Source organism: Corvus brachyrhynchos, unplaced genomic scaffold (assembly GCF_000691975.1).
Source record: "Corvus brachyrhynchos isolate BGI_N302 unplaced genomic scaffold, ASM69197v1 scaffold80, whole genome shotgun sequence".
NCBI classification, from domain to species: Eukaryota; Metazoa; Chordata; class Aves; order Passeriformes; family Corvidae; genus Corvus; species Corvus brachyrhynchos.
The window spans coordinates 368,792-433,942 of NW_008236769.1; the positions used below are offsets into that span (position 1 = coordinate 368,792).

Sequence of the window (65,151 nt, forward strand, 5' to 3'; positions counted from 1 at the left end):
TTTTTTTTTAATAAAAGACAAGAATTTGTACCTGGAGGATGTTGCAGACATTTTTATTTATTATATATACATGGAAATTCCTGAACATAAGATAGTAGAACTCTGGGAAAAAGTTAAAGTGGATCATGTATATTTTCCACATTCTTACTTTTTCATAGAATCATAGAATAGTTTGGGTTTGAAAGGACCTTAAAGATCATCTATTTCCAACCCCAATGCTATGGGCAGGGACACCTTTCACTAGACCAGATTGCTCAGAGCTCCATCCAGCTTGGCCTTGAACATCTCCTTGTATTTAAACACATGCTTATTGATTCTGATTGAATTACTATCTGAGGCTAGGTGTGCCTTCAGTGTAACCCATTCTGGCTATTCTTATGTTCTTATTAATTAACAATCAGTTGACTGGGTATTACTCTTCTTATTACTCTTCTTCACTTTTTTTTTTTTTTTTTTTTCCCCAGTAAGGAAATGAGATACAAAATGAGATACAAAAGAATATCATTTTTTTGTCAATAAATTAATATGAAAATTTGATCCTGATTAGTTCAGGGAGGTGAACTAGATGATCAAACTTAAGTTTCATGCCTAAGGTATTAAAAGTCAGAGAGGTTCATTTATTTTTAAAAATATCGTATGATACACTGATGCTGGAGGAAAATGCTCCAACCATACCAGCTAGGTCTTCACAGCCTTGCGTATTTTAATAAGAGGAGATACTTAAAGTATTTGAAATACAATGTTATTTTACTCAGAAAGTGAATCTAGGTATTTTGTTGCCTTCTCTAGACCAATGTAGCACCTATTCTCCACTTTGGAAAAGGGTGAGCTATCTCTTTTATATAATCTGCCATCCAGACTGGTCTTTATTCAAACACAGTTTCAACCATGAGGACATTATTTCATGTTGGAACTAGATTTGTAGTAATTTTAAATCCACCCGTCTCAACCCACCTCTTGGATGCAAGACACCTTCTGAAAGCATGAGGAAGACATTGCAATGCCTTCTCTACAAAAAAAAGTTCTATTTGGAAATCAGATATTTGTATAAGTGGATTTTCAAGTTCTTTTCTTTATAAATCTGGCATTTGCTGAGCATAAGTGAGACTTCCTTCATTTCAGTGAATCTGTCCTTCAGTTCTTAGTAGAAAGTGTTACATTTCTCACAGAACCTATAAGAAGTTATAATTTAATATGTTAATTATTAATATAATCTCTACCTTCTGGACATTGATTCAGTTCCTTATTTCTCTTGAACAGTTACACATTTCCTGAGTCTCTGAGGCATTCATGCATATGCTGTTGGATTGTGTGGCAAATAGTAGATCAATCATTTTTAATTAAGTCTTTTGATATAAGATTTCCTTTTAAGCCACCTGCAAAACGTGTAAGAAGTATTGTTGTTTCTTGACGCTTCAGCAGTCACAGAATAACTTGGGCTTCCCATGGTAAAAATTAAAGCTCCTGCATTGAAAAATGGAGATCAGAAGCCAATAGAAGTAAACCCAATATTATTATGAGATTATTTTACAGAGAGAAGAAATGGGTTAATGTGAGAGAATCTCTGTGTGACCATTGGAGGTTTCAATGCTAATTCCATTAACATCTATAAGACAGAGAGACACATCACTCTACCAGTAGTTAGTACAGTAGTTGGTTCAGTATTTTCATCATTGTTTCATTGTTAAAACTCTGAACATTTTCATTTTATGGGCAAGTATTACTTAACCAAGCAGCTCAGCAATGTTATCATGTAAAAAGAAAAGCAATTTGAAAGAAAATACAGTTATCTAGGGCACAGATAAATATGATTTACTACAGACAGTGCCACTCACTGATTTGAGGTGCTAAGCCATTTTGGAAGCGCTAATAACAAACTTAAAAAAGAACTGTGCATTGCCTGTAAACTTCTGAGATACTTTTTTTAATTCACCATTATTTTTACTCCTTTAATATGACTTGGACTTTTACAGGGCTTGTCAATTTCATTGACAGTAATTTTGTACCTGCTCTCTTTAAGTGTTTCACAAATTCTTTAGATTTAACTATAATGCTTTCCTTTTGTTGTGAAACCTTTAATTATTACGTATTTTTCACTTGACAAATTCACAGATTGCTGCCAGGCAGACTTCAAGCCTCTCTTGGCCCCCTCCAAGACTCACAGTGCTGTCATTTTGTCATCTAGTTTACATCCCCCTCACAGTTTCCTCAAGAATAGTTGTTGAGTATCATGAGTTGGTTAAAAGCATTGTTCCTAAAGGTCCATGCTTATCAGTAAAGTTAAGAGCAAAATTTGGGCAAAAACTACAAGATGCAATGGTAGAGATGATGTCTTGTGATCAGTCTTATGAGAACTAGAAAATAAATTCAACTGGTTACATCAAAGAAGATTCTTGTAACAGCATGATGAGCTTGTTTTATTTCTCTCCTCACCTCTTAACAAAATGTGACTAATAATCAGCCCACAAATGCAAGCTGCACTTGCTGTTCTTCAGTCTAAAATCTGTTATCGCTTCTTTCAGGTTTTCTCATGAGGACAAAAAACACCACCAACAAATGTGAAAGCTCTTCCTCATCCAAATTAAAATAGTGCTTTGGTTTCTCTTATTAAGTTCTCATAATTAGACATCAACTAACAGGAAAGACATAGATTCATATTTCTATACATATGCTACCTTCTTCTATTTTTCTACTTGGTTTCTTCTCTTTTGGGGTGAATTGCTCCTCTTTAATGTAATGAAGTTAACTACCATTCTGTATTAATACTAAAATGTTCTCAAAAATTAACTTTTTTTGAGAAACAGTATTGTTCCAGGCTGCAAAAGCAAATTAAGTATTAAGTATTATCTTTCCTCATAAAATGGTGCACAATTTGAAAATAAAATTGGTATATTGACTGTGATAAAGAGCCTAAGAAATATTAAAACTGGGTGAGGGGAGGAGAAGGGGAAGAAATCCAGGGAAAAGGATTTAAAGTTTTTTGGTGTACATGTTTTCTTTCTGAACCCAGGTAAGATCTGGGAGCCAAGTATGTATCTGCTTCTGTAACAGACATCCTAAACACTTCTGTTAGTCTCATGATTCACTGTTACTTCAGGGCTCCTTGAATATTCATATACAAACCATCAACACACCCTTTTACACTCACAGGTGATACTGCTAATGGCATAGCTTTAGAAGAAAAAAAGCACTGGGGGAAAAAATTACCATATTTTACAATAGTTCGCATGACACTCAGGAACTTAATTTCCCTGGCAGTAATGGATCCAGCTATAGACAGCTAAATCAGCAACGATCCTAGAGAGAGAAGAGGTAGTATAAAACTCAACTTTCTGCTTTATTAGCTATGTTTAAGAGAATAACCATGTAAATCAAAAATATTTTGGAAATAAATGCTGGATTCCAGGGCAGAGTTCTGGCAGGAAAAGGCCAATGGGAAATTATCTAAAGGGAAAGATAATATACCAAGGCTGGTACAGGGAGAAGACTACATATGCAGAATATATGTTTTGCACATGTGTTTTTGTTCAGAGATATGACATTAATATCTATCCAATACTAATTTCTGTTCACATGAGATGTTGATTTTTCTATGTACTTTGGCGTATTTTGCCAGCTAACAATTTTATGGCCTTAAAGGAATCATTACACATTTAAAATGGAAAAATAACATACAGATATATCATGCTACTATATGGTTTGTTGTTTTGTTTTGGTTTTTTTTAACTGATGTGTATGTTTTGGGTATTTTATTTTTTAAGTCTTAAAATGGGATTTTTGAAGAAAAAAACATTCATACAAAAACTTGCTAGCTTACTGATACTTGCTATCTTACTTACAAATATTCTATAATACTTAACTTCTCCTCATCCTTTTATCCCCTACTCATCCAGTTTTGGCCTTCCTCACTTTCTGCACAATCTGGTGCAGAAACCTTCTCTTCTGCTGTTTTTTGGCATAGGAAACAACATACCTCTTCTTCTCCTTTTAATTTAATTTGAAATCTCAGCTGAAATCTTATCTTTCTTCCCATGTTTACACCTCCAAGTTTCACTCCCCTGCTGGTGCAGTTTAATTTGTAGTTTTACAACATGCAAAGCATAATTGCTTATTTTAAACTGAAGAAGCTAGAAAGAGAAATTTAATATTTTTCTTTTTAGAAGAGGTTTTTACAGGGCAACCTACTTATCTCATTCTTTTGGTTTCTTTCATGTATATGCCACTAAAAACTCAACTATGTTTCTTTCAGACATATAGTAATTATGCTTGAATAAGAGTAATAGAAAATGAACTTAGTTTCATGACAAAAATAAGTTAAAACGTTTACTTTCATAGGGGTTTTTTTCAGTCATAGTTTTCCTAATTTGTGTTGATTTAAATTTCATCTATGAATATGAAGTTCTTCATCTGAATTCTTTGCTTTTAACTGCAGGATAAAGTATTCTCATCCTCATTTTTCTCATGTCCTTGACATCTGTGACAACACTGCAGAGAATGGGAGATAACTGCTGTGTGGTATTTAGACCACCAATCTGCTGTAATAAAGTGATTTTGCTGCTACAGGTCTTGGATTTCTCTGTGGGCTGCCTTCTTTCAGAAAAACAGTTTCCTTTGCTGACTTTTTTTGTTTCAGGAAACTGTTTGTCACTTTATTAGAGACAACAAACATCTCTGCATTCTTTGGTTACACTACATACTGTCAGTTAATATAATTAACTGAGTTTACTGGTTTCCTGAATTTTTTAGAAATAATCTTTTGCTGAAGAAGAAAATATCCATTGTGTTCATGCAATTCACAGACATTTATGCATGTGTTCCAAAGCTCTGTCTAAGTGATTCAGGGCTAAATATAATAATTTTTTTATGCCAGCTTTTAATTGAGTAATGGTGTGTGAAACTCATGTGGCACAGTGGGAAGCATACAAAAAAGAGTCTGAAAGAGCATAATGACTTCAGAACATCTATGCATTTGAAATCAGGAAGATGCAAGAAAAATCTAAGTCTTGTCAGTCACATAACATGAAGTAATGGGATTATGCAAAAAATGTGGTTAATAATGCTTCACTATAAATGTATTGCAACACAGTGTGCCCTAAACTATGATATATTATTTAGGAAAATGATCTTATTATTTTAAAAATTATTAAACATTTGTATAGTAATCCAGTTACAGAACAAAATCTAAAAATACAGAGTATGTGGTTTATATTTCCAGGGTGTCATCTACATTATTTTTCTAAGTTTGCTTTATTTGTTTTACTGAAAATAGTTATTTCATATTTTCCATAATTAGTAACTAAAATTGTTGCTAAGACTCTGAAAAGCTATGACAATAATGCCAAGTAGGCTCTGTTTTTATATACAAGTGTTTGCACATGTTACAATAGTTACAAGGATGTTTTTAGTGCTTCCCAGGGATCCTGTGTTAAGGCATAAGCAAATCTCCATCTTTCCTTTCTCTCTCCTTAGAGAAGAGAGGGACAAGTTGGATGATTTTTCTGAGACTTCATCACTATATGGTCTATCTAACAATGTTCTATTTCCTTCATCTTGGACTTCTTTTGTGACCACCAGGTTATATCTTTCTATGCTGTCAGTTGGATTAAACTCCCTGTTTCCTTTCAGAGAGTCCCAGTCTAAAAATTGTCCACAACTGTTAATTTGCTCCCAGGCTTGGGTCCAGGTAAGCTGAAAGTGGAAATGTGTATATTTTTTTGCCAGCGCACTTAGCTTGAAGAGTTTCTGGATATAGGCTTAATCTATTTCTTCATTTACTTAAATTCTCGACTTGAAATCTATGAATAATACTCCACAGGTATAAATGAGTTTCTCAAATCCTACAGTTCTGAATACTGTATGTATAATTACAAATTACTTCCTGTGCAGACTATTCGTATCAAGCCACCTTTTTATTGCAGGAGGTCACTACCTTCCTTAAAGAGATATTACTTCAGCATGCTGCCTTGCAGGTCTATTTCTAAATACAGATTATTCATGAATGGATCACCAGCTGGTGAAGGAAGGTGACTGTCTCACACTGCTCTGCACTGGTTGCAGCCTCACCTTGAACATTGTGTGCAGTTTGGGGCACTGCAGTATAAAAAAGACATTAAACTATTAGAGAGCATCTAAAAGAGGGCTATGAAGATGGTGCAGAGTCTAGAGGGGAAGCCATAAGAGGAGCGGGATGAGTTCGCTTGGTCTGTTCAGCCGGAAGGAGACTAAGACCTCACTGCAGGCTTCAATTTCTTCACCAGGGGAAGCAGAGGGGCAAGCACTGATCTCTTTGGTGACTCAGTGGACCAAATGGAATGGTATGAAGCTGTGTCAGAGGAGCTTTAGGTTGGATAATAGAGAAAGGTTTTTCACCCACAGAGTCACTGGGCATTGAACAGGCTCACCAGGGAAGTGGTCACAGCTCCAAGCCTGACAGAGCTCAAGAAGCATTTGGATAACAGTCCCAGCTGCATGGTGTAACTCTTGGGGCTGCCCTGTTCCCCAGGGCCAGGAGTTGGAATTTGATGATCCTAGTGGGTCCCTTCCAACTCAGAATATCCTATGATTCTATGAAAACTGGAGGAAAAGTGAGAAAGGATGTCACTGAAGCAGTTCTCAATAAGTGCTTCTAATAGGAACAACTTTTATGGAAAAATTAGAAGGCTGAGGTTATATAGTTCACAAGATAATATACCCCACTTAGGATGGTTTTTTAGAGGCTTATAAAACTGAGAGAAATTATATATTCAAGTGTTGCTGCCTGTTCTGAGCTTCCTCTCCCCCTCCCCAAGACACTTGTCTCTGCCATGTGCTTTGAACTCCTTTGTTCTAAGCGCAGGCAAAACCAAATGTAACTCAGACTCTTTAGCAGTGTCTGATTGGCCGCTCACCCCGGGTCCGCCCCCAGTCCTCCCCTTTCCCCTTCTCCGAATAAAAGAGACCGTCGAGGGAGGCCCTGCCCTCTCTTGGCTCTGCTACCCTCCTGTGAACATCTCTTGTTGTCTGTTTCATTTGAAAGCTTCTAACTGTGGGAAATTGAGCGAGCAGGGAGCTCTATTTCTCCCTCTTTGCTTCTGCTGGTGGTATTTGCTTTGCAGCTGATACAGGTACCAATTTTAGAGCTACTAAAGTGCTAGATCACCTGTGCTACCTCTCTAGGCTGCTCAAGGCTTTCTAAGGCATTAAACCACTAGCCTAGCCAGTAAAAAGCTGAAAAGATACCTTCCTCATTCAAGTATGAATTATTTTATAAACCAGTTAAACCAGATAAACCAATTATCCATTTGCATACTGATTTGTGATATCATCTGGAAGAGGTCTCCTACAAAACTGACTCAAGTCTCCTCAACATTTTAGAAAGGATAACCTAGAAAATATAATCTCTAATCCAAAGAGGTGAGGGCTCTCAAATTCACAATGTCACTTTGGGAGTCATCCCAATCCAAGTTGAATAAACGCTTCCTGCCTGCAGATAGTCTGTAATACTGCATCCAGGTCTGTGGTCCCCAGAACAGGAAGGACATATGCTTGTTGGAAAAAGTCCAGAGGAGGCCACCAAGTTGATCAGAGGGATGGACCACCTCTCCTATGAGTTAAGGGTAAGAGAATTGGGTATGTTCAGCCTGGAAAAGAGGTTTCATGGTGCCCTAATTGTGGCCTTCCAGTACGTAAAGGGAGCCTACAAGAAAGATGAAGAGAAACTATTTACAAGAGCATGTAGGACAAGGGGGAATGGCTTTAAACTCAGAGAGGTTTAGGTCTAGGCACTGGAACAGGTTGTCCAGAGAAGCTATGGATGCCCTATCCCTGTAAGCACTTAAGGCCTAGTTGAATTGGGCTCTAGTCTAGTGGAAGATGTTCCTGTCCAACACAGGGATTTTGGAACTAGATGGTCTCTAAGGTGCCTTCTGTGGTCAAATATGGTCACATTAAGCCTCTTTGGCTGGGGGATCTGAATTTCTGCCACACAATAGCCTCCATGCAGTTACAATGGTTGTTGACCTACACAGTGTCCAGTCAGCATTGCATGACTGAAGCCAGCCATGACAGGGCTGCAGTCAGTTGCAGGTCAACCAGTGAAGGGGCTCATTCCCTCCTTGAGCAAGTATATCTGTGTTTCTTGAGAAAAGGATCAAACCTGATGTGAGAACAGAATTCTAGAAAAGTAAAAAGGGATGCTAAAACATAGACTGTGTTACAGAAGTCACTGATTTAGCAGAGACTTGATATGGAGAAAAGAGTGTTATAACAAACTGGTATACATCACAAAAAATTGATTTTAACTGAAACATATCTTTGTACAATCTGGGGAAGTAGTTTTAGTTCTCATCATGCCCCTATCTCTATTAGATGATACTGGCATGGCAGCAAAAGTGATTAGTTTGGAGATATCCTCAGCAGACTTTTCGCATGATTTGTATACTCTTCAGTTAGACTAGAAAATAGAAAGGAAAAGTATTTGTCTCCAAATGTTGATCCTTTCAGTGAACAAATGTTGGAACATTCCATAATTATAGCAATGCAAGACAGTGAAGCAGTCAGAGATGATAAGGAGTAATTTAACCCAGCATAAACTGTCTCTGGTAGTGCAAGACATGGGGGAGTAAATGAGACAAATTACCTGTATGGCTTACTGTCTTACATGCTTACAAAGATATGTTATGTGTGGGGATATACTGATGTACAACAGGAGAAAAAAAATCAAGTGTTTGATAAAAGTCTTAACTGGTTTTGCAAATCTTTTATATGAGCTTGACCCAGCTTCAAATAATGTAATTCAGCAGTGTGGTCCCTTGTTTATAGTGAACTAGAGTAGACTGTAAATTTTGGGCAGTAAGTCTAAGTCTCTAGAAAATAACACTGAAAAGTGCAAAAACATATAATGTATACAGGAAAAAAAGTCAAGTTTTAAACAACAGATGCAGAATTTAGATAGTGTATCTAGCTACAAAACCCAATATGAAATCTTTGAAGTTTTTATATTTGTTATTTAATGAAGAAGCAAAATTAGGTTCTTTTTCTTCACAAGTCTCTTCTAACATTTCTTGTCCTTGTAATATTTAATTCATATGTTTGTGCTAAAAATTTCAGTGACTTCACCTTCAATTGTCTGTCCTCCTTCTACCCTTCAGATGAATGCAGTACTTGTAGTCATGAGCTTTCTCCTGAGGTTTGTCATAAAAGGTCTCCCAAGATGAAAAAGGCACTTCTTGCTTGGTAATTTTATCTGAAAAGTTGTGTAATTGCAAAAATAAAACTTTTCAACAGAATCAGGCAAACAAACATAAAATTTTTCATTGAAATGAGACCTAAAGAAGTTTAGGTCTATTCTTACTTGAAAAAATAGCTGTATACCAGCTGAATTCTCTGAAACAATAGGTCATAAATAAGCTATTTTTTTTACTATTTTTATTATCAAATTAAAATTGAAACTAATGTTTCAATTTACCATTAAGGTAAATATAAAATACAATGATGTAAAAAGTTATATTTTGAATAGACAAAAGAGAGAGGGAAAGAAAGCCCCCCATGCATTGTTTTTGCTCATTTTATCAGAAGGAAATTGAGATGCAATTAGTCTAAGTGCATAATGTGGTCGCACAGAAAGGCTGTTTTAGAAGAAGTAGTTATATTAAGCCAGACCACCAACACCAGCCTTTTACCTTCCACAGAAATAAATAAAGTACTGTAAAATAATATCTATCTTTTGAAAACATGAAAGACACAGGCAACAACAGAAATACAGACTCAAAATGTTTCAGCTTCTCTACAGAAAAACCCCAAGAGTCTGAAGCACCTTAGAAATAATCATGATCTGTCAGGTTCTTTAGGATTTATGAGACACTAGAGTTGCCTCTAGATAGTTTACTTGACTGACTACCTCTAAAATTCTCAGTGATTGCTGAAAAAACAGACAACTTATGCTGTACACCCATACAGATGACCAAAGGCTTTCTGCAATTCATTTTCTTTTTTTTTTTTGCTTTGTGCCGCACTTAGGTTACATCTCCCCCAAAAGCATTATTTCTTTTATGGGCATCATCATCTGTGTTTCCCAAGCATGGATATTTCATTTCAAGACACTATGAGAGACATAGCATTTCAATTTATCCTGAGTTTATAAATACAATAACGCAGTACTCTGTTTCTGATTAACATGAATAAAATATCAGCTTCAGACTCTGAGGGTTTCAAAATCTTCACTCCATTAAGGGACCCTGGTAATGCTACTTTTTTTTTTTTTTGGCAATTTTTCAATATGCTAGGGAAGTAAAAGAGACACTCCCTATCTCAGACACTTCCTGTTTCCCACAAGTTCCTTCTCCTCTGGGTCTCTTAAATGAAGAAGCCTCACTGAGTTCACAATCATCTCCCTCTATCTCCTTTGTACACACTCCCATCCTGTATGGACTGGGGAGGATGGCTATTTTTGAAGCTTCTTTGAGCACTAACATACATGAAAAAGATGACAAAGAGAGAGGGAGAAAAAGAGACTAGCACGTGTGACTGGAATGGAGACACAAGGATACCAAAGGGCACGCTGAGAAGAATGAGAGGGCTAGTTACAGTTAGAACTGTTGTGTAGCAAGAAAAACTTGTAAAAGAAGACTTATATCAGACATAACCTCTGAGAAACACACTATTTATTTCATCCTTCCCACAAGTTTTCTCTTTCATCCTCATAATTCTTTTATGTAGACTATGGCCTGTAGTGTAGATGTCTGAGTGGATTAGAGTATTTTAAGGGAAAACTGAACTCTGAAAAAATCTGCTATTGCAGAGTGTTCTGTCTTACAATTTGTGATGGTTGTGATTGACAGCTAGCAAGAGGTAGTTTTTGAGACTTCTTCCTAATGTGTTTACCTTCCCTTTTCATCCTGTCATACTGGTATTCTTCTAGACTTTTCACAAAAGGAATTTTATGTATCTATATATAGTTTGTGAATTTTAGGCACTTCAGTTTAGACACTGTTGATCAACAGCCTATGTCTATGCTGTAGTGCTAAGTCAAGTATTTGAGATCCACCTTTATACTTTGCCTCTTTTAAAAATTCCTTCCTTAATGAATACCCTCAATTTCCATATACAAAGTATAGGAATCACAGACCCAGCCTTCTGAAACCCATAAATAATAAACAGAGAATAGGATGGGTCTTAACAGACTCTTAGGTCCATTAAGGGTCTTTTCTTTATGTCCAAAGTGCCTTCCTTTCTTGGTTCAAATAGTTGCTATTTCCAGATGGAAAGTACGAACACAAACTATTTCTCTGTGTTAAATATGTGCAGTGTTTTATTCATAAAATGTAGCCAACATATTCAAAGCTGTTCTATGTTAATACCATAACATTTATCCAGGATGTGAAATGCCAAAATGCAATTGCCTTTGCCAAAACAAATCCAAATATTAGACCTTGCCCTCTCTAGCAAGACATTGCTTATTTGCGTCATGAGAGAAATGTAACACAGGCTTGTTTTTGTCATTACCTGCTGTTCACATAAAGTCTGTTCTCTTACTATATATACAGCAAGAATATGTATTTTGACTGCTATCTACCCATTCTAACAGGTACTTTAGATCCATATGGACTAAATAAAAACTCCAAAGCTGTTTGAGAATTCCATAAAAAGGAGGACCTCATCTAATTACAGAGATTATGCTAATCCACTCTTAAAAACAGAAACAAGATTAAAATAAAATGCCAAAGTATTAATTTTCACAGTTCCTATTCTTATTGTGAATACTGAGTGTGAAAGAAAGCAAAGCATGCATGTAAGTAATCATATGCCAGCTCAGTTTAGTTCCTCCAGTGACTTGCAAAATATATGTTCTTGTGCTTAGTGCTGTAGAGTATGTTCTAAACAAGCAGAATATGTATAAACCCTTTGCAAAAGGAGTAAACAGAAATACATGTACATGAAATCTTAAAAAATATATCCCTAAAACCTTTCTCCATAACAATGAAACATGGCATTGTAAATCTCTTTCTAGCTGTGCTGGATGAGCCTGGCTCATTCAACAGACATTATAAAGACTTCTCCAGCTGAGGGTCTTTCCCTGTAATTCCATGGTTTCACAATATTGGAAGGAACTTTAAAATACTGTATTTAAAGAAAATATTACTTATAATTGTATTCATTTGTCTTTTCTAAAAGATTTTGATTTTTCCATTTTGTTTTTGTGCTACCCACACACAAGATTTCCAATAGAGAACACAAGGTAGGCATTGCTTAGCTATTGAGAAGAAACAGAAATACTTAAAACCTGTAAATATGACTCCTACAGAATATTTTTATAATTTGTTTGACAGGAAAAATGAAGTAACTGAGGATTTCTCACATGAAAGCCTAATTTCCTTAAAACTGATTATTTGATTAATGTGGTAGGATAGGTTGAGCAGTCTATCAACTTTTACATGTCAGAAGATATCTTAAGAAAGAAACATACAGAACTTCATTTTTTGTGATGACTGAGTCCTTGAAACTTAGAAATGTTCCTTATGAGATTAGGTGGAGAAGCTACTGAAAAAATTAGGACAAATCCTACTTATATCCACCTGACATTAGGCATTTTCTTTTTAAGGTGACACCAGGCTTGAGTTTTCAAGGAATGAGAAGGCACTACTCTGGACCTTTTCATAATTAAAAAAAATAAAAATAAAAATTTAAAAAAAAAAAAATCCCCCCCCAAAGCTTCTAGGAGAAGCCACAGCTAGAAATCCTTGGGTTTCAGGGAAGTTTTTTTGTGATCCCTACTGCAGATTTAGGAGGGCTCACACCAGGAAGTGTTTATCTAGTCTCTATCACATAGACGCAGCTGCTGTAGTCACCAGTCTCTAGGTCTAATTAGCAATGAGGCCAAGCACAAGTTAATATATACAGATACACATCACAGACCAGCAACAGCCACACAGGCCAACCTGGACAGAGAATTATGCCTTTATCAGCATCCAAATATGCAGACACCGCATTCACATAAGTCATGAGACAGAATCATCTTGTTTCTTCTATTTAGCTAGTCTGTAGTCTGGTGGTGGTTGTGCACATGTATACATACACACACCCCTTTTAGGAATAGACCTCAGTAAGGGGTAGGAAAGTTTACAGTGATCAGGTGTAGAGCTCAGTCAGGCAAGTGTACTGACCACCATCTTGCTTACATTCAAATAGTCCATTTTAACCCCACTTGTCTCCATTTTCCTATGCTCCTTCCCCATTTACCTCTGTCTCCATTTCTTTGTCCTTATCTTTGCCCAGATAATAAAACACAAAACACCCCTAATACTTTTTCCTATTGGTTACAGTTTTGTTCCTTATGTATCCAAATTTGCTATTTCTGATAAAGATACCTACATCATTGCATACACAGATGGTATTTCTGATATGTTTATCCGGGTGCTGTGTGAATCCAAAATGAACTCTTCTAATTATCTGTGATATTTGACAAACTGTAATCTCTGCAATCCAGCCATGCCTCACCCTCATGGTATTATTCTTATACTGAAAACTGTTTTTTCAAGCTTCTCACTCTTATTTGTTCTGACCAGAAATACCTCATCCCATATTCAGTAAATTCTTAGGCTCCGTTCTGTCACCTAATCTTCAGAACATGGGCATAGCCTGTCTGCATACCTTAACAACACAAAAGTCTCCTTGCATCATCTGTCTTCTCTCATATATGTATAATTCCAGACATAATGTGTCTTGTAATTTACCCCGAATACTATGAGAATAATTTCAGTCTTATACACATTCAACTTTTTCAAGTGCTCTATTTCTAACATTTTCTAAGAAAAACTACAGCTCTTTTTCTACAATTACTACCATTAAAAAAAAAAGACACTTTTTCTACTTTCAAAAAAAGTTTAAATAAAAAGTTGTCAATCAGATATATCTACCACTAAATCACTATCATCATAAATAATTAACAAAATCTTTCTCAGGTTTTTAAGACTGATGGCTGTCACAGCCAGGCTTCAAATAGCAGTTAAAATTAGACTTAATCCTCTAACATGTTTCTTATTCCATGCCACATCATATTACCTCTAACAACAATGTCCTTTTCCCTTGCTGGTATGTGAAGCATAGCTCATGACAGTGGAGCCAGCTACCCCAGTTGTTTCCTGCATATATATTGCATGCATTAGCATTTCAGTTTTGTGAGTTATACTGTAACTGTCTTACGGTGCTGAAAGAAATCTTGTTGAATTCAAAGGTGTAAGATTTATAGGTCTAGATTTGGAGAGTGTAATACAGCTTGTCCAGTTTTCACATTGCAAACTGGAGAAGGAAGCATCTTTTGAACTAATGCTTTAATGAGGTTAAACTAAAAAACAGCTGTTGTCAATGAAGACTGATGTTCTGACCATATTTTTGCTCTTTTTAAGGAAGACATGCAAAAGGAGGCTGTAGGCAAAAATAGGCTGAGGGCAAATGGGACCTGTATTGAACATCTGTGCTTGCTTTTTTTTTTCCCCTATTACTAAAAAGAATGTTAAGCTGGTGATTTTAAATGATTTAAGCTTGACAGTGTTAGGTCTAATAATAGCAAGCCAAACAACATCTGGTGTGGAGAAAATGAAATGATTTGGTATAACACTTTAAAATCTGCATGCGCAAGTAAGGGACTCGCTTGATCCTTCTAAAGGACATGTTGAGCCATCATTTTTAATGAATAATATGACAAGATGGGGTGTGGTTTTCTCATGAAATTTCTATTACATAACTAATAGAATTTTCTTTTTTGGTTTTTTTTCATTAGAAAGCTTATCATAAAGACAGGTATTATGCTTCCCCAAACATTCTCGCTCTTTTATGGAGATAATTGGTTTTTTAATGTTATGCTTATTTTTGTTTTACCCTCTTTTCTGTTACTTTTCTGCATGCTTAATGTGAATGCAATATTAGTATATGATGAAGATACACCTGGGAGTATCAGAAAAATTAAGATTTGTCTAAAAAACCACAAATTCCCCAGCAGGAGCTGCAGAAAAATACCAATTATGAGGGTAAAATACTGAAAGTCATTGGTAATGTTAAAGGCACACTTCATTGTTTTGTTACATACTACCTATCACAGCTACTTGTTCGAAGAACTGTTTATAACCTCAGTTCTTCTACTGTAAATTTAATCTATAAATAAAATATTCCCAAGTAATCTTTTCTGTATAGAATTTATGATGATAATCAGTCCAAATTCTATATATAGTCATGGAGTTCCAGTAAATCTAGAGAAAAGCAAAAGTGGAGCAAATATGCATGCATGTATAATATTTCAAGCCTTTTTGTACAAAATTCTTAACAGGTACAAACTCTTCTGGACACCCTATTTTTCTCTACAGACAAAAGCACAACTTAACGATATACCATTTTAAAAAATTACTCACTGGTATTTAAACCAGAAAAAAAAATTTTCAGGACACTCACCCATACATGAGTACTTTATTCATTGCTCTGACAGGATCTTAAAACAAAATTCTTTATCAAAGATAGTTTAAATTCTTTTCCTAACTACCTCCTCCACTTCATATAGATCATCATATAGAGATGAGTTTTTTTAATTGGTTGATTCTGTATATACATATGTGCATGTGTGTGTATGCATATATTTACTTTAATTGGAATGTAAAGACACTAGAGGTGAATCTGAGCTTGAAAAACATAGAAATACATAATTGTTTTTATTGAATAAAACATTATTGGGGTTCCTAATATGTCTGACAGATCTTAAAGATTGCTTGAAATAATTTTTTTATTTTTCACATATTATTACACTTAGCAAGCATAGCTAATTGGCATAACTATAGTACATGAAAAACAGTGTGGCTTAAAACTACAAAAGAAAAGGAAATTATGTTTATTTCTTATAAATAAATTATTAGCCACTATGTATTATTTATATTACACAAATTTAAGCAATGTATAATACATGAGGATAAATTTACTATATTTGGAGCAAAATTAACTGAGCTGTCTCTTAGGACCTTTATTAATATTGCAAAATTGGTATTATACTCCTGTATAATTGATTTTTGAAGACTATTTTGCATATGTTTTCCTAAATCACATCACTTAAGCTAGAAAATGTTACATATCATGTGCTAGGCTGATAGCACCAAGACAAAGGTGTGTAGTGAAGCATGAGACAAAGTTCCTTAAAATTCTGGGAAACAGGGTTAACTTTACACAAAATATGAAATGCTAATTTTTCTGTGGAAAAACTCTTAACAAGCTATTTAAATCTTCCTAAGGAAAAGCACTTTCCTAGCTCTCTAACCTCAAACTGCAATATGTTTCTATGATATATATATATTCTATTCAAATTACATTTAAAAAGTGTTAAGGAAATTACAGATATTTGAAATCCTCATTTTGGGAAAAAAAACCCATGTCACTATTCATGTATTTCCTGAAGACTTTGTGACAGAAGCTGTGATGAGATTTAGGTTCTAGGAGTTTGAATATTTTCTTAGAAAGTAATGGCAGATGTTAGTATTATCTTTGAGAGATCTTATGAGGTCCAAGTGGTTTCATAGGTGCTTCAAGACTAAGAAAGGATGTAAACAATTTCTGTAGTAGAGGATAATGACCAATATTTCTTTATCCATCCTTTAGTATTTTAAAACAGTAAGGAATCCGTTATTGGAAGGTACCTCTATTGAAAGTGAGATAATAATGAAATTTTCCTCTCTTCATAAGAGGCAAATTTTTCATAAGCAATGAAAACTGTTGATCATTTAAAAAAGCATTTTTCTTTAGTTAAAATACTCATCCAAATCTATATAAATAAATGTCAAAGATACATTTTTATAAATTTTTTGTACATTCCAGTTTGAGTACTCTTTTACTACAGTTCCATACAGTGTAGGAATAAATATTTATGGTTCAGGAATTTTATAGTTTCAGATTAGTTTTTGTGTGAAAACTCCTTTTCCCTGGAAAAAAGCCACCTTTGGATCCATGTCAATTTCATTTCCCAGTAACTTTTGGAGCAAAGTGTGTGTCCCATATCACATCAGTCCATCCCATGGAAATGCTAGACATTATAATCCTCAAATAATGAGAAAATACACTCTCGTTTTCCTCAGATGTGTTAGAAATTAGAAATATTCATGGTCATTTAGCGTGTAGATATAACAGACAAAGAAGAAAAAAATTTCTACACCATAATCCTAACTCTTGCATTTGCCTCTCTATCAATAAATGCTATCAAACAAGACATTTTTTTTCGCAGCAGCCACTACAATATTTGTCACCAGAATGTGTGTCAGTTATGGAATAGAAGTACAGTCTCATAGGTTCTTGGCTGCCATAGCATTAAAGCTCAGTGCCTTTTCTTCAAATTGAAACTATTAGGGTGCTTTGTGTTCCGAATTGTAGCAGCTGAGGATCTTTAGTGAGTGGACATTGTAAAACATCTCTTGTCTACTGGGAAATGATTAAAGCCCTATGATGTCTGCACTTGCTTTTGTTATCTCAAATGTCACAGTGATTGATGGCAAGACATCTTTTCTTCTGTAATGTTTTGGACTTTGTTGCTTGCCTTAGAGCAGATAATGTAGCCACAGCAAAATGTGAAATGACAGATAAATAATTTGTCTTGTTTTCTCTCCGAAGCTGCAACTAGAATAGCCGGGATACACTTGTTCACCTACTTCAGGATTGCTTGTGATAACATTCTGGTGACTGACAGCAGACATGTGCAACACATGATCAAAAACTTGGAGGAGAAATCTGCATTCCTCCTGGAAATATAAGGTATTTTGTTGCCTGGATAGTACAGCAGTTAGTTTCTTACTAAGTTTTCTGCAAATTTCATGAAAAAATAAGTTAAAAAATTCAAACCACACAAGGAAGGAAAGCACACTGAAAAAAAGATATAACTTCTTTTCTTTGAAATCTTCTCATTCAAGAACCTTGATTTATTTAAAATACTCTGGTCTACCAGTAGCAGGATTTTTTTATGGTTTATGGTTTATTTTCTTTTTTCTGAGAAAAAAGATCTGAGGTAGCAATGTGGCACTACCTGGCTTTACAACAGACACAAATGCTCAGGTGCGAAGTGCTAAACTTCTAAGTTTGGTGTAGACAACTAATGACTACCAGATATGATGAACTTCTTTATTTTCCCAATATCTCTATCAGCCCAGTACTGATCCCTTAATCTCAGACAGGAAATAGTAAGAACTAGAGAAGGTCATGAGAAATCTTAACAGGAAAGATAGGAGCTTTGGCTTCAGTACAGGGGAAAATTAAATACACAAGAATGTTTTAGACTGAAAAAGACATGACTGTAAAGTGATATGTTTAAGTGTATTAAATCATGTGTTGCATGAATAAAGATGAATACAGAAAAATTTATCTTTGTTTTTTCAAAATAAAGAATAAAGTAATAAAAGTATACTAGTAGGTGTCATGTTCAAAACAGATACAGACAGATGCATAGTTTAACTGTTGAACTTCGTTGCATGATACAAAGACTATGAGCTGCAAAAAAATTATGAAAAAAAGTGCATAAAGTGCACTAAGCCCTATAAAACATATCAGTACAGATTTAGACACCTATATTTGAATTAGTTGGAATACCTTTTCAATCACAAAGAAGAGATAGGTATTTTTGGGATATAAATTACATAATTCTAAAACACCCCAACCCCACTGCCCTTTACCCAGAAGCATCCAGTCCCTACTTGAGCTCTTCTGTAGCTCAGCCCTGTACTTAGCTCTGCCTTCTGAATAGACTGTATTTTTCCAAATGAACCTCAAATTGTCCCTTCTACCTTGCATTTTTTTGTGATGAAATGAACTGTCAATAGGACCAGCAGCTATCACCATCCCTGCAATGCTTATCCTGCATAGAGGCAGTAGGACCATACTCAGCTGAGGAAGGCATTGCCCTGCCTTGCTCTTGCTGGTCCCCAACAGAAGGATAAAATAGATCATAAGAATATATTTTTTCTTTCTTTTTTTTTCTAGATTTAGATGATAATGCTGTACATTGGGAAAATGCAATGTTTTCTTTAACCTCATCAAACACATTTGACAGGAAATCCGATGATGTTCCTTGCCAGACACAGGCAAGGTATCAATCTAAGAAGACTCTTGGGCTGAACTGATACATTTTTGTCCTCTTCAGTAAACAGAAACTCCCTGGTATAATATTCTGTGGTGCCTTCTTCAACAATGTCTACCCCAAATGTTCATCTTTTTTTTCTGTAATATGAGAACTGACATAAGAGCAAAAATACTACTAGAGAGAACAATTAATTTTCTGTGCCCACTAAACAAAATGTGCCTTGCACACTTAAAAATAACCTTTTCAAATACTTTCATTTCACAGCAAAAAGTAAATGTTGGTCTCAATTGCATTTGGTCTCTTTTCTACTATGAAGAAATGTTAGGGTCTCTATTTTTTAAAAAAATAACACTGTAAGATACCAAAGAGTCTGTTCACCAAAATTTCTCCTCCTTTTAATGACCTATCCAGTAATTGCAATTTCTGTATCAATCAATGACATGAGGTTAACTAGCAGGAAGAATTGCCCTTGTGAAACAGACCCATGAAACAGAATACTAAGTGATAAGATGCAGGCAACTTCCAGTTGAGTGGGAGAATAAAAGGTGTAGATAGGGTGTCAGTCTTTGTAAAGAAAAGAATAAAATCTCATGTCTTAGATTGATGGGATAAAAGACCTTGTATAACAGAGAAACAAAGTTCTCTATGTAAAACTGAAAGTTACTTATAGACTGTGTGTCAATCAGACCATTCTTCATAGCTGACAGTTCCTACAGGAATTAGGAAAAAAAATTCTAATGTCACAGACAGAGGCTCTAAGAGCAAAATGTTTCTCTTCAGATTTTTCAATCTCAATAGAATTCTGATAGGCTTGACTGATCCTTCTGAACATAGAAGTTTGACTTGGTCACCTACTAACAGAAAAAAATCCTTTGATTCATATTATATTAATTTACTTGCAAAACTCATGCTATTGAACAAACAGTTCTATAGTTCCATTGTGAGAAATGATCTGAAGAAAGGACTAATGGTCTGAACAAAAAGAACAAGAAAAATTCCATATTGGGTTGAAAAATAAACCTTGTACAGTTAAGGTACATAAACACATTTCAGATAAATTTCTGCTGGTAAAAAAAAGGATGAAATTAGAGCTGCTGCCTGTATTTTGGTGGATAGAAAGACAGTTCATATTCCCAGATTTAATGAACATTTTTGTAGAAGTTAATTTACAACTTGTTGAGCATGAAAATGAAGTATCGGGTTAAGCATGAGACCATGAGCTCAGCAGTTTAGGAAATATTATTTTCCTGGATTATCCAGGAGTGTGGAAATATTTATATAATACTAACTAGTTATTACATTATCGTTTGTCTCAGGTATAAAAAAAAAGTCATTCAGGTACCCTTTTTTTGCTAACAATCACAAGAATTGTTGATATAGAGCAACTCTCCACTGAATGGAAACAATCTTCTAAAAATAAATTTATTCTCATAGTCTAAGAAAGTGTATGACAGGCATATTTCTCAAATATGTGAGTATTCACTAGTATAAAATAATTAGTTAACTATCAGGTATCATAATGGAGATGCAATTAATAATGTGGTCATTTCTTCCTTTAAAATGCATGCCTTCTTGATTCCTATGGGATTTTTTGCATATATCATTTTGACACAGCCTTCCACATAGCAACTCTTCAGGGAAAAAAATCCTTTGATTTGTGCCTTTTGAATGGCAACTTCAAGTGGTGGAGAGCTCAAAATACCCTGTATCTCTCTCTCCATTCCTTAGAGGTCAAAGAGTTTTCCTTCTTTTGGAGAGGGTTTGCAACTTCAGAGTAGCTGAAATAATTTCAGTTGACCCCAGGCTTGTATCACATCAAAAGAAGAGATTTTGAAAGGAAATAAAATTATAATAAAAACACACAAATAAATAAAAAAGCAAACAGCATACAGAATAAGCCTCCAGTCTTTCTTGTAAGTATTTTGTGCTTCTTTAGCTTATTGGTTCTGTTTTCTAATGTCATTATGCCACCTTTTCTCTGAGTGGTTTTCTAATATTATTAACCTTCTTTCTTTTGACATAGTAAGACATCTATATGTACAATTTAAATAGCATTGCAATGTTTGTTTTCACTTGGTTCCTATGGAAACCTTTCTTGTTCATCCTTTCCAGAAAGTAAATGTGAGGGCAACTGGCCCTTGAAAAAGGTTTGCACTGAAAAATTCTCACTTTGGCTATTTCAGACTGTGTATTATTGAAACCAGAGTAAAAAACTGGTCAAAGTCAAACCCTAATCCCTCTTTTTCCATTCTAAGATCATTCTGCCACTGCACAAAGCTTCCTAGGTTTTTTTCTATATGTAAAATTCTCTTACAGATAATTAATGAGTTTTTTCTTTCCCATCCATCTATCCTCAGGTGCAGTGAGACTCTGAGTGTCTTGATCATGATTTTAAAATGGATTCCAGTAAATTGAGATATGCAAGCCAATTGTGTTGCATTTCATAATGTAAACAACAAATTTTTATACTTAATTTTATTCCACAATTGATATTAATAGTTGACAGAAACCAGGATCATTGTCACAAAATTAGCAACTTTTCAATTATTTCATTTTAAAAAGTTTCATTTTAAAAAGTTATTTTCATTTAAAATATTTCCCCCTCTACATCTCCTATCATATTCTCATACAGATTTGTTCAGAGAACTTCCAGCATATCTTGGGTGCCATATAATAGATAAGAATTTTGTCATTTATTTCAACAAAGCCAAATTTTGATCCCTGTTGTTTTGTTGCTGCCATGTTCAAATAGATTTACCAAGAGTTGCCAAATGCACACGATGGCTTCCAATTTCTGCCTCTCTTTTGTCAGCTGGTGTGCTTATTACAGGACTAAATGAGTTACTATGTGAGCTGCGATTTCTGATTCTTCCTGCAGAATTTTTTTAAATGTCCAAGACTTAAATAAAGATTGCTGAGGAAATTTTCAAGCACAGGGAGAGCACTTAGACAAGCAGGTAAGAACAATATCTGCAGAACTGTAATTCATATCTAACATGGTATTGTATCCGTCAGAAAGGGATAGAGGGTAGGCTGATCTGATTCCTTTTAAATTGCACCGCACGAGCAATTGTCATCAACTTTATCTTCACTAGAAGTATTGAATGCTTCATACTTGTGTTTGGAAATAATTGAATTCCTATTATTTCATAATTTGGCTTTCTGTCACAGTAAGAAAAAAAAAGAAAGTAATTTTTCTGAAACAGAATTTATTTTTCATAAGGAAAGTTTCATTTTGTCTGTTAATAGATAATCATCAGGAAAAGGAGCATGGAGTGACAAAAACAGAAATAAGGTCTTACAAATAATAAATGTAAAAGAATAAAAGAAGAAACCAGAAGGCAATTTAGAAGATATGTAAAATAGAGAAAATTATGGATTGTCAAAAAAAGATAACAGCACAATAAAATGCACAATTAAAATCAGCTCAAGAGACAGCCATATATACACAATATAAATTTATAAAATTTATTCCAAATTGTGATGCATATATATGAGTAACTCAGAGCACCACTCTTGGAAAGATGTAAGATAATATGCTCCTTGTCCTTTAAGAAGATAGACCTAGTTAATAAGAGGATTTCTAAATTCATTTGTTTGAACTAGCACTGTATGAATCTTTATCCTTGTCTTGTTCATCTAAGTGAAGAAGGCAGCATCCTAAAATTCAGCCAATGGGGAATGAAAATAATTCTATGGAAGTATGAGTTCCATATCAGGAAACACACATTAACATATCTAATCAGGAAACATACATTAAAATGTCATATGATGCAAAATATGGGATTTTGAAAAATCCTACATAAATTTCAGTAAGGACAAAGCTATCTAATATAGCTTTTAATATTTTACATCAGATTCTATATCTTACAATTTTGATTTGAGATGTTTTATATATAAAACATATGAAATTTATGACAAGTGTCAGGAACAATATTGATAGGGTCAAATTATAATCTGTCAAAAGCATTTGTGAAGATGAATAATAGTAAACCAGAAGAAAAAAGTATTATAATAGGTAAGATGCTTACTTACCCAAAATGAAAACCTCCCCTGGTATTAACCAATATTTACTTCTTTCTGTGATTTAATTTGATTGGATCTAACAAAAGTATCTAACATAATTTTAGGTTTAATGGAAATTTCCAATAGAAGAACTGAGAATTTCTGCCTAACAAACTGTTCTTTAGAAGTAGCCCACATATTTGACATTAGGAGCATCCAGAATATTTAGATATAAATCTGTTAAAAAATAGCTAAATCACACACATTGAACTTCCTTCAAAATCACAGAAATTTGCACTGAGCTTCATTCAAAATTCCCAAAATTCATGAATTATGTAAAATACAGGAACTAATGATCTAGTACTGGAACTGTTTGACCTGAAAAAGATATTGTTATGCAGAAAAAGGAAATCTTTGCTTTCCAAATGAAAAACAATTAAATACATTATGGAGACAAAATACTTAACAGTTGACCCATTTTACTACTACAACTTAATTTTCCCATAAATACTGTTAAAGTAGTATTTAGTAATTCTTTTTCATCCATATAATATAATTAAGACAGGAGTAATGACTAATGACAGATGTGTGAGATGGCAATGACATATGTCTCCAATAAGAAACCAAGACACATTTGAAGAGAGGAACTCTGAACTCAAATAGTGGTTAAAGTGGATGCATAACAAATTATTTCTTCGCCACTCAAGTGGTACAGAGTCTACATGTGTTTGCACAGAAGTCTAATGAGCAGTGAAAATTATAACATATTGTGAATCCACAACACTGAAACATTGATTTACAAAGGCAATAAAACACACACCAAAAAAAGTGCTATTGTTTGCTAATTCCTTTTTATGGTTACCAACAAATTCAGAACTTAGTGCAAGTGAACATGATATTTCTTCCATTAGAAGAGTAAAGTTCAGCTGCTGTCTCACAGGACTTCCTGACCTGAGGGAAGAAGTTGTTATCTCAGTTAATTGAATTCTTTGGTGGGAATCCAACTAATTAGTTTTCTATTTCCTGACCAAAAGAAAAACAGCTCTTCTATCAGTGGATGAGAAACAGGGGGCAATGGAGGTGAGAGGATGGGACGCATAAAAGTGGTAGAATAATCTGGAAGTCTTCATCTTTCCCTCAAAAAACCAAACCAAACAAACAAAAAACCCCACACTAGAGAAAAAAAAAACCAAAAACAACAAAACACCACCAAAACCAAACAAACCACAAAGCCCTGAGTAATCTGAGTGCCCCAAGTTAATTGAAATTTGCAGCTTGTTTTAACAATCAAATACAGACCTGCAAAAGATAATATATACAAAACTATAACTTTGGTTCAAAAGTCTAATAGAATTGATAACCTAGCAAGGATGTTGCACACAACTGTCAAGTTAGACTCCTTCATGGATAATTAGGGAGGCTCTTTGTGCTATCATTTCTTTATACATGAAATGTTATTGATAAAATAGAGATTGATTGTCTTGGAGTAGAGTATGCTGAAAAAAAGAGGATCCTGTGCAGAAGTATCTGACTCTCAGTCCACTTAACAGAAGCTTAGCATGCTGCAGAACATCTTGCATTGTTTGGATTCAATCCATCATTAAGCATAAATGAGAGGAAGACAGAGATACACAAATGTGCAAATGCCACATGGATGGATATATTAAGGAATCTGTAACCATCTGGACTCAATATGGAACCTAAAATATGCCCATTTATCAAATTATAATTCCCATGCAACATATCACATCAGTATTTCAGAGCCAATTAAAAGTAAATTGTTTAGAATTTATCAAACTGAGTTCAGAAGCAATTTGTATACTTTTATTACATACCATATATTCTTCAAAGTTTATTTCATTCTCCTCTACTAGAAATATGCAGCAATGATGGCTCTAGTCCTGCAGAGTCTTGTATGTGTGTGTTAATGGCTTCAGGCACTAGTCTTATTAACTTCAATAGGACCATTCAACCAAAGAAATAAAACTTACACATGAATATTTGCAACAAATAAGTTTGAAAAAGAAGCATTTTAGCACTGAACTCTGTCTGAAAGAGTAACTCTCAAGGAACATGGAGATATCAAGAGGCCAGTTCAAATGTTGTCTGTAACCATTTGAGTATTAAGATCTGTAACATGATGAGATAACATTGCCTAACTTCTGAAACTAGGAGACTGGAATGAGCCATCTATGTACCTATTCCTCATGTCTCCACCTCCTCATTGTGGTTGATTTTACAAGTTTAAATTCGTTTTATTTAAACCAACTGAATTACTTAATTAATTAACTGATTAGATTATGTTCAAGACATCATTTCATTATAATTTGTGCTTTACCAAATAGGTACTGAATAATGGTTTTAACCCAGTCTACATAAAAGTGTATTCTATAATGCAAGTGTGGCATCACACTTTCAATGAAAGTTTTGTTGTACAACATGAGACTATGGGACAAATGTCTTAAACTACAGTTTGGAAGGAGAATTACATAAACAAAAATAAAGTTTGAGAAGAAGAGAGTGAAAACCTTTAATTGTTTATAAAGCATTAAAATTGAAACAGATTTCTAGCAATCTGAATGTCAGAGTTCTATATACAGCAATTTCTGTATCATAATTAGATGTAGAAATATAAATGTCAAAGTACAGACTAAACAAAGTTGAAAAAAATTTAAATAATTTCTTTTTAAAATGTTTTTAGGCAACGAGGCTCTCAAACATGTTCATACAGTTTAAAAGATGAAGTGAGGGATTTAAGAGAAATTGAAAAAACTTGGATAGCTGTGTAAAGTAAATGATTAACAACAATAAAAACAAGGACACTGTAAAAACTTCCTAGGAGTAGAAAGACATCTAATGACAGCAACAATGTATAAGTCATAGTCTCATCTAAATAGTAATGATGTAAGGATGAAATTCATTCCAGGAAATGTGTTAATGGAGGAGTGATCAGCTGTTATTCTGAAACAAGCTTTGATTCATATGAAAACATATATTCCTCTCACTACAGGACTGTAAAGAAAGACACATTAGCTAGATTTTCTTCTGTGGAGCTTTACATTGAAGATTTTCATCACAATTTTGAACAAGGCTACAATTTTTCTCTAGTAATCCAAAACTTTCAGTGCCAGTCAAGTACTGTACCTAGAGAGTATCTGTTGACTGACAGCTTTTAAACCAATAGTAAATTGCCCAAGGAACTACTGAGACATAAAACCTCATTGGAATGCATCAAGTGTCATTGTTAAGAATGCCAGCTAGGAACTCCAAAGGATTACCTTGTTCTTACTGTTTAACAAGAATAAGAAAGTGCTGCCATAGCACTATTACACAAACTAATTTTTCTGAGTTCATTTAATTCTTTTTCCTTTTCAGCTTCTCAGCTCCACTGGTCACTTTTCCTTTAGAATGTTTTTCATGCCTTTAATCACTGTAAGCTGTAGTAATAGTTCTCTAACAGACAGAGTAACTGGGCAAGTGATTTAAATGAATATTTTCTCTGTGTAATCAAACAGCTGGCAATAAAATAGAGCATATTTTACTCCTGAATACAATATGAAACAAAGTTAAGTCCTTGCACTTAAGCTATCATTGGTCACCTGTCACTAGTGGGGTTCCACAGGACTCTATCCTCAGCCCTGGGCTCTTCAACATCTCCGTAAATGACCTGGATGCAGGACTGGAAGGGATACTAAGCAAGTTTTCTGATGATACTAAATTGGGAGTAGCTGTTGACTCCCTTGGAGGCAGAGACATCCTGTAGAGAGACCTTGACAAATTTAAGGTCTGGGCAATCAGCAACTGTATGACGTTTAACAAAGACAGGTGCCAGATCCTTTACGTGGAATGGGGCAATCCTGGATGTCCGTGTAGACTGGGTGGTGATACGCTGGAAAGCACTGGCATGGAAAGGGACCTGAGTGTCCTGGCTGATGGCAAATTGAATGTGCCCTGGCAGCCAGGAGGCCAGTTGTGTCCTGGAGTGCATCAGGAACAGCATCACCAGCTGGGCAAGTGAGGGGATTGCCCTACTCTGCTCTGCACTGGGGCGTCCCCACCTTGAGTGCTGGGGGCAGTTTTGGGCCCCACAGTGTAAGAAGGATATAAAGCTATTAGAGAGCATCCAAAAGAGTGCTATAAAGACATGAAGGGTCTTGAGGGGAACCCATACAAGGAGCACCTGAGGTCACTTGGTTTGTTCAGCCTGGAGAAGACGAGACTGAAGCAAGATCCTATCAAAGTCTACAGCTTCCTCACAGAGGGAGTGGAGGGGCAGACACTGATCTCTTTGCTGTTGTGACCAGTGACAGGACCTGAGGGAACTGCATGAAGTTCTGTCAGGGGAGGTTTAGGTTGGAAATCAGGAAAAGGTTCTTCACCCAGAGAGTGGTTGGGCACTGGAACAGGTTCCCCAGGGAGGTGGTCACAGCACCAACCCTGACAGAGTTCAAGAAAAATTTGGGCAATGTGCTCAGGAACATGCTCTGATTTTTGGGGTTGTGCTGTGCTGAGCCAGGAATTGGATTTGATGATCTTTGTTGTTCCCTTCCAGTTCAGGATATTCCATGATCTTATGAGTCTATGGCTTTTTTTTCCCTTGATTACCATGCATGTTGGCATTTTATGGTGCCAACAGAGTAAAGATCATAAATTCTTATGTACAGTATTCTGAGATAAAATTTTAAGTCAGATTTATCAGGCCATTAACAACAAAGAACATATTTTGAGCATTTATTTTATTAAGTCTATTACTAGTAATTCATGTTTTTCATGAAAGTCAAATTATTAATTTAGGTTTGATAGAGAGGCACAGAGAAACATTCAGGTAGGAGTGAGATTCAATATACTAGGAAAGGAATTAATCTCTTGAGGAAATAGTAAAAACATCAGTCTTGGGTAGAGGTAGCAGTAGTGTACCTCTGAGCTTTTTAGCACTACAAGACACATGACCCTTTCCCAGATTTCAGTTAACTAACCTTCTTTCAAAATTGATGGACATATCCTATGAATTCAGTCTAAAGAGGAAGGGGTACAAATAATTTTTTTCCTAATCCCCTCATATCCTCTTTCATCAGTTCCTTTGCATTTCAGTGATTACACTGCTTGTCTAAAGAGACAGGTTCAATTACCTGCTTTATCTCAGAGGATCAGGATCTGTCTCTTCCATTATAATGACCCATCCATAAAGTTATATGTATTTTGGAAAAACCTCAAAATCCTTTTTTTTTAGAAATCAGTTTGCATTGAATAACTAAATATTAATTGACCCTAAAGAAAAAGAAGAAATCAGATTTCTTAACTCTGAAAGGGCACTAGTAGGCAGAGATGTGTTTCTCCTCATTTTCTTTATTTCACAAATAGAGAAATTTTGTATTCAGTATATACTTAATTTTATTGTCATCCATAAATTCAGTTTGTGAGCTCAACCACAGCATTTTCCAAATGTGCAAATAATATGCCATTGACAATAGCACTATGATGAAAAGCTATATCATCCATATCCAGGCCTTATATGCCAACATGTTAAAAAAGATTCAATCCTGTTCACATATTTGTGATTGAAATGTGTTCCTTCCCTATTTTTTTTCCTTCTTGTTCAGTAAATATTCTGTGATACAACTCTAATGACCAAATTATCATATCAAAGAAACCACTGTGGCAAAAGGCACCGATAGGTATCTTTTTCAACTGCATGGGAGAAGTCAGACTTTAAAGAAAACCCTCAACCCAAATTACTTTTTTTCCCTCAGGGATTTGAAAACTCACATTATAGAACAATATAGAAAACTTGACACCATTTTTGAAGATACAAGAGATTTTTAGTTTAATGACCAGACTGTTCACAAATAATACATTTTTTGTTCCCTCTAAAACAAACACTTTTCAAATATTGACTTAATCTGGAAAAAAAGTATCTCCAAAATTATTTGGCAAGGCTATCTCTTGACACAGGTAAGACAATGACAGAGGTGGTCTCAAGTCCTTGATAGAGAAAGAATGATAATTATGAAATACTTATGGATTAATCCAATCTGTTCAATAGTTGTTTTGCTACAAATTACTCTTTTTTCTTCTCTTATTGTTGTAAAGGATGTGACATATTCATTAAATGTTAGAGGCCACTGGGAAATTTTGAGGGACATAATGAACAATTTGTAGGAGTTTCATGGCATCTTCCTCTGCTTGCTCAGTTATTTTCTATTCTCTTCATTAGCTTTCTATTATTTTAAAATTTCAGGTACTTTTATGTCCTCTTTGCTACCCTGTGGCATAGTATTGTCATTGCTAGCGACATGGGGAAGACATTGAACTGATTTTGTGCAGTCTCAGGACTAAGGCTTGTCAAGCTTGTTTTCTCTTAGGTTTTTTTGACCTACCTTGGTGACTTGGTTTAGATGTAAGAGCAATTTTTGTAACTAACTGGGAGGCTATGGCTAATTTTTTTATCTTTGTTTGACATTAGCACAATTTTTAAAATCTACAGAGAAAAATAGACCTGGTGTGACAGCACAGGCCTTGAGAAGTGGAGACTGAGAATGCTCCTAGAGGAGCACAGCCTCATGAAGACAGGGGATGAAACACAGGCTATCAACAACTCAGCAAGTGTCAGTTAAAGAATATCAAACATAGAGCTAAACTGGTTCTTGGTTAAACACCAGTAAAAGCCATCATATAAAGTAAAACTGGATGCAGTGTAAAGGTGTAGAGCAACACAAGGTGTAAAAGCACGTCAGCAGACCTGTAAAAATAATCACGAGTAGATAAAGGAGGAAGAAATTATCAATAGCAGCACCTTATTATCTCCAGTGAAGAATGTCAGAGGCGGAAACCTGACCATAACATCCCTACCACCATGGGAATGAAAGCACCAACCTTAAGATCTGGAAACAGAAGGCGAAGAGCAAGCACACCACCAGGAAACAGAGTAGAAGCTAGGGAGTGCACATATAAGAATTCTACCCCTGTTATTAGTACTTAAAGATTTTCGGCATAAAAGTATTGTTTCTTTTCCTGCTGTCGTGGTTTAGGAATGGTACTCTCCTATTTAATGCTCCCTCTGAGACTCTAAACCAAGTGCCACTTGCTCACTTGCCTTCTTCATCCCTGCTGCATCGTGATGGAGAAGGAAGTGGAGGCAAGGAAGGTAAAGATCACAGGCTGAGATAAAAACAATTTACTGGAAACAGCAATGAGATAAGAAAGCAAACAGTAACAGCAACAATACTAATGGCAGAGTGTACAAGAAAGAAGACGATCGTTCCCACAGAAACCCCACAAGGATAGAAAATACCTGACCTCTCCAGGTTTGACCTGACCAATTGGAAGCCAGCCCTTCCTGCATCCTTAAAAAAATGATGTGAGTTTGTATAGCATAACCTCTGGGTCCTAGCGATGGCCCTCCTGGCTACTGCAAAAATTAACCCTGTCCTGGCCAGAACCAGAACACCTGCAATAATTAGAGCAAGTCTACACTGGTGATACTGCAAAGATTTCAATTATACCATCAATAAATTCCTGGCTTTAAATACAAATCCTTTGATTGTTCCTTAAAACTATGAGTTTAGATGGTTTGGATCTAGACATAGGTAAGAAAATAAAATTTATTACAGTCATTGCCACATAAATAGGGTTTAACTCCCCTGCCCTGGAAGAAGATATGCCCAACAAGACTGCATTGACTTAAACCTGCAGTGAATTTGTCCCACAGGATACATTTAAATTAATTCTGACGGAATTTTTTAAATGAACTATTCGTAAAATGTTATGAACTACTTTCATAATTGCCTAGAATTTCTGTTGAAAAAATGTACATCAGTAGATTCAAAGCACTGCATGGACTTTCCCAGTCTGTTAATATCTGTCACAATTATGGCCTAGAGTGATACCGAAGAGAAGCTAGATAGAGGATGTAAAAACCTGTCTACAGGGCGAGGAAGAATTTATATTATTATTCTGTATTTTTCTTTGTCTTTTTCCTGTCTGTATATGTTTGTCTGCCTGTGGTTTTTTTGCAATAAGTGCTGTAGCAATAAAAACGAGATGATGCACATGAGGGTTCAGTCCAATAAAATTGTGAAGAGATCATATTTTCTTCTACTCATTTCTGTTTCCTACTAAAAGAAACAAGGTAATAATGTCAAAATAAATGCTATTCCATTTAATAGACTAAAAGTCGAAATACATCTCTACATCTCAGCAGCTCAGAACACTGCCTGTTAGCAAAAAATATTACAATAAAATTAATCAGAATAATTATCAAAATCTTCATGGTGTTTCCTGAGGCAGTGGTATCCAATAAAATTTAGGTTGCTAGAGTTCCACCCACTCTACTTCCCTACGTACTCTATGGCAATAACAGGCAAATGAAAGTCTGATCAAGACTTCATTGAAATCATTATTTTTGGTAAATATTTAAGTCTTTTCAAGGTAAAGTATAGTGTGTTGAAGACTGTACATGTTTACATGTGCAATAAGACATAAATCATAAGTACTGATCTTCCTCTGAAACTCCATAGACTGATAAATAGAATTCCATTATTCATATTTGGACAAAGAAAGTGATCATTCCATTCTGATCTGTCTCTCTCTTTCTCTCTCTCCCCTGCCCTCCCCCTGCCGTTGTATTCTTTGGTACCTCTTAGACACTGAGGCACAACAAAAGGCAGTATTATGCTGCTTATCATCTAACTGATTGTCAACCAGCTAGATCTTTCCATCAGAAAATAAAATTTCCAACATTTTTTTTTCTATAGCTTTTTAAGGACCAAACCTTTGCACCTGAACACTAACATTCACATTTACATCTGAAGATAAATGTATTTTTTTACGACTACACTTAGGGATCTCTAAAAGTTGTAATGTCAACCTAAAACTTAAGACACAGCACATCAAATTAAACATTGCATTTGGTTAGGCTTAGTTCCAGTTGTCATCAGATTATGAAAACAAATCCAAAATGACTCCAACCAAAAAAGTATTCTCTTTCTTGATTTTGATGTTGAGAAAAAAGTCTGATTGCAGTTATTCTCATACTGGGCATCACACTTAAATCTCTGGTTCATACAGCCAGGAAAGGCATCGTGGAACTGTATTTGAAGGTGATGTTAGAAACAAGCTTAAAATCATGGCTACAGGGGCCTTTCAGTGCTACCCAAAATTTTAAAAGATTTTTTTTTCTATCTGCTTTCTGACCAAATCAAATTACTAATATCATCCTAATGATACATATCTGAATATACTTTGAAAAAAAAATATACATATTGTTGGATTAAAATAAAAATAAAATTTTACTTATATCCATGTTTCCAAAATGTGTTTTCAAATGTATGTTCCCTCATGGGACATGAACAGTAGCATAGAAGATTCCAAGAGGGAGCTCTGATGTTCTTCACAGCTTAATCTTCTACTATAAAAATAAAGGCAAACCCAAAGGATGATGTGCTTGCAAAAGAAGCTTTTGAAATTCAAATGATAAAGTGCTACCTAGAGAGACACTTACCTGAAAATGTAAAGGGCCAGATACCACAGTTCTGAGACATGAAATGTCCGGATTATTTCATGTGATGCAGAAACTGAAAGAGATTTTACAGTTTAGCATTATTAACTATTTCACTCATTTTCAAAGCATATAATAAAGGAAAAGGCTTCTACTAGAAAGATTATTTCTCACAGTTTGTTTTGGTGGGGAGGAGGCATGAAAAAGTAGAGGAGGAACATATGAACAAGTACAAATTAAGATGCATAAGCTTGAAACACAGCAAGATGGCATTACAGTGAGGGCTTTATTGGCTCCCCTAACTGTAAGCAGAGATAGCAGTACTTCTTTTTTTGGAAAAACATTAAGATATGCGGATGGATTTCAACAAGAATGAGGTATAAGAAAAGAGGGAATAAAAATTGACTAAATATCCTCCTATCCCCATAATGATGAAAATATTTTGAAAAAACCCCAAAACTTTTGAAATTGTCTAAATTCAAATAAAAGCAATGAAAACCCCACAGGTTTTTCAATTAAAAATATGAACACATTAATGAGCCATCTAATAACAACTGAGCAGTGATTCGAGGCCAACTCTGGGCTTTCTGTAGAGAAAAACTTTCGCTGTTTGTGCGATTAAACACAGATACCAACAAATACCTGTGCTAGTCTCTTTCAATGCAAAATGCTATAAAAGTAATAGAGATAACTAGGCTGCCAAACAAGCAGCCAAGATGCTTTCATCTACTTACAAGTTAGATATTCAAATACATGTATATTTGCATAATTACTTAGTTATGAACATGATGTCTTCATCCATTTCTCTCAAATATCCTGGACTTCAAAACTGATCATTTTGCCAATTGTACGATATTTCTTTTCATCTACTTAACGGGATTTTCTTGTTTCCTTCAGTCTCACTATTCCTTATTTTATGTACTGAAAACAAATATTAGATCTTCAACACAAAGAATATTGATTCATAGTTTCAAAGAAAATGAAGAACAATTTCAGCTTAACAAAGCAGACCAAATTTGAGGGAGTCTGTTATAGGCAACCAAGCCAGGATGAAGAGGCAGATGAAGAATTCTATAGGCAGCTGGCTGACATTTCATGATCACTAGTTCTTGTTCTTGTGAGAGGCTTTAACCTGCCAGATGCCTGCTGGCATCTTAACACAGCAGAGACTAAACAGTCTAAAAGGTTCCTGGAGCGTGTGGAAGATAACTTCCTAACACAGCTGCTGAAAGAGCTTACTGGGATAATGCCCAGCTAGACTTGCTGTTTATGAACAGAAAAGGGCTGGTGGGAGATGTTGTGGTGAGAGACCAACTTGGGCACAAGTGACCAAGAAATTATAGTTTTTGATTCTTGATGAAGTAAGGAAGGGAGTTAACAAAACCTTTACCTTGGAGTAAAGGCACACTTTGGCCTGTTCAGGAGAATCCCTTGGGAAACTGTACTTTATAAAAAAAGAAGTCTGGGAAATCTGGACACACTTTAAGAAGAAAATATTAAAAGTGCAGGAATAGGCTTCCCTTATGTGTCAAAAGACAAGCCATAAGGGAAGAACACCAAGCTGGTTGAACAGGGAGGTTTTGCTGGAACTCAGGGAAAAAAAAAAAAAAAAAGAGAGTTTATGACCTCTGAAAAAAGGGGCAGGCAGCCCAGGAAGGGTACAGATATGTTGGTAGGTCATGTAGAGAGAAAACTAGAAAGGCAAAAACACAGCTAGAACTCAATCTTGGCACTGCTATAAAAGATGATAAAATGTGTTTTTATAAATACATTAACAACAAAAAGAAGGCCAAAAAAAAAATAATCTTCATCCTTTATTGGACTCAGAGGGAAGCACTGTAACCAAGGATGTTGAAAAGACTTAGGCAAGACCAGCTGTCCTCAGGAGAACCAGCTGCCTGAGCTAGTAGACAGGGAGAGAGAGCAGAACAGACCCACTGCAATCCAGGTGAAAGTGGTTAATGACCTGCTGTGTCATTTAGACACAAGTTTATGGGGCCAAATGGGAATCACTTGAGGATACTGAGGGAGCTGGTGGAACAGTTGCCAAGCCACACTCCATTATTTATCACACAGCACCTACAGGACAACCAGGGGATCAGGCCCAGCCATCATGGATTTAGGAAAGCCAGGTTTTAATTGACCAACCTGATATTCTTCTATGACCAGGTGGCCCACATATGTGCCGATGACACCAAGTTGGGTGGGATTGTTGATCTGCTGGGGGGTAGGCGGGCTCTGCAGAAGGACCTGGAAAGGCTGCACTGATGGGCCAAGGCCAGTTGTATGAGGTTCAGTATTGCAAAATGCTGGATTCTGCACTTCGGCCACAACAAGCCCTGCAGAGCTACAGGCTGGGCAAAGAGTGGCTGGAAAGGGGCCTAGCAGGGATCACTGGTCAACAGCCACCTCAACATGAGCCACTGCATGTCCAGGTGGCCAAGAAGGACAATGGCATCCTGGCTTGTATCAACAATCGTGTGGCCAGCAGGATTAGAGAAATTATTGTCCCTTTGTACTTGACTCCGGTGAGGCCACACCTCAAGTCCTGTGTCCAGTTCTGGGCCCCTCACTACAAGAAAGACACTGAGTGGCTTAACCATGTCCAGAGTAGGGAAACAAGTCTGGTGAAGGGTCTACAGAGGAAGTCGTATGAGGAGTGGCTGAGACAGCTGAGGGTCTTTAGCCTGGAGAAAAGGAGGCTCAAAGGAAACCTTATCACTCTCTACCACTGCCTGTAAGGATGTAGCTAGGTGAGGGTTGCCCTCTTCTCTCAGATAAGGAGTGATGAGACAAGAGGAAATGGCCTCAAGCCACACCAGGAGAGGTTCAGGTTGAATATCAGGGAGAATTTCTTCACTGAAAGGGTGGCCCAGCATTGGAAAAAGCTTCCCAGAGAAGTAGTGGAGTCACCATCACTGACAGTGTTCAAGAAACAACTGGATGTGGCACTTAAATAAAACCATAATGCTATGGATTAGTGGACAAGGTGGTGTTCGATCAAAGGTTGGACTCAAGGATCCTGGGGTTTTTTCCCAACCTCAATGATTCTGATTCTTTGACTCAGAGGAACTTTATCAAGCCATGCAGACAGAAAAGAGCCATTGCTAAATAGACGCTGTACAGAAAACTCCTAGTTTCATCTGATACTGAAAAGTCTATAGCATATGGAAATAAATGTAAGTAGAATTTGTTTTTCCTAAATTTATATATCTATTGTGTAGTTCTCTACATGAAAACACTGTCACTATGCTTCAATTATAATCTCTGGAGAGTTAATCAATAGAGTTTGTGCAGTTTTTGATGCAATTTATTTGATTAAATGCAAAGATCTATAATAAAATTACATTAATTACTTGTATTTTCCTTTGATTTTAATTACTAGATTTCCAGTAACTCTAAAAGAATAAGCACTGAGGCTCATTGCATTTGTCTATAGTTAGATAAAATAAAACTCTCCTGAAATTAGATAGATAGATAGATAGACACACATAAAAATTATGCATGTCTATACAAAAAGTTCAAGAGTAGTGTGAGGTGGCCAAGCCATCCTAGGCTGGCTTACTCTGAGAAACAGGTAAAACAGAAAAAGTCAACAAGGTACACATTTCTGTATAGTGTAGTAAGCAGAATACATTCCTAGGATTGACAGTTAGCTTGTAGTACAATATAAAATTTATTTATTACCTTCATTGATCAATATGTGAAAGTTAAGATGAATATATCTGTCCAAATGGCATGTCTTCATGTCCATTCTCATTTTAGCATGTTTAGCATGTTGGTGATTTTTCTTAATGCCTTATTAAGGTATGGAAACACTTATTGAAGCAATAGCTTCACGAATTCAGGCATCTATTTTTTCTATCATTTTGACATGGTGTTGCTAAAATGATGGTACAAAACCCTGCTGAATATTCTTAGTTAAATCTCAAACTTGTTCTTGTACTGTACTAAGTCAATGCAGTTGATTTTATTTTTAATAAAAGTGAAATAATTAATGGAAGAACTAATAATGGGTTGACCTTATTCATATGTTCAGAAAGTAATTGGGCAGATAGAAAAGCTCATGACTGTTTTAGAAGTTGATTCATTATTTTTATTGTATTTAGAAAATAGCAGATGTTGTGGTCTTTTCATTTACCTTCTGGGTATTCAGGCTTTAGTATTACTGGCCTCAAGCTTTTGGTCTTAATCATATGATTACACTTTTAAAAGTGTAAATTGATCTTTCTACACACTGAAATTATATCAGAACCTAAGACTTGAGGAGATGCACTAGCTTCAAGATGAAGAAAAATGTGAGGTTGGCAATACATCTATGGAGTTCAGATCTATGGGATTTCAATGGCTTTAACCTACTGATATGAGAACTGACACAGGCTCTGAAGAGTTTTACAGAAACCTGTACTGTGCTATGCTAAATATTTCAGTGAGCAGAATTTGGCAATCTTTTCCTAGAACTGGTGCTCACAAATCTTGGATTCCATAGGCATCTTATGAAGAAAATTCAGAATAAAATGAACAAGATGATTGTTCAGAATATTGCCAGTTTGGAAGGCGGCGGTGAGGGGACTGTTTTAGAACAAGAGGGTGGCAGTCTCACTGTTTAATGTAGATGGTTTCATTTTAATACTGATTTTACTTCTTTCAAATTATTTGACATTACATAATATTTTCATTTATAAGAGTGATACTGCAGTGTACTGAAATCACAACGAAAGTAAAAATTACACTTGGCAGAGCATGCTGATTCAAATATAAATGTGATTCTTAGTACAGATCTCTATAATGTGCTCACTGTCATGGTGCTGGGGTGTCTCCTGTCTCAAGGAAGGAATACATGGCTTGAAGGAAGCTCAAGCCTACTGCTCTCTTCCAATTCTTTTTGTTTATTGTTTTTTATTGAAACAATTTAGAGTAAAAAATTTGTACAACCAGGTGCTCCCATCAACTAATGTAGCTATCCATATATTGTAAAGGACACCCTGTACTTCCCTTTGTTAGTCTGTCTTTGCAACGGGTGTAGTCAGTTCACTCATTCTTCCCTAAGATTCATAAGCATGTTGCCCTTGCCCATTATCTCCAAATTTTCTCTCATTGAAGTTGATTGGTCACAAATAGCCATGGAATCCAACAGGGAACAGATTAAATGAATGAATCACTGGTCTTCCTTTTTTTAGGAATGGTGGCACCAGTCTGCACTCTCTATTACATAATATTTTCCTAAAGTAGTTACTCATTTTATTAGTGCTTTGAACACTGTAGAATATATTTTGGTGAAAGCCATGAGATTTGAAAAAGAGGAGGTGCTTAAGCAGATTTTTCTTCAGACATTCTGTTTGAGTAAAATACCTACAAACTGCCTGAAGCATGCTTATGCACTTTAACCACATAGTGAATGTCAGTCTTACTGTCTTTTCTGAGAATGTCACAAATTAGCAGCTTTCTAAGTCAGCCAGACACATGAAATCAAACATCTGAGTCTGCAAGTTTTCTACAAATTCTGGAAAGTTGAGTGAGCTCTGACATTAGCCCTTGTTGGAACATGAGCTTCAAGAAGGTAATGTTTGAAACAGAGTAAACTCAGATTTTCTAAGTAAGGCATGTACCTAAATAAGGGTCTGAAAACACTCTTCCTTTTCCCCTCTGTTTTCTTGGGGCAGTCCCATTTTACTGCAACAAACTTCAGTGATTAGTAGTGCCTAGAAACCCCAGTTTGGTTCCTGCCCTCAGATGTTTTCTATCTGTCTGTGAAGTGAAATGGGGAGTTATATTCAACGGTTGGAGAATTTGATTAATACAGATAATTTGAATAGTAAAAAATAAATTAGAAACTAATTCAATTTCCATGTATGCAATTAGGAATACTTACCACACTTTTTAAACTTCTTTAGTATATATCATACAAACTTTAAAATTTTTATAACAGAATATATATAACTATATATATGTAACATATGTCACCTAAAATTTATTTTTGTGAAAGAGGGAGTTATTACTAATCCAGCAGAGATCAAAACAGGCTTATCAATTGGCTTTTCAACATATGTGACTACTGGTTTCCACTCCCAGCTCCTCCAAGAAACATCATAGTTTGATATATGCATTTAGGAATCATACAGTGATACTACTCTGACTAAAAGCTTTATTTCAAAATTACTATCTTAAGTACCTTAGTGAATAATAGCCATTATTCATTTAGCAGTTGAGGAAATACTACTAGAACAATACTTTTGTGTAAAAATTAATACTTATTGAAATAAATTACAAAGAAATATACAGTACAGGAAAATAATAAGTTGCAGACTTACTCCTTTTTCCCCTCTCCTTTTTAAAACACTATCACTTGTCAGAAAGATTCATCACAAAGAATTAAGGATTTTGTTCTCTCACTCCTCCCCCCAAAATAGGAAAGGTTAGTGAGTTTTTTTCCCTGACCAGTCTTAGAACATTCACTGTCAACAGCTTGTTCCTATGCACAGCACAGAAGATTTGCAAGTTTAAAATTGAATTCTCTACTCAAACAGGAACTCAAACAAGTTGGATGGTACTGAAATGTCATGGCATAAATGGCTGGCTCACAGAGATAAGCACTAGTATGTGGCCAGCTGCACCTGTTTATTCATTTTGGATTCCCAGTGTGCTAATTGTCTAGTATTTTGCTAAGGAATCAAGAAACTTATTTCAAAATTTTTACTCTGTTTGATACTGTGCAGGATTTTACTGCAGACCGAGTGCTGTACTTTCCATGTAGAGTACCCCTCCCAGGGTATTTTTCCAGAATTTCTTTTATTAGCATAAATAATTAAAAACTTACAGTACAAGAAAAAAAGTTATTCATCATCTCACTGCTTAGGTGAGATGATGAATATATATATTCCTATAGGAAATGTCTTTCCTTCAGTAACTTTTTTAACGTCATGTATCATGCATTTTTCTTCTCCCAAAGCCCCACATTATCTTTATGACTAAAGCTAAGCAGTCTTCAGGCACTTTATTTTCAGAATTCATTTTAGTCATATTTTAGCTTTAGGAAGAATTTTACCCTCCTTATTAGATTAGCTTTATGGAGGAAAGGTATTTCAATTTTTGTTCATCAGTGAAGGGAGACTGATGTTGGGTTTAAAAACTTTATTTTACCAACTTAGCAATTACCCAGTGTATGTAATCATTCGAACTGTTACAGTTGTAGTGGGATTCCTGGCATTTGGTGTACAGAAATTATGTCTACTGTCCCTAAGCTCCTCTTACAGTTCTGACCATTTAGCCACTACTCATGGGGTCAGGATGGGATTGGGACTTGCAGAGTAAACATGCCAGCCACAGACCTGAAGGTACACTATTATTTCCACAGTACACATTCACAGAAAATGAGAGAAGACCTGAGGAAACAGCAGTCAAAGTGGAAAAGGGCTTGTGCTTTTCATGTACTTGATGGACAAAAATGAAGAGCAAGGAGATGGTATATTTGCATGAAATAGCATGATTAAAAAGCACATATTCTGTTCTGGATAAATGACTGCCAGATAAAATATCATCTTGTACTAGTCTAAAAGAAAACCAGTGGGAGATCCCAAGTCAGAATTACAATTTAATTAGAAAATTAAGATAAATGCAATAATACGGAAACACTGGTTTAAACTGACAGAGTCAGGATACAGTCTGACACCCTGTTGGTCAGGGTGGTGGTAGCAGTCTGATTAAAGTGTTGCTGCAGTCCCGTTGAAGGGATAGATGTTGTTCTGTTGAAGCAGTGATCCTGTAGAAGGGTCTGGTCTTCCTCTGACAGTCCAGTGGTGGTTATGTAGCTCTCGTCCTCTGGGAATGCAGTAGGCAAGGTTGCCTGTGGTGTTCCAAACCTCAGATTATATCCAGGTAGGAATGCCTGGTTCCTCCCCCTGGGCAGAGCATCTCACAATGGGAGGATGTAATTTATGAGTCATGCAGTGAGGCTTGATGGCCCATTAGCAGAAGATATCCCTCGGAGGCAGTTATCAGGGATGAGTCATGAAGGAGATAAGGAACACTGCCCCACCTGTTTTTAACAGTTTATGAAGATGGTGATAGAATACATTTTTTTGGTTACATCTTACATTGTAACCTAAGACACATCTCCACCTAATAAAGTGAGAGTTTAGTTAACTTACCAGCTATCACTACTCTCTTATCTTTCATTTTGTGGTATTCACAACAATGACTATGTTGTCAATGCACAAGGAAAAAATAAAATCCAACCATATTAGATTTGCACTCTCTAACTCTGCAGTTCTGACAAAAATAAAAGAGTTGAGGTTATTTTATAGTCATTAAAGTGATCAGATTTTCTCCATGATACATTTAATACAGAGTTCTGTTGAGTAAGGTGCCATTAACACACATTTACTCTGAAAGAAATGACCCATCTAATTTTTCACTTCCCTTAATAAGAAATTTGTATGGGCACCCTTGAACAACCATCCTGCACTACTTTTTACAATCTGTATAAAAATGACAATGTCGGAAGATGAAAAATAATATACTACATAAACATTTTGCTGCCAAAACGTATATGGTTAAAAACCTTATACCAAAGTATTTCCTAATAGGGCAATCTGCCCACATACCTCTGATCTTCATTCCTGAAAACTCTTTAAAATTATTGAGTCCAACCATAAACCCAACATGGACGAGTCCACCACTAAACCATGTTTAGTGTCGTATCTCTAAGATTTTTCAGTATCTCCAATGATGGTGACTTGACCACTTTCGTTGGCAGCCTGTTCCAATGCTTGATAACACTTTCAGTAAATATTTTTTTTTCTAATACCCAATTTAAACCTCTCCTAGATAAACTTGAGGACATTTCTTCTCATCCTAGAAGCTTCATGCCTATCCAAAATTGACCCCTCACCATACTGCACCCCTGGATGCCTGGGGAGTGAGGCTTTGAGAAAGCCCGCCAATGAGCCCAAGGCTCCCCAGACCTACTTTAAAGATACAGCAACCATTTTTGAGCATAAAGCAGAGGTTCAGGGAATAGACCATCATCATAGATCACCCCAAGACAAACATGCAGTAACAACACAAGGAGGAATGAGGAAATGGCTTTAAACTGACAGAGAGTAGGTTTAGATTAGATATTAGGAAGAAAATCTTCACTTCTGTGAGAGGTGAGGCAGTCAAACACATTGCCCAGAGATGCTGTGGATGCCCTGTTCCTGGCAGTGTCCAAGGCCAGGTTGGATGGAATTTTGAGCAACCTGGTCTAGTGGAAGGTGTCCCCGCCCATGGCAGGGGAGTTGGCACTTGATGATCTGTAAGGTCCCTTCCAACACAGGCCCTTCTATGATTCTATGATTCTATGATTACAAAAGACCTTTTATCTTCCAATTGTGGGACTACAGTTGTTAGCAGACACCTCTTCAAAGGTACTTTTTCCAAGGGCAACCGGCTCATTGTATAAAACTTTTGGGCACTTTGATGTGGTCATTAATACAGAGATTCAAGTCATTTAACACCAAGTAAAAGTATGTTGTAAAATCTGCAGCAACAAAATCATAACAATTGAGTGAGATCAAAATTTTAACACATTATGGTGAAATAAAGACTAAGGAAGAAAAACTTACAGGCAGAACCAGAACAAAAAGAGATACAAAGCAATCTGATATTTGCAATAGCTCTATTTCAAGCATGATGTTCTCACTAGGACAGAGATGTTGTTCAACAATGTTGGAAATCAGGAAGCACATAAATGATGGATGCACTAAAATTGAAAGTACATTAGAAGTTGCATTTCATCTTCACTGCATGGGCAGCGATATAGAAGACATGATTCACTGACTAAATATAAGTGGCAGAAATGAAGATGTCCTTGAAAATGCCCTTAGTATTCTAGCTGACCTTTTCTCTCTAGGAAATAATATGGTTTATGAAACATTTGTCTTCAAGCAGGGCAGACAAAACGAAATGAAAAGCTGACCAGCTTTCCTGCCAGATCGTACCAATTGGCATGCATACGGAGTGTATTGAGCTGGATCCTTCAATCAAAATGTAAATTGTGTGTCATTACTTATTATCCAGGCTCTGAGCAAGCTTTCTGCAAGCCAAAACTCATGGCTGACAGATTTTTGAACATAAATGAGTAGTGATACCGGCAGAGATACAGACTCAACACAGGAAAACTGATGTGCAATTTATTAGCATACCAAAAGCATACCATATTCCAAGAAAGCCAAGCCTCATAAAATTATGTGGATATTGAGATATTTACAGAAGCTGAACCAGATAACCTACATTGGAGGAGACATTCCTCTTATAAAGGTTTGATAGTAGTAAACACAGAAAAAAACCCAAACAAACCATCTAACAAAACTTTATGGAGTTCATTCTATCTGTAATCAAAATCGAAATCACTAGGACTATAGAAGAAATGTTATTGTGAATTTGAAAAAATTCAAGTCATTTAGTCAAGGAGTATGGTAGCAAAATATACGGATTCAAAGGAAGCAAAATACATTATGGAAATCTGTGAAATACGAGAGATATAAAAGTAGAAAGTAAGAGATAAAACCAAGGAGAAATACTCAAGAAATATGTTATTTGAGATATGATTTTTCAATACAAGACTCCACATAAATTAACTGAAAATAAGAAAATGTAGAAGCCAGAACATAGAACATGGTATATGAAAGCAGATTTAAAATTTCAGGAAACTGGAGGTTGAAAACACACAGGATGCACAGGAAAAAATTGAATGATTTTCATAAAAACGGGGTATGTAAAAGTCTGGCAGACCAGAGTGTAAGAAAGGATGCATTGTCAAAAATAGCTCAGAAAATGAAACATAACATACTGCTGGTAAAAATCTGAATACACTTTGATAGTAAAGAGAAGGAAATACATACAGCCTAACCTGCTATTCTGAATATTTCAAGGATTTCAGAAAAAAAGATAAGGTGATTTGTAAGGAAGAGAGAAATTAGTAAAGAAGTTGACAAAATTCAGGAAAGTTCAAAGAGACAAATTAGTTTGCTAGAATTATTAAAATTTATTTCAGTGAACAGAGGAAGCTGGGCAGCTGGGAGACCACATGGTTCCTTTCCCTGAAATGTACCTCAGTGCAGAGCAGCAAAGACATCCACATAATTAAAATAGTAAGACTAATATAATTTTTTTAAAATAAAATTCAAAGATTTATGACACAGATATAATAACATAATAATGGTCTGATAAATCAAGCATTCACATCAGAAATAAAACAGGTTGCATGTTATTTATGTCATCTCCTTTGCCATGCCAGAGCCTCTCAGACCCTGGGACCCCTCCCGGCCTCCTCGTGCCCCTCCTTGCCCGCCCAGGCCCCAGGGCCACATGTCCGCCCCAGCACTGCGAGCCCCTCTCCCAGCACTGCTGCAGCCGCCCGGGCTCCCCTGGCCATGGGCACTGCTGCACCAGGACTGTCCACAGGTCCACATCGCAGCTCGATCCCGGCCTGTCCGCAGCTCGATCCCGGCCTGTCCGATCGAGGTGCCCGAGGATGGGGCTGAGTGCCTGGCTGGCCCCGGCTGGGGAAATGGGACAGGCAGGGCAGGGAGGCCCAGCCCTGCTGCCCTGGAGGGCCCCTTCTGGTCCCAGTTCCTGACCCCAAGGAGCTGCCAGCTGCCATGACCAGGACAGTCAGTTGTGTAGTAAAAATTCAGTGTGGTGCAGTCTCTCATTACATAAGCCCTTGCCAAGTTTTCCTGTGCTATGACCCTACACCTGAATCATTGAGCCAACAAAGCCAGCAATGTCGGCTTAAAAAGAGACTGTTTTCTGTTTATGCGGTGCATGCTCCTTGGTTTGCTTACATAAACTATTTCTTTTCTGCTGTGAATACAAATTTTTTTCCTGCAAATCTATCACTTGAACAATGACTACATTTTTACTAAGCTTTCCCAAAATAAGATAATGTAATTATTCCTATTTTAACAGCTGAGATACGACATGCAGTAAAATTATAGTGGAAAGCACACTCTCATTTTGTGTGTCTGTGAGCTCCTTTTCTAGACTAGTTCCACTAACTATACATTTTAAATCTCCTACTGATTCCAATTAGAGCCCAAAAAACTAGAAAGTTTTGATTGTTTATCTCAAATTCAATAGCTAAAAATTTCACCATTATTGTGTTATAAAACTTAGTAAAGAAGAAAACTGAATGCAAGAAATCATAAGAAAGCAGAAGATCAAATCAAAGTCTTCAGACAGATTTCAGCTGCTTTAATTATGACACAGCTTTTTTTCTGTGTATTTGGCTGTCTTATTCCACATATGACTTTGCATATATCCAAAAAAAAGAGATATTCTTCCAAAGAACAATATCTATCCATAGGCAATAATGTCTTACGTTTCTGTAATTTATAAATTTTCACACGGCTAATTCCTATATCAAAGAGATCCCTGTTTGTCCCAAATGTGAAAAAGATAGTTTGAAAAAATATGTAGGTCTGACTTTTTAAATGTCTGATGACTTTTACAAAGAAATAAGATATCTTGCATCTCTTAGACAAGAAAATTACATATTTGCATATATATACACACAGCCAAGAATTTGCTATTAGTCTAGTAAAAACTTAGCAATCCCATCAAAATGCAACAATTAGTATAGTTACAACAATTCCCATGGCCCAGATCAATACACAAAAGTTTCATCAATAATATGCTTCGATAATATGCTTAAAATGTTTATACAAATAATTTCAGGTTTTCTGCCCTTCTTTGGTTTTAGGCTCATATTTTCATTGTCTTCTGGTCAGCAGCATCAGTCTTCTTTAAGGAGAGAAATGGTGGGATGTCTAGCTACTCAGCTCTATAACATATTCTGTGCAAGGAGGAATTTAAAGCTCTTTGTGTTGCCTCTTTCCTCCTGAGCCTTGGGATCTTTTTACTTTTGTTTCTTTATCACAGTTTACTTCCTTCTTATTGATTCCCATGTGAAGTTTGAAACTTGTATACTGGCCTTTCCCAACCTCAGCTGGTGTAAAGGGCTGCTCTTTGTTTCTCAAATGTTACCTAGGTTTGTCAGATCTTCAGCATGTAATCTACTCACAGAGCTTCAGCTAGTCAGTTGGATCAGTTAATAGTAACTTGACTACCAGCCAGTTGTTAAAAAACACATAAATAAAACCATGCCAAGGTTCCACAAAAGTCCTTAAAATGTGACAGATCAATAAGAAGCCTGCAGGTTTTCAGTAACAGCAAAAACCATATTTGGCAGTCTATATAGCAGCCACAAAGGTATCAAAAGTATGAATGAAAATTCTAAAAAATGAAGTCTCTAAGACTATCATTTACAATTTTTTAAGTGATTTTCATGTTAAATTGTTTTGTATGGCAGTTCTCTTGAGTTTTGTTTTCTACTCTAACATCCACCTGTTGTGTATCTCCTAGAACAATGTATAGGGAAACATGATTTTTTCTACTACTGCAATGATTCCCTTAAATCAGTAAGGAGAATGTCAGTAGACAGGACGTTTAGAAGAAGTATATTAATGAAATTGAAAAATGTGACAAGGAACAAGTAGTCATGTGAGTTCTAGCATCTTTCTTCTGTTAAAATATTGCATCTTTAACAGAGTAAACTGTGCTTTTTGATTATAACTAATGATATAGTCTGATTTTTTAATGCTTTGTGAAAGGGTCTCCTGCTTCCTGGGAACAATGCAAAGTTTCTCAGCTTTAACTACAGTCTCAACTATATCCCTAACCAGGAGGTTTTCCTCACTTTTTGCAATGTCCCTGAAGAGGACTCCAAACATCTGATTCAGGTCAACAAAGGTGTGACACTGTTACCCAGCCTACAGAAGTGTCAGGTATATCTTTCAGTCACTTGTAGTCTACAGAGGTACTTCTGTGCAAAGACAAACAGCCAGTTTTGTGGTCTTGAGAGAGGAAGTGATTGCAGCTGCGTATTCCGTAAGACCAGCTTGCTTTGAAGTGGCGAACAATGAACACTTAGTCATAGCTGCTTGAGACAAAGTATTTTCCTTTCCATTAAAAAGGATGACCAGTAGCATTTTCCTGTCTTATAGCAAACCAAAAGTAGCTATGTTGAAATACCTGAACAGAATCCTCATTGAAAGCAGACGGCAACTTCCTCTCTAAACACAAACAAACCAAAACCAAAGCCTTAAAAAAAGCCAGAATTAATGGAATATGAATATAGGGTAAATGCCAAAATTGGGAACATGCTGGTTTTTTCTCTTATCTTCCTAAAACGCTCTATGATTTTTCAACACTGACAATTTTGGGGGTTGATGTGGGGCTATTTTATTTAACAATTAAGTTAGTACATTTTCGAAAGACTTGTATTTGCATAAATAATCAAAATGTATTTTGCTTAAAAAGGCCATTTGGCTAAACTTAAATAATAGAAATTGGGTACTTTATTCAGTGAAGTAATTTGGAAAGCCTCATTTGTGGTTTGTCTGTAGTTTCAGAGAACATCTGCAGAAAACGTCTTCTGTGATGTGGCTTTCATCAGAATTAAGTCTCAGTATAGCAACCTTAGAAACTACATTTGGTAAGTTTTATAAACTCAGTGGGTGTGATTTTCAGTTTGAAATGAATGTTTCAGGCATGTAGCAAGGGTAAATGCCTCTCTGATATGATGTGATGAATAGGAGCAAAACTGCCTACCATTGCGTAGGGCAGGGAATTGTAATACACAGTCTCCTCAGGTTTCTTCCAACTTGAATTATCCTATGATCCTGTGACACGCAATAAGAAGTTGGGGCAGAGATTTATGGTGACAGTGGAAAGCTGAAGATGCTGGAGATAAAGGCAAGCTGTGGCTCAATCATGAAAATGTCTCATTTGAGCTCTGAATCTCTTATTAGCAAGATGAGAGGTATGGTGACCATGCAAAAAATCTCATGTTCTAGTTTACGCTTGTCTGTAATTTCAGGATGCAGCAAACCTTAATAATAGCACTCAAAACCGACAAGTGTCTCTATGGTTGCTTAGTATCTTTAGAGTGAGCTGCAATTTTTGTTCTTTCCTGTTAAAAGAGGCAGATTCTGAACACTGAAATTTAGTCTCCAGGCAACCATCCAGCTCTTCGGTGGCTGGCTAGACACCACTTGAATCATCTCTCTGTGTGTAGCAGTTAACAAACAGCTGTCTGATGTAAGTCATGGATTGAAATTACAGTGATGAAAGAGGCATAGATCTTCTGGTTGAAAGTAAATGGTTCCATCTTGACCTGTGTTAGCATTATCCAGAGCAACATGTGCTGATGAAAAAACATGGTGGAAGCAGTCTTACATGTGTGCGGGTTTGAGACAGATTCGGAGGAACATCCAAATTTGAACGTCCTCTGATAGAAGGCAGGTTACAGCCAACCCTCCCCCACCAGGTTCAGGAAAAAATATTCCTTGGAGGAAAGTGAAAGAGAAAAAAAAAAATTAATAACAAACACATGGGAAAGGAATAATAATGCTAAATATAAAACCTCTCACTGTGGAGAGAACCTGGTAAAATTCAAAGTCCTTCTGTAGGTGTGGCTGTTCTCCCTCCAGAGCTGGGGTGTGGCCCCGCCAGGCTGTGGCATAAGCCTCCTGGTGCTGGTGATCCAGTCCAGAGCAGAACAGTCCAAGAAAAGTTCTTGCCTCAGTTAGTGAGCCAGCTAAACAGCAAAGAATTTTAACTCTCTGTCTCTTTCCTGAGAAAAAGCCAAAAAACTCAGAAAAAAAAAAAGGAAGGGTGCTTCCTCTGCTCTTGCCGCTGTAGAAGCACGCAGAGAGAGATAGTAATGTGACCTTGGAGCACAAACTGCTTTGAAAAGTTCGTCTGGCTTTTTTTTTCTTCTCTCGCACCCAGTTTTAAAGACACAGAAAGGCACAGGAATCATGTCTGGGCAAAGAGCGGTGATAGGGGATACACATCATCAAGTCACCCCAAGACAACATGGTTTATGTTGACAAATTCATATGCAAAACTTACTAAGTTCTGAAAATGGAAACTCTTTAGAATTGCACATGCACATGTGTATGTATATCATCTGCAGAGGATATAAATATACATATATGCAGAGCTACAGATACAGTTCCATAGATAAATATATCAAAAGAGTAGAATATAACTTATGGCAGTAAGATTCCAAGTATAATTCTGGCATTTATTTTTCACATGTGACATCATAAAGACTGTGAAACTAGTCCAGCAGATAATCAATTCATATTACCATTTAAAAACTACCTATTGTAAACCTTTCAAAGCATGACATATTTAATACCCCTAATCCCTACTTATTTATCTGGGGTTTTCTGTTTTCATGTACAAATTAATACTGAATCTCAAGTAGAGAAATACCAATGGAGTAGTCCTAGGTTCAAGTCAAAATCTGTTAATATAAGCATATGTAAGTTTAATTTTGCATATGTCAAAGCTTTATTTTTCAGAGAGAGTCTGTCTGCTACCTTCTTTCTATTTAGATGTATTTATTTTCATTAATTTTATTTTTGTGTCCACAATATAATTGAAGCCTTTTTTAAATATGAAATTAGGACAAAAATAGTTAAAAACCATCATATTCCCAATATGGTACTTATGTACTGTTGAAGTAATGATGTCACACAAAAGAATTTTGTTTGCTTTCTTAAGAACTGTTTAATTTTCTCATTCACTTTGCCAATTTTTTTCACAGGAAGTAATCTAAAGAAAAAATGTAGTTTCTCTTCGTATTTTTCATTTATATTTAGTACCTTAAGACTAAGATATCTAAGAATCCTTTCAGACTTTTCTATAATAAATAATAAATTTATTATAGAAAAACAATCTCTGCAGAACTAGTTGTAAAAACAATAAAAATACAAAAATTAAGGAAAGCACATCTGGGAGAAGTGATTTACTTGGTCATTTTCTGTTTTTCCTAAAAGAGTATAGGGACTTTTCTTTCACATCATAGTTCAGAAAAAATATATGTTAAAGTTATTAAACTACGATTTAGTCTGTTTCCCATGCAGATGCCATTAAAATGTACAGGAAAGGTTATTAAGACCTTAAAAATGGCTGAGGATTCAAGACAAGTTCCAAGAGAAAGTAACAAGATCACAGTAGTTCTGCTGATCAGCATAGCAAGAAACAGAAATTATCTTACTCAAGTACTAAGGACTCACAGAGGACCTTCCTAAGTCATAGAGAAAAGGTGTAAAGCTGAGTCTTTGGAGTGCTGGTTCACTTTCTCCTGGTACCTGTTATGAAGGAAAAATTCACCATATAGATCATAGTATATTGATTCTGTGAAGACTTCTGCTGGCTAAAAAATGCTCCAAGCCCTATACCTGCTTTATCTTCTGATCTCTTGGATTTGATGTCATGTGAATGTGTCTCCCTCCAAAACTATGACTACACATGTTCCCCTACATTGGAGTAACTCAGTGTTAGACTGTAGTTTGTGCTGTCAAAACTTGTGTGTATGAGCAGATGCCAGATTTCCACAGAGTTGCTGCACAAAGGGAAAGTGCTAGAGCTCCAACTGTCAACACCTCTATTTGTGAGCAGATGCCAGGTCTCGGCAGAATTACAACACAATGGAAAAATGCTTCAGCTGTCAACACCCTATATGGGAACAGATGCTGGGTTTTGGCAGAGTTAAATGTAAGAGAGAAACACAGTACTAGCACCAAGCTTGCAAAGGAAGTCTGGGCTTTGTCAGAATTTCTATCAAAGAATAAATAGCCTAGGATCTCTCCACTGACCACTGCCTCAGCTCATACATTGAGAAAAGGTGTCAGAAGTGTTTATATATTTGTCACCTGCCTCTAAAAATTTAAATTAATGTAAACTGGGAGAACAACCAAATCAATTCAAAACAAATAGATCCAAATTGTTGTCTGTTTCCCTACTGTTGAATTTAGTTTGTGATAGCAAGGTGTTGTTAAACAATCAACATGTATCATTGTCACTTGTAATGGTGAGAGAGAATATGCTTCATTAGGAAGGCTAAAAGACAGAAAACTCTACAGTCATGTAGAGGGTTTTGAAAATGAGTGATTTAGATGACCCAAAGAAACATCAACAAAAGTATCAGCAAAACTACTTATATTGAAATAAGATGTTATAAAAGTGTGACTTAACAAAGTTTGATTACAGTGTTCACTGTATTACTTACTTCACAAATAATGTAAAAATGATTCAAAACTACCGAGTGAGAATCAAAGTCACCAGGACAAAATCAAAGTTATCAATACAGAATTTTAGCACACTGTAGTATAAGGTTCTATGTGATGTCAGTCACTGACCAAAGATCCATATAAGAGGTGTTTGCCCAACGAGCAACCATGAGAGATGTCCCAGCTCAGGAGTCAGCAGCCAGCTCAGAGACACCTCCCACCTCAGATGCAGCCAGGTTCTGAGCAGGGAGAGCTCAAAGAAAGCTTGCTTAGGCTGTCATATTTATGGAATAAAGTGCTTAGCTTGTAGTTAAATTACATGCAATGAGAAAGGTATGAGTGAGACTCCTTAATTTTGTTCTTTGATAAATGAGCCTTGGAAAACCATTCACGTCAGTCACATGGTTGGTGCTCCAAACTCACTGTGTCACTGTTTCTTCACGGGTTTTCAGAGAACAGATTGGAACTAGATATGTGCTGCACCCAATAATGACTTAGGCTCGACCTCTTTCGGAGATGGTACAGAACTACCACTAGATTGATTAACAACTTGAATACATCCATCACAGAGGGGCAATGTTTTCAATACTTGCTTGTCTAAGTACCTTTATATCCTAGTGTGTAGCTACAACCACATATTTTGGGAATACTAATGCTGCTAAGATCTTTGTGTACTTTGATTTAAAATGGAATATAAAGAAATATAAGAATAGTATTCTGAGGTTCATTCCAAGTGATAAACTGAGGAGAATTTTAATGTCCTGTTTGAGACCTCTGTAACTTAGGTCTACTGTAAATCTATAGAATCAGAGAATCAATAGAATAGTTTGGGTTGGAAGGGACCTTGAAAGGCCACCTACTATAACTCCCTGCCATGGGCAGGGACATCTTCAACTAGATCAGGTTGCTTAGAGTTCCATCCAATCTGACCTTGTACATTTGCAGGGATGAAGCATCTACCGCCTCTCTAGGCAACCTGTTCTAGTGTTTCACCACCCTTATTATGAAAAACTTCTTCCTTATACATAATCTTAATCAAACCTCCTACAGTTTAAAATCATTACCTTTTTTCTTATCACATCAGCTACTGCTAGAAAATCTGTCCCCATCTTTCTTATAGGCCCCCTTAAGTACTGAAAGGCTGCAATAATATCTTCCCAGAGCCTTCTTACTCCAGACTGAACAACCCCTGACCATCTCAGCCTGTCCTCACAGGAGAAGTGTTCCATTCTTCTTATAATTTTTGTGGCCTTCCTCTAGACTCATTCCAGCATGTCCACATCCTTCCTGTCCTGAGCTGAACACAGTACTCCATGTGGGGTCTTACAAGAGTGGAGTAGAGGGGCAGAACAACCTCCTTTGACCTATACAAAAAGGTCTCAAGAAATAAAAAAATATATTATTAATTTTAGAGATATAATTACTTACTACTCACATATTTAAATGGATTTTCTAAAAGAGGATTATAATTTTTTTCTATCTTGAGATGTGAAAAAAAGTGCTTAGAGGTGTGATGGCATTTAATACCTGATGTGGATTGTTTCCCTATATGTCTGAACTTGGTGCTGTGTTAGGATTTGAGCTATTGGTTAGATCTTCCATCATTATAATTCATCATATAATCATTATATAATTGTAATAATTCATCTTTTTTCTCTTGTCAGTGTAGATAAGGAGTTGAATCTGATTTGACTAAGAATGAAGAATAACACTTCTAGAGGTATATTCCAAGAACTTGTACAGGAGACCCAGATTCTTCCATTTCTACCACACAGTAAGTGGTGATAGAAATAAGGGGTGACTCTGGATGGTGTCTCCGGTACAGTTTGTTGAATACCTGCTAGTCACTGGGATAATTAAGAGTAGACAGAGACTTAGGAAATTGAAGAATGAGTAAACTGTTGTTCAGCGTATATAGGAAGCAGGTGAACACAGCATTGTCCAAATACAAAGTGCATAAACCTGCATTTATTCTGAAGTACACCAGTTATGTCAATATGTCTTATGCCAGAGTAAGGTCAGAGCACAATGAGGAAACTTTAACTGGATGCATACTGTATAAAAACTGCTTATTATTTGCTGACCTTAGGCAACAGGAGCCAACATAGACTAACTCTTCAGTCACTCATAACTTTCTGCAAATATCATCTGTCAGTCTGAAGTGGTCTAAATTTATCTCCATTCATAAGTAAACAAGGAGTTGTATTTTTCATTTTACTGAAGAATAATGGAAAATGATATGTTACAGAATTTTCTGTGTCCTTCTTTTCAGGTAGCAGCTTGATTAATATAATCAAGCCATTTACAATGGGAATGCCAACGGTAAAAATAGGAAAAAAAGTATTTTAAAAAAGATAGAAAACTATGTTAGAGATATAATAATAGATAAAATTGATTAAAAATATATGTATACTGGTTTGTTTCCTATATTCAACTGCCCTAGGTTACAATCATCTTCACAAGCTGTTAAAGCAGGTGGGGCAGTGTTTGTTATCTCCCACCATGACTCATCCCTGATAACTCCCACTGGGGCCTATTTCTGTTCAATGGGCAATCAAGGCCCCACCGCAGGACTCATAGAATTGCATCAGCCCATTGTGAGATGCTCTGCCCAAGGGGGAGGAACCAAGCATTCCCACCTGGATACAATCCGGGGTTTGGAACAGCACAAGGAATCCTTACTTACTGGATTCCCTGAGGACAAGAGCTACCACTGGACTGTCAGGTGAGGACCAGACCTGTCTGCAGGATCACTGCTTCAACTGGACCACTTCACCTGGACTGCTACCACCACCCTGACTAACAGGGTGTCCGGTTGTATCCTGACTCTGTCAGTGTTCTTGTACTATTGCATTTATTTAATTTTCCTGTTAAATTGTAATTCTGATTTATGATCTCCCACTGGTTTGTTTTCAAATTAGTACATCAACCTAGAACTCTCAAAGGCCACCTAGATAAACTTTCTTCTGCTGTATAAGCTGAGCTTTATCAAAGTTACAGACTTATTAAAAAAAGATTAGGCATTTCTAAAACTTGGTTTTATACAAGAAAGAGATTTTTTTCAAAACATTTCTTATTAATAGAATACCTTGGACTTAATTTGCAGAAAGTTTAGGACATTTAGAATTACTTGCTATTTAGGGAGACATGAGATATGACTGAGTAATATTTGGGTAACTCACAAATGAAAATATGAAGAAATTACTAAATACTTTAATTAAATAAGGAGTATATTACTGCCAAAGGCTGAGTGTTCTAACTTCTGAAAAAAATAGGTCCTAGCCTGATTAGAGATATTCAGCAAATGAATAATCACTTGCTAAAAATTCTGTTTCTTCATTTAGCCATCCTATTACTAAAGCTGGGGAACTTGAGAACTCTCTACCTGCACAGGGCACCAGATGTATTCCAGTTTAATTATATGCTTTTAGCTGTGCTATTGAGAAGCTGTCTCCTGCTTCAATTATCTTTGCTAGGTGCAGTTCTACTATATAAAAAAAAAATTAAATAAATTAGGACATATCTAAAGTATTCCAGATACTAAGCCAGCCAGATAGGAAAATATTCAGACACTTAACAATACTTCACAGTATACCAATTTTCCTTTGCATACAGCAATATGCTTGTCCAAACACCCAGCATAATTTCATAATTAACCATACTATAAACATTTGAACTTTTATTACCACACTCATAGAATTCTGTGAACCAATCTCTGTTGAATCACCTACATTTAGAAAATTTATAAATGTTTAACGGATTACATGTGAAGATTATTAAGGCACAACATAGCCACCAGGTCAATATCTAATCTAATTAAAAGTTAATCTAAAGTTATGTAAAAGTGCAAGGTTAGCATTACAAACTGTCTTGCTTTAAAGTATTTCTGGGGAAGAGAAAAGAAAAAAATAATCGTGAAAAACTCACATAACCTTTTCTACAAAATTTCAGGTCAAATGTTTGCCAAGCACAGCTTTGCAGATAATTTAACAGTCTGTGTTAAAGAAAAAAAAAATTCTGTGTTGTATGGAGATGATAGTTCACATTTCATAAGTACGTGTTTTCTGAGGTATCTAATTAATCATCACTGCATTCCTGTTAAATAAATCAGCATTATTATCAACATATGACAGATAAAGAAAGGGATAGATGGCAAGTCATGTGTCACCAGATGCCAGGTGGTTTAGCCAACATCACAGAGGAATTTTGCAGCAAACCAGCCACTAAAATCATGTAACTGCTGAACTTTGTGCTTTTGAATTCCAAGCAGCTGTCTGTGGCAAAACAACTTGGTTTCAAGACTGTGGTGGAGACTATTTCTTCTGCTTTTCTCAGAATCATAGTCATCTTTTTTCAGTTCTATTGAATTTAATTCTCCCTTCTCTATGCTTATGACACAGGTAAATTTCAATAATAAATATTTTTTTTCATCATGAAAAAAAATCATGATCCAGATGGAAAACAGATTGACACAACAGTTACAGTTTCAGGTCAGCTATTTTCATGACCCTGACTATTTACAGAGAAGTCTGCTGTTCACCTTCAGGTTTCTTGGCTACAATTCATTTTTCTAAGATATGTTGTTACATGATGTTGATACATAATGCTTCTAAAACCATATAGGCCTGAATTTGTAAAGCTAAATTGGTACAGAGACTGATGCAAAAAGTCCTACTGAAAGCATATTTGTATAACCAGGTCAGAAAGTATATGAATTCTTTTAAAGTTATAAGAGTTCCCTTGTTAAAGAAAAAGAACAAAATACAATGGACCCTCTCATTTCAATTTCACCAGTTCTGTGATTTATAAGAAAATATCACTGAAGGAAGTGAGGAACTTCAGTTGCATCTTCTATTACTTCAGAACTTGAGTAGGCCATTTGAAAATCTACAGTAAGATACTTCCAATTTTCTCTTTCTTGGCCACAGAGACCTGTGCTTAAACCAGCCCTTATAGTCAATAGGATATGCATGTGAACTACTGTATCTGGTTTATCTTAGAATGTCTGCATTTCTGTAATGTTTTTTTAAGTTTTTTTCCCACTGTCCTTTAGACAATACCAGGCAGAAAACAGTACATGAATTTACTTGCTTATTTCTGATTTTCTGTCATGATTCCTTTATCAGTTAAATAACGACCTGTGCAGGTCAATGTTCTAGAAACACATTGCAAGTGTAAGATAAAAAGTTTTCACCAGATTCAACCCTACTAAGTTGTGATAATCCTTGTGAAGATTATTCTCCATTTTCTTGCAGTAAATTGAAAAAATAAAAATCTTCTGGCCCTCTATCAGTGAAAAAACCCACAAAACTCAAAAAAGTGAGAGCATCATAAAATGCCAACTTATTATTTTCTCGTGACACTTTCAGCCAAAAAATACTTTCAGCTGTTTACCAAAAGCTATATTTTTGCCTTATCTCTCTCTTTTATCAAGTCAAGCCTTGTACTATTGCTTGCCCACCAGGACTGCAGATAATCAGGTTTTAGGCTCAGCTGTGAACTTCTCCCTACTAAAGCTAGACTAGATTTAAAGGAACCATGTTTTCCCCCTCCTATTAGTTCTTCACTGCTGTCAAGCATTGTTCTCAGTAGAAATTATTACTGACATCTATATTCCTGAAACAAAATGAAGGGTGTTTCAAGAAACTAGTATTTCTTCATTGAAATGGACTGTCTATTGTTCATGTTTGTCTAATTATGTGCTTTTCTCTCACTAGGACAAGCATGTTCCTGTATAAATTCCCATATAATACACCAAAAGTAAACATAAGGATGGTGGTTTTTTTGGTATTAGTGATGTGGGTTTTTTCCCAAAATATTGAATAGATTGTGGAAAACTTAAGCACAAAGGTATTTCAAAGATTTTCAAGAAGGTCAAGGAGGATAGATGCATCCCTGACTGAAATATCAAAGCTTGAATGCAATTTATAGATCAAGAAGATATAAATTTATCATTTACCGGGCAGTAATAGAGATGGCTCAGAACAAGGCTTCAGATGGCTGGAAGCCTTGTTCTTTTTCCTCAATTCTCATGACTGATGTCTTTCAGAAGAGGAATATTTGAGTCACACTTTGGAGTGACTCATAAGTTTGAATCTTGCTTCCATTTCACATTCTTAAAGACACTCAAATACTGATTTGATGATCCCTACATAGACCTATGACAACAAATGTAAGAGAAGAAGTTGTTAAAGACTTATAGCTGCATATTAATGTAGACAAGATATGGATAACATAGTAATGAAATGACAAACTCGATTTGTGCTCAGTTATTGAATAAACTGTGGACAAAATGTGCGTTCATCCATTTCTCTATGGAAACAGAGCAAGTGTAACATGAAAAAAACATGTGGCTGTGTATTAGCCATAAAAGCCAAGGCTTAGTAACAGGGGCTGCCAGATGTGTCAGTCAGAGCAGGTTCTAGATTACTCTAAAAAGGATGGAGACAGCCCATCATGCCTCAAACCTTCAATCAGCCAGAGGAGGATACTGTGCCTCTGATCACATGCGCTTGAGGAAGGGTGGCAGCTGCTAGGGGTAGGAGACAAGAGAAAAGAAGAAAGGTGAGAGGAGGTCAGGGACGAACCTCAAAACAGGACATGGGAAGAAGTAAGTAAAGAGACTGGTTTGGAAGAATGTGGAAGGGGACATTACTGAAAATGGCCTGAAGGAATAACTCTTAAATGAAAGAGGAATGCTCTGAGAAACTGCAGCCCATGGAGGACCCATGTGAGATCAAAGACAACCCCAAAAGGACTGTGGCCTGTGAAGGACACATGCTGGGGCAGGAGAACAGTAAGAAGCAAGGAACAGAAAAAAACCTACTGTACCCTGACCACTGCATCACCAAAGGGACTGGAAGGGACTGAGTGTCATGTGTGATGAAAAGAAAGGGAGTTAAATTGAGGAAGTGAGAGAGAAGTGCTAGACTGAAGCAGAGCCTGAAGAGTAAGTAGAAAAGTAGGTTTTCTAAGTGTTGTTTTAATTAACTTCTCTTGTTAGTACCTGAATCAGTAATTAAAAGTTCATGTTAATTTAGAGTGAATTAAACTTCATGAAGTTCCTCAAGTCAAGGCTGCTTTGCTCATGAAAGGTTCATATGTGTAAATTTTCATTTTCAGTGTACCTACTATATAAATAAACTAATACACACTTAACAATTAATGTACACATAACATAGCTATCATGTCTTTCCCATTAATGCATATCAGTTACTGCTGTGGTTTAACCCCATCCAGCAACTAAACCCCACATAGCTGCTCGCTTACCCCCCCACAGTGGGAATGGAGAGAGAAGCAGAAAAGTCAGAAAACTAGTGGATTGAGATAAAGAGAGTTTAAAAGGTAAAGCAAAAGCCACATGTACAGGCAAGGGAAAACAAGGAATTAATTCATCAGTTCCTATGGGCAGACAGGTGTTCAGCCATCCCCAGGAAAGCAGGAGGCCATCACACACAATGTTGAATTGGGAAGACAAATGCCCTCACTCTGAATGTCTCTTTCCTTCTTTTTCACCCAGATTTATATGCTGAGCATGAGGTCATATGGTATGGAATATCCCTTAGGTAAATGGGAATCAGGTCTCCTGGCTGTGTCCCAACAAACTTGTGCACCCCAAACCTGCCTGCTAGTGGGTTGGGTGAGAAGCAAAGACCTTGACTGTGTCAGAGCTGCTCAGCAACAGTTAAAACATCCGTGTGTTATCAGCACTGTTTTCAGCACAAATCCAAAGCACATCCCCATACCAGCTATGTGAAGAAAGTTATCCCAGCATAACCAGCACACTCACCTTAGTGTTTTCTTCTTTTATCAGGTCTCATAAACAAGTCTTTTAATCCCTCTCTTGCACATTTTTCCTAATGAGCAGGAGGAACGCTCAGTCCCTTGACATTTACAGGTTCACATGTAAGCACTTTCTGGCTGGAAACCTTAGCTATTCCATTTTTTTTAAATAAACTCCTAACAATTTGTCATTGAGATTAAATAGAAATATCCCCCAAAAAGGTTTAAATTTTTCAGACTTAAGAGTAGCTGAAAAAATATCAGGAAGAAACAAATCTGAAGGGCAGAAGAGTTTTGAATATAGTGTCATCTCATTCCAGTTGTATGAGAAAGGAAAGGTAAAACAATTATCCCACTCATAGATCTTACTGTCTCATCTGCTTATGCATGTTATTCTAAAACATTATTATATTGTCAAGATGATATTTATTCTTTTTTGATTAAGTGTTGACTGAATGCTAAATATAGGAGCTGCATTTTGATACTTGAAATTGTTTTTTATTGCGTGCAAGGAATATGCACGCCAGAATGTGATTAGCTAATTAAAGTAAGTGAGGTGGAAGTTGAAATCAAAGTCTCACATGAACTGTTGGGTTTGTTTGTATACAAATAGAGTTTTTGAAGATGAGAAAGCCTGAAGAACTGTGCTTGAGAACAATGAAACTGCGTAATTTCTGTTAATACCACATTTGACACAACTTGTTAATATTTGTGTACATATAAAAATATTTCTAACATTCTAATAAAAATAATTCTAATTCAGTGTTCATCTTATAGTTCTTATAAACTGTTGTTTCTTTTTCCTTAAAAAGATAGAAGATGCTTTAAATATAGTGAGGTTCATCCTTTATAGCTTTTATAGAGCTAAAATTTAGAAGTAAAAAATGGAAAAAGTGTTTTAGGCTTCCTTTTTAGATGGTGGTGATAAATAAATATGTATCAGGTTTTATTTAACTCTGCAACAGACATCTAAAACAATGATCAGATGATCCATTTTATAGGATTATTTATCTTTGTGACTGCAGAGGAAAGCTAGAGTATTAGTATGAAGAAGGCACATGGATTGCATCTTGTTTTGCAAAATTGACTTAATAATAATTTCTTTAGAAGACTAGAAAAAGATATTTGCTTTCCAGATTTGCTGCCAGTTCAGATACCTCCAAATATAAATCATTCTGTAACACAATTAATATAAAAAGAAGGGGTTTTTTTCTGTTAATATAATCATCCAACAGCATAAAGTAGATGTTTTTCTTTCTTTTACATGTTTAATAGTTCAATAGCTGAAGAACATAAAGAACCCTTTGATAATTTTTAGTAATTTTTCTGTGTTTCAAATAAAGCTTAATGAAGGTGCTTTATTACATTTTAGTAAAACAACACATTACACTTGTCTTCTTTTCTCCTTAATCAGGTAGGACTAAGAGTATTTTGCAGAATAGTAATGCAGGAACAGGAAAGTGGAATGTCTTCTGATCTGTTAGTCAAGCTGAATTACAGATTGCCAGTCTTCTTCAAGCCATAAACAGGCAGAAATAATTTCACATCTGCTTTGAATTTATTGCTAGTTAGAAACAAGTTGATGGTATTTTGAAGTACAGTATCAATATTTAATATAGCATTTCCCATCAAGAAACAGCCCCAAATGGGGCAGGGAGTAGTGCAGAACTGTATAACAAGTCAGCAAGCAGAGCCTCATTTCCTCTGTGTGAAAGTTATCGCCCTAAGCCCTTTGCCAGCTTTCTTCTTCCTCTATTATATCTACTCTCTGGTGGATGTCATATTAGAGACTGCAGCCAAAACTCCCTCCATTCTTCACCTACTGGTGCATGAAGGAATCTGTGACAGATGCTGCGGTATCATGCAGTATTCAAAGACCATTCTATTAATTTATTAAATGTTTTTGCAGCCTTATGGCCTTGCCAAAGATTGCATTCTCAGTTAAATGGAAAGATAAAGATTGCCTCCTACAAGAACTGAAGACAGTGTTCAATATAGTGGCATCAAACTGGTTTTTTGGCATATATCCAGTGAAACAACAACCAAAAAGAAAAACATAGATAAGAAATTTCTATATTTAATGGGATTAACAGTATTAAAAAAAGTAAAACAATTCTACCTAACATGTTAGTAACTGTGGGAAAAAAACATTTCAGGCTTATAGGATGATCCCTCTTGTCCTACAGAGTGAGGTGCTATCTGAAAACTGAAACTTTTGAACCAATTATCGACTTTAAAACATAAAATTTGATAATTTTTTTTCAGATTTTAGAATACTGTTCATGTGAAAAATGAGTTATAATTTCATAAGACAGAAATATACATCTGTTAGTAAATTAAAATGCATCTTCTCTTGTTTATCATTGTTCCAAAAAAATAACTGGGTTTTTGCAGAGACTTGATTTAATGGAATTTGTTTTTATGATTTTATGATCAAGATTCAGGTGCTCACACTTACTGGGATGCTCATTGTGGCTGACTGGATAATCATAGCAAAGGGGCAAGGTCTGGGAGAAGAGGTTTAGTAGATGCCACTCCTCTATAGAAAGACTGAAAAACACTTGAGATCCTGAGGCAAGCTAACCAACAGTATCTTTGAAAATTGTAGGAATGTACACAAAAATCACTGGAGAATATTTTCCTAACAATTTAAGTGGCTAGAACTTAGTGATAGGGGTTGTGTTGCACAAACACAGGCAAGAAAATATAATGTCACTCGCTATTTTAAGCAAGAATGAAGCTGTATACTTGGGATACTTTAGTGATACTCTTTTTAACACATAGATCTTCCTAAATGCAAATGCATGCTATATATAATGTTTGGTCAGCTGGGGTCATTTACGGAAAAGGAAAAGAAGTTACAAGCATGATGCTCCACCTTATTGCATGAAACTCAGAAAATGAGAACTTATACTTTTAGTCAGTATTGTTGACTTGTACTGAATGTGCTTCAAATTGGGACAAATAAAAGGATCTTTGGAAATGAATTAATACAAAGACAAGACTGTGGACAAGCATCTGCAGTTTGGAATTTACAGTGTTGTGTGTGGGGTTTTTTAATTATAGAAAGTCATGGGTTAATTTTGAATGAATTTGTTTATTCAAGTAAAACAAACATCAATGACCTTATTTATTTATTTGGCCTTAGCAGATTGAAGTGATGATAATTTTAGGTTTCCCGAGTAACAAAATCACATCAGTAACAAATATTTATAAGCTACCGTATAGACATTATACTGTAAATCATAAATATAAGGGGAAAAAACATTAATAAAAGAAGTGGAACATAAATTGATTTAAATCTAAATTATACAGATTTAAACAAAATCTATACTATTTATATAATCAAAACAAAAAAGGTGTAATTCTTATTTAGCACAACACAATTTTTATTCTAACAAATGTAAATTTCTTGGGGAAAACAACTTTTTACATTAAATGCCTTTTCTGCAAAGCATGAGGTAATTTTTTTTAAATCTATCAGAATTTGTAGAGACCTCTTTCACATATAATGGTGAGAAAAAGAATTGAAAAAATGTAAAAAATCAACAGTATAAAAACCAAACAAAAACAAATTTTTTAGAATATTTATAGAACTCAGTGTTCCACTTCATATTGGTTCACTATCAAAATACAGGACTAGCACAGCAGAATCAATGTTCATTATGTCCCCTGTACCTACTTCACTTTATTTGGAACCAGACTGACTCCATTAACACTTAGTCCAGGTTTCATAACCCTGTACAATCTTCTCTACTTACTGTAGAATTTACAGATGTAGGCACAGAGATGCACTAAGTTAAAACAAATCACTCCTAAGACCCCAACAAAATGAGTGATAAAGCTAAGAACAGAATAGAGACTCCTGAACCCTTTACCATAGGTCTAATCAATAACAGATTTTTTTCTCCTACTTTACAGCTTCTGTCAGGTTATATTTTCTGGCCTTTCTTTTGTATACAAACAAAATCAAAAACCATAATGACAAGCCAACAAACAAAAAACCCAAAACTCAAACAAAAAAAAAAAAAAAAGGGAGATGTTCCAAAGTCTCTCTCCTTGGAATTTTTTGTTGATAGTTCACTGTGCACATAGACAGAGTATAAAAACTGTAACTTATTCTTTACAGATCACTGAAAGTACATACCAGATCCTTCCTTTTCTTAGATATACCCACTTTCCACTTCAACATTTAACTGTGCTACAAGTCATAGTTCTTTTAGAAAGAATTTCTCCAGACAGTTTTATATCAAAATAAATTGTCTGCATTGATATACCTGGTGTCAGTTCAATGACTAATTGTGAATTTAAAAGGCTCAGAATCATGATAAAATTCAAGCATCCTGTCTCTACATCTGATTAGTCCATGCCAGGGGGCAATGAGCAGTCAGTGGGAAAAATACTGCTCCATTAAACAGTATCTCTGGGCTTCCAAAGCCCATTTTTTTTTGACAGACAATCTTTTTCGCAGAATCTGAATAATTTCATTCTTGAGAAAATATGTTTTGATTATTGTAAATGATCAGGTGTTCTGTTTTTTTTACTCTTCTCATATCAAGGTTCAACACAGTTCAAAGACACACACTGATACACGGAGCTGGACAATAAAAGTCTGTTTAAAATAAGGACTGTTCAGTACTGAGTCTTTGAAAAAATTGTGTTTTAAATACATAAGCCTGACAGTCATATGCTTGTCTGTTTCTCTCTCTGTCTAACCTCCTAGACAATAAGATTTTAGAGACTTGAATAATAACATCAGAAGCAAAATCTTTGCAAACTAGTGAAATACAGAGATAGTTTAATGATGTTATTTTTCTATTTTTACTGTATATGCTAGCCTCAAATGTTGGGTTTGATTTCTGGGGGTTTTTTTGGAAGATTTTAATTTTAACCAAGGGCTAACACCAAAACTGTATTTTTAGTTCAACAACTATTAACTGTGAAAAGATAAATTGATTCTGATTGATACAGAACGTGACTGTGTCATGTCATGGTGTGTCAATCCCAAAGAGTTAAAAACCTGTGTCTTCTGTGTTTAGAGATGAATAGTCACTGTGATAGCTCACTGAGATTTCTTAACAGACTTCTTACATTCAGGTAAATCTGCCAAACCATCTGAAGACTGTTTCCTTTGACAATGCTTCAAGAGGGATATGCAAAAATTTGAGTCAGCCAGACCACTCTTTCTAAACATCTAGATCAGGGCCTGTTCTTTTCACACTCTCTGTGTCTGGACATAATTTTCTGATTCTTGTGTAGTTCCACACATTTCAGTTTTTCTCAAATTCCCACCAACCACAATCTTCACTAGACTTTCATGGTCAATTGCTACTCTAATCTTACATATACTATATTTAGTGTCTTTATATGTATGTTTGAAGAAGAAAAAAGGAAGTTAACAAGGTGAGCATGTGTCTTACAAAACTGTAGTGGGTTGACCCCAGCTGTATACTGGGTGGCCACCAAAGCCACTCTATCACTCCTCCTCTTCAGCTGGAAAGGTGAGAGAATATACAATGAAATCCTCATAGGTTGAGATAACAACAGGGTGAGATCACTCACCAAATACCATCACAGGCAAAATAGACTTGACCAACATTTAATTTATTACCAATTAATAGCAGAGTAGGGTAATAAGAAACAAAAACTAAATTTTAAAAATACCTTCCTCCTTACTCCTCCTTTCATCACATGTTGTCTTCTGCTTATTCCTCCCCAGGAAGAAGACTCACACACTTCTCCTGCTTTTGTTTTTGGGGGTTTTTTTGAGGGAGGGTTGTAATTGCTAAATACTGCTACATTTGAATAATATTAACTTCAGGAATAAAAGTCATTACTACAATTATTTTGTTTTTAAGCACTTTGGGTGCTTCTGTTACTCCAATGGGACATCAGTAATCCCACGAAAATTTTGCAAGTAACAGAGCACATTAACTTTTATAGATCCTTTGTCAACATTTACTTTTCTTCATGCCTCTTCAATATTAAGTTTTATTATACTTTCTGACATTCTATAAAAAACAATTGGTTTTATTCATTTGGGAATAATTTGGTTTATATAAGTGGTCAGATATTGAAAGCAATGGGAGATGTTGTGATACTACACAGGCAGTTTAAAAGATTTTAACAGACTTTTTTAACGTGTCAATCTTTTCACTTTGATGGATATAAGAAGACCTCAAAAAAAAAATTCTCCTTATCTTGTTGTAGAGGGTTTTGTTCGTAAAACTGGGCGGAAACACCAATTAAGTGTAGCGGTTTGGTTCAAAATATCCATTACTTACTTATTTTGCTTCTGTGAGATAAGAATTAGGAGACAGCAAAGCAGGCACAAAAATTAAAATAATATAAAGAAGTTTATTAACAGACCTAAAAGAAAGAAAAAAAAAAGTCAGACTAAACCTTCAGAACACTTCCCCCCACCTTTCTCCCTTCTCCCACTGACAACGTAAAAAGACAACCCTTGAGATTTTCAGTCAGTTTACCACCTCTATAATAATATCTTTTTCAGTTAGGGACAGGAGTCTCTCTTGCTCATGCTATGGAGACATCTCCACAAGAAACAGTTCTCTCATGGCTTTAATGTCACAGCGAGACAGCCGCCCGAGTTGGTTCTCTGCTCACATGTGAGAGTCCCTTCCCTTGACTTACAGCTTTCCCCACAACTG

At 35.9% G+C, this 65,151-nt stretch overlaps 1 long non-coding RNA gene across 1 annotated transcript; it reads right to left on the reverse strand.

Moving 5' to 3' along the window:
• Positions 1-6,381: 6,381 nt before the first annotated feature.
• LOC108445026 lies at positions 6,382-27,558 on the reverse strand. The gene is made up of 3 exons (XR_001859753.1): positions 27,511-27,558; positions 18,813-18,818; positions 6,382-6,418 (listed from the first exon to the last, which is right to left on the reverse strand). It is a non-coding gene; the product is annotated as an uncharacterized LOC108445026 (long non-coding RNA).
• Between the last annotated feature and the right edge of the window lie 37,593 nt (positions 27,559-65,151).